This window comes from Miniopterus natalensis, chromosome 7, assembly GCF_054644295.1.
Source record: "Miniopterus natalensis isolate mMinNat1 chromosome 7, mMinNat1.hap1, whole genome shotgun sequence".
NCBI classification, from domain to species: domain Eukaryota; kingdom Metazoa; phylum Chordata; class Mammalia; order Chiroptera; family Miniopteridae; genus Miniopterus; species Miniopterus natalensis.
The window spans coordinates 48,112,329-48,184,417 of NC_142087.1; the positions used below are offsets into that span (position 1 = coordinate 48,112,329).

Here is a 72,089-nt window from a genome sequence, read left to right on the forward strand (position 1 = left end):
CTAACATGAAATTACCATTTGACCTGTCAATTGCATTCTTGCTGATTTATCCCAAGCAATGAAAGCTTAAGTTCCAGCAAAACCTGTTCACAAATGTTTATAGCAGCTTTATTTGTAATAGTCCTCAAATGGAACAACCAAATGCCAAATTTATAATGTTACATACTGTAATTTATTATATAATATTAATTTATGTATTAATGTATATGACATTCTTTTTTTAAAAATATGTTTTATTCATTCCAGAGAGAGGAGGGGAGAGGGAAAGAGAGATAGAAACATCAATGATGAGAGCAAATTGTGGATCAGCTGTCTCCTGCATGCCCCCTCCTGGTGATCAAGCCCAAAGCCTGGGCATATGCCCTGACTTGGAATCAAACCATGACCTCCAGATTCATGGGTCGATGCTCAAACACTGAGCCATGCAGGCCGGGCTGTATACGACATTCTTGAAATAACAGACTATAGAACTGATCAGTGGTGGCTAAGGGTTAAGGAATGAAGGGGAATGGGAGGGACGTAGTTGTGGCTATAAAAGGGCAATGTGAGGGAACCTTGTGGTGATGCAAATGTTCTGTATCATGATGGATCAATGCTAATATCCTGGTTGTGATATTGTGCTATAGTTTTGCAAGATTTAACCATTGAAGGATATTTGGCAGTGTGCATAGGATCTCTTATTTCTTAAGATTGCGTACTGAAAATGGAAAAGCCCAGTCTTTCAATCTATGCATCTTTCCTTACCGTCACACAAAATACTTCATTTCTGACACTTCTGGTCACCAAATATGTGGGAGTGTTCCCCCACAAACAGTTCTCTGTGACACCAGCTGGATGCCCAATGAATCAGCTCAATTCTAACACTATCTGTCTGGAGTTAGCCCACAGGTTAAGGGCTCAGTCCTACAAGACTGTCCCCACTCCCTCACTTCAGACACCAGTGGCAAGTTCAGGTTGTTACCTGTGCTTTTGGCCGATATCAGAGGCTCCAATAACCTCCACTTTGGTTTTATTAATAACTAGAGTTGTTCACAGAACTTAGGAAAACAGTTTACTTATGTTTATTGGTTTATTATAAAAGGATATGATAAAGGGTACAGATAAAAAGATGCTGCTTAGGGCAAGGTATGTGGGAATGATACTGAAGCCAGGTTCAGCTGTCCATCTCCTGAAAGCCAATAATCCAGAGACAAGGGCTGGTGGGAGGAAAGCAGGTTTATTCAAGAGCAGCTTGAGAAGATGGCAGACTCATGTCGCAAAGGCCATCTTAGAAATTGGACACGGGCAGGAGTTATTGCAAGGAGGAAGGAAGAAGAAAAAATAAATCAGAACAAAGGAATGGAAAGGAAGGGGTTGATCAGATAACTGGTTGAAGGTCAGTGAATCTCCGGGAGCCGGAATGTCTGAAGGTTGGAATCTGCTTCTTTTGAAGCTAGTTCCCAGAATTCTTAAGCAAAAAAAAAAATTCTTAGGCTGCTTATCTGCAGTCACATACATACTAGTTAACAAGGCTTCATTTACAGAAGCAATGCTAGAAGAATGGTGGGAAAGGTTGCAGTAAGGGGCACAGAGCTTCTCAGCTTGCCCCTCTCTCTCAGCACCTCCATCTGTTCACAACCCCGTATGTTTGGGATTGTATAGAGGCTTCATCATACAAGCACAGTCCACCACTAACTCTATTTTCAGTTGTTCTTCCTTCTCAAGAAAATGCGGGTGGGGTGGGGCTAAAAATTCAAAGCCTCTAATCATGGTTTGGTCTATCTGGTCACCAGCCCTCACCCAGCAGCCATTCAGGAACCCAGCCAGAGTCACCTCATTAGAATAAAAGACAATCCCATCACCCAGGAAATTACAAAAGTTTCAGGAGCTCTGTGCCAGGAACTAGGATCACAGATCAAATATTAAAACAAAAGATGTTCCTAATGCTCTTATTACTTAGGAAATTACAAGGGTTTTAGGAGTTCTGTGCCAAAAACAGGGGGCAGATACCAATATATATTTCCTATTATCTCAAACATATGACTCTATCTTTATCTCAGATAAACTATTCAATAATCATTTTTAAAGTGGCTTATGTGTTTGTACCTCTATATATTTGTCATTAATATGATTTGTATTATATCTTTGTTTATTAACATAGGTACTTCTTGATTACTGCAAGTTTTGTGAAACAATGAGTTTTAGGAAAGGGGAAGTTATCATTTTGAAAAAGTCTAAGAATTCAAGATTCAAGTCTGTATTCAAATTCTGATGGATTCAATCATCCAATCCTTACTATTTAAGATTTCAAACACAGATTGAAACAAATATATTTCAGTCAAACCAGAACTATGTAAGATCATGTGTCCTCAGCTAACTCCTTTTACATTTAGGTGAAACACTCCTAAGTATCTATAATAACACATGGCATTGATATTTCAATTTTACAGGTTATAAGAGTCTCTCAATTCCATTATCTCTTTTTATCTTCCCAAGAACTGCAGGTAGTTAGTAAGGCCTATATTATTACCCTCAGTTTTTATCCCCAAGAAATAAAATGGAAAGTCGGAGTGTGTAAATGAACGTGCCCACACAGCCATAGTTAACGAGTATCAGAACAGAAACTGGAATTTTGCCTTCGAAAAAATTTCCTTATTCATGATTCTGTATCAAAATGTTAACTGCCTTTCATCCTTATTTCCTTCCTACCACAATAGTGATTTTTTGCACTGCCACAAGTGTGAGTCTGTTTTTTCTTGAAATGTGCCACTTTTAATATAGCACTGTCCTACTTTCTGTAAGTGCAATAGGCCTCCTCTGACTTCCTATACATTTTCATCATTCTTTGTCCTTGAGGTACGGTGAGTTGGTTCTTCACAACCAAGGGCGTTCAAAACATTCAGTAATTTTTATTTAAAAAAGTCAGAGCCAGAAGAGCCATAATGTAATTGTATTTAATATACGGTTTTAGACAGCAGTTCGTATTTTGAGGGAAAAAAGTGAATCCAATTTTAAAATGAAATAAATTCCATTGAAAGAAGCATAGTATTGCTTCTCATAAACAAGACCATCGGTTTTACTCAAAACTATGACCCAAAAGTCTTTCCTCCATCATGGAAGAACATTTCCCCCATAATCAAAACATTAACTGTTCGTACCAACTGACCAATCTAGACAAAATACCTGCTAACTTTACTTGACCAAAATCTAGTTAAGATTCTCACTTTCCCCCAGGCCCCTTAAGTCTGAACCCCACTCAGCCTGAGCCAGGACTGGAAGGTGAAACAACTGCTTAGCAGCCTTTTAAATTGCTGCAGAGAAACATATTTCCTGCTCAAGTGTCTGATCGTCCCACTGTCTCATCCCACTTCCCCTTGGCAGGTTCTTTCAAGCATTGTTTACTCCTCCCTGGAAAATTAACTTTCTTCTGCCTGAGCTATGAGACTCTTGCAGATCTTAAAGTCAGAGCATTCTCCTTATTTCCCCGATTGCATAGTCTTTTCTAAAAAATTGCTTCTTAACCAAGTCTAGATTTGTTTTTATTTGACAGTGAACAGAGGTAAGGGAACCAACAAGGAAAGTTGAAACACCCAGGGATGACGAAGACCAGTCAGCTATTACAATACCCAGGCCTGAAGGGTGAGGGAGAGGAAACCAGAGCCTGCTTGAGAGCTGATGCAACGGAAGAGGGGCCACTCTGTAAGAGCTCTGCTGTAGAGGGATGCAATTCTGTCAAAACCACAGAGTGGCAGGAGGGAGAGGAAGGAGTAGATACCTTTCTCTCTCTCTCCTGTCCTATTTCTTGATGGTGCTCCCAGTCTAATACAGGCAAAAGCTAAAGAATAATGGGCTGAATGATGTAGTTTTAGAGGTTAACTGTTACCCCCACCCCAGGGCAGGAAGCAGGGCACTTGAGGGGCAGCTATGAACCTGGGAACAAATGGAGAACTAGCAAGTTCCTTTTTTAAACCTTATATTATAAAGTGTGTGTTTTTTTATTGTACTTGAGCTTTTATTGTAGGCTGATCCATTATCATTTTTGGATGTAGTTAGGTAGAGTGTATATAAATTTGTCAGTTCATTTAAGAATACAACAAGGTAAAATTTTCAGAAATTGTAGTAGCATTGAATAATTTCTGAATAGACATTTCTATATTTGAGTAACAATTTGAGTTTGACTTAGGATTTTGCTGCTGATGCTGTGATCAAGTTCACCGACTGATTTACCTTAAATTTACGTAACATCTTGTTGTGGATATTATTTTCTTGTTTATATTAACAACAAATAAGAAAACCTGTTACTCATTAAATTAGTTTATAATTATGTAATGTGCAGTCAATATTGATATTATGAAGATTCCCACACTGTAATTATGAAGGCACACTACTACCTCAACATCAGTGTCCTGACTATAATTACTAGAAAATTCTGTCCATTTTATAGTACTTTTTAACTATCCCTCCCAAGGTTCTACAATTGATACATCATAAAGATAATAAAAAGAAGCACTTAGGAATATATAATAAGTTATATGTTCCATCTCAAAGTATGGAACATATTACTAAATTATCTACTCAATATATATTTATTGAACATCCTTGATGTTGTAGGCACTGGATTGGTTATTGGTAGGGATGCCAGATAAAACAGAGAGTGTTCATTTGAATTTTAAGTGAATAAAGAGTAATTTTTTAACATAAGTGTGTCTCAAGTGAGATGAGCTGGAGGCCATCAGAATCATTTCCACTGGGTAACATTAAAGGAAATAATCGTCCATTTTCCAATCGAGGCTCTAAGGAACTTGAATAAGCTTTGGAGAAGTAAAAGAAATGATTTGCTAATTCTGGAAACTCTAGGCTTGTGTATGTAGAAATGAACCCAACATGTATGATGTCTATTCTCAAATTTCAATTGGTGGATAGGCTGCTTAATAAAGAGCTATAAAATTAAAACAATTATAAAACTACAAAAATAAAATATATGAGTACAAACTGTGGTGATAAGAATTAAGTAGTTAAAGGCCTATTGGAGTATCAAGCTTTCCTAGAAAGAGAGCAACATGTACAAAAGTCCTAAGGTTAGAATGAATGTTGGTAGATTTAAGGAATTGAAAAAAGGTCATGTGAGTGGAGCCTGGAGGCCAAGGTTGAAAGTTGAGAAGATTCTGGAGATATTGCATGCACTGTGCATCTTTCAGACATCATCAAGGCCTTTGATCTTTGTCTTAAAATGGATAGAATTCACTTATAGAAAAGAAATAGGTATTTACAAATGTGATTCACACAGAACTAGATGAATTATTAAATATGATTCCAGCAGGATTAGATGGTGGGACAATTAATTTTTTGTCCATAAAAAATATTGTGGAAGTTTGAATTGAGAAAGTAATACTGGATGTGGAGAAAAGTGGAAAGATAAATATTTTAGAAGCAAAACAGAGGGGAATTGATCATGAGAGATGAGGGAGAAGAAGATTATGAATGACCCTAAGGTTTCTGACTGGAACAAAAATATGTAGGATAGAGGTGGCGAAAATGTGCAGGAGCACCTGAGAGAGTGTTTTTGAACATGTTAAGCTGTATGCTTCCTAAGAGTCAAAGACATAGATTAGCAGGTAGTCAAAATATATCAGTCTACTGCTCAGAAGAAACATATGGATCAAAAATTTTGGCACACAAATGATTTTCAAAACTAGTTATTCATCATGAAATAATGGAGGCTGGTATGTTAATCACATCATCAAGTATTTAATGCATATAGTTTTGATTTAAGAGATATTTACACTTTGTCAAAAAGTATAACTAGCATATCAAGTTCATAATTCCTTGGATAATTTTGTTATGGGTGAGGACATTTTACCTTTATAGATCAGAGAATTTACCAGTTTGTGCTCAGGCATCCCCCAGTGTTCAGCCGTGTAGAACTGAATCCTCTGCATGACCACTGGAAGTATGGATAACCTGCAGTCTAGGATCCCAAATGTGGATTCTTTATGTACTGAATGCAATATGTGAGTTCCTTTCAGGAATATAATGAACGGTCGTTTCCTAATTTTTGGAAAACTTGTAGTAGGCAATTAAGAGAACTTTATCCCTTTATTAAATTGTTGCACTGGAAGTAAAATCTATCCTCTATGGTGTAACCAAGTCAGCTTTTACCACTTATAAAATATAAGAATGTTTAAAAGGTAAATTCATGAAAGACTAAAATAATCAATTGTGGTAAGGAGCTGACTATTAAATTTTGATTTCTTTCAGTCTTATGAAGAGCTTGGCAGCTGGTCAAACACTTCCTTTTCAAATTGATGTTCAAAGACATTATCATGGAAAGTTCCTCAATTTTCTATTTCAGGGACTGTAAGAACTTCCAGACAAGCTTATGTATCATTCTTTCAAGAGCAATGATCTAAACTTGGAGTCAGAATCTATACACTTTGTTCATGCTATGTTGAGTATTTTTTTGTTTTGTTTTGTTTTGGGTGAAGAACACATCTAAGTTATAAATAATGAATAAAACATGAAAACAGTTTTAATATAATGAAGAGAGACTTAAAATACTAGAGAAGTCGTGTTCATAATTATTTCTCCTAATAAAATATCATAAATAGTTTTCCAAGTCACACTACTTTTCAGATATTACCAAATAACTTGGTTCATTTATATAAAAATATATGTTAGGAAGAGGTTCAGGTGGTTTCTTGAAAAAACCAATAAAAACAAAAACAACACAAGAAACAAAACACCTTAACATGAAATCTGATAACGGTAGTATAGAAACAAAAACTTAGCTTAATCTTACACATAAATGTAGGTGTGAAAATTCTAAATTAAATATTTCAACAAATCTAGCGGTTTATCAAGACTATGACCAAGTAGGATTTATTTCAGAAATTCAACTATAAAGAAGAGAAATCTCAATATAATTCATTTTGATAAAAATATTGCAAGAAGAAATTACATAATCATGACAAAAATGGTAATAAAAGCATTTAATAGCAATTAGTAGTCATTCTTATAAAAAACTCTAAGAAAAATAGGAAGAAAAATTAAAATTCCTATAGCAAACATTCTCCCAAAATGCTAAAGTGATTCCATTAAAACCTTAAAGAAAGTATATCTGCTGTCACTAATGTTATTCAACATTGTTGAATTTGGGGAAAATGATGGATACAAGGTCAGTATAAAAAAATCAAGATCTTTCTCTATGTTAGCAATAACTAATTAGAGGAGGGGAAAATTATTTCACTCACAATAACAATGAATGCTCTAAGATATTTATGAATAAATTTGAAAAGAATGGTGTCATATAAATATGAAGAAAAGCTATGAAATCCTATTGAAGTACACTAATTAAAATAATAATAACAAACACATAGTGTTTCTTATGGGCCAAGCTTAGCACTTATTATTTGCTACTCCATAGACTTCTAAGAAGCAGATGATATTATTATTTTTATTTTAAAGACAAAGGAACAAAAATACAGGGAGGCAGCATACCTTGCTCAGGGTAACATAGGTGAGAAGTGTCACAGCCAGAAATTGAATCCAGGTGGCCTGGTCTACATTTCATGCCCTTCACCATTAAACAACACTGCCTCTGGCCTGAGAGGACGTATCATCTCAAACGGGAAGCCTTAACACTTTGATAATATTAATTTTTAAGTTCACATATAAATGTAATGTCTCTTGAAGAGAATGACTTAACATAAATCAGTTCTCAAAATTTATATGTAAATGTTACGTATAAATCTTTGGAGGGGCATGTTGTATAAAATGATTGTCAATTCACATGGGAAAAACTATTGAAGGGATTATGCAAAGGGAAAAAAGGAAACTCATAGACACAGACAACAGTGTGATGATTACCAGAAAGAAAGGGGGTGGGAAGAAGGTAGAAGAGGGTAAAGGGGGGATAAATGGTGATAGAAGCGGACTTGACTTGGGGTGCTGAACACACAATACAATATACAGATGATGTATTATAGAATTGTACACCTAAAACCTATATAATTTTATTAAACAATGCCACTGAGAACCGATTTTTTTTAAGGAACTGTGAGGATGCCCAGCTTAGCAGATACTAAAAGCGTGCTTTTAAGAACTCACACAAGCTTCCTGCTAACTTTCTAGAACAGGAAAAAGAATTCTCCATTAGCTGATACAAGATAAATAGAATGTGTGCTTTTTAATGTATTATTCACATATGAGGTTGCTGAGTTTGTCAGATTCTTATTCCAAGTTATATCAAGGGCAGAATACCAGTATAATATTTCTAGAAAACTGTGTATCCGGAAAACCACACCTCAATGAAAAATATTTGAATAGCTCTTGTGTTAGTTAACAAAACCTGTATACGTATCTAGACAGAGAAACGTAAAGTCTTGTTCTGACTTGCCTCTGGCCTACATAGTATGGACTCATGATGAGGGTATTTCAAATCCTTATTCATTGGCCCTGCAGTGAGTATACCTGATAAGTGTACTTCAAATGTTAACTAAAAGTCCCTAGGATGTATATTAAATCAGTACCTATTTATACCATGCTGTCTACACTAGGTGTTTTAAAGCAAGTTACAGACAACAAGATGAGACAGTTATTATAAGAAATTGTGAGAAATAAAATATATAATCAACAGGTTTACTCTATCTGCTTTATAGTGAGTTCTCAATTAAATTGCATTAATTAGTTAATTAAAATATTCATATATGTCTGAAAATTCTAACACAAGGTAACATTACAATGCGATCTGTTATGAGCTACCAATATATTCTCTCTAGAGTATTGTTAAAAAGGTTTAGCCAACTAGTGAGATACCTTAGTCCTGGTTATATATTTAGTGCTTTGGTTCAGTCTTCATGTGCCTCCAAATTATGCACTGATCACCTTATTCCTCAGGTCACACTGTCACAGGTTGGGTTCCTGGAGTACAGACTGAGACAGAGATTAGCATGCAGGGCATTTATTAAAAAGTGCTGTTGGGATCAACACTTGTGGAAGGGAATAGAAGGATGCAGGATTTGTTACAGGGAAGGAGTGGAAACTGAGCTGATCCTATGAAGAGCTTGGATCTGAGATGGCCAAAAAGTTGTCTTGAGTTGGTATTAGGGGACTGGTGTTTGGATGGGGCTGCCCAGGCAGGAGATGAGACCTTGACTGAAGCATCTTTCTTCAGCTGAAGCAGTCCCCAAAGAGGTCTGACAGCTGAGGAGTGCCTTCTGGCAGCAGTCCCAGAAGCTGGGGAAAAGGCTGTCATTCCCAATGGGCAATCCGTGTGGTGCAGAGCTCACCACACACACTGATCTACATGAACTGATGTTAAAATCAGGGCTGGGCACTAATTCTAGACTACTATCAATCTCTGTTTACAGTTCTCTTACATTCAAACTTGAAGGTAGATTTCAACCTGGAGCATAATTATAAACTCCAGAAGAGCTCCATCCAGGTTCTGGTGTATATATCCCCATTATTTCTGAAAACTTGCTTTGGGATCCCTTCTGAATCAGCCTAGGAATTCCTTTTTATGGCAAGTTGAAGAGAGTTCTTTGACAAAAGATAACTTCCAGTCTGATTACTTTTTGCTGAATTCCCCCAGTGTCCCTCTTTCACTGCCCAGAAATGTGTGATGATTATTTCCAATATCTTCTCAGAAAGAGTAGATTCTATTCTTGCCATTTCTCTGGAATTTTTCTGTTGAACGGTTTAAACCACACTAGATGGAGGTTCACATTAGTTATAATACTAATATAAGTATGTAATTTTTTATTTTTGCTTTCAAATCTTGGCCAGTAAGAATGTAAACAATTCCTGAAAGTTAAAGATTTTCCAAAGCTATTGGTCAACTAGCCCATAATAAATTTTCTAAACTATGTCTCTGCTATATTATTTTGAAGTTTGGTTTTACTAAAATCTCAGGACCAGTCATTTAAGCCACAATTTGTATGTGCCCAGGCTGGAGGGCTAAAGGTGAATACAACCCAGGAGTAGGAGTGTCAGGTAAAACAGAGGACATCTAGTTAAATAGAAGTATATCCCACACAATACTTGAGACATACTAAAAAACAGTTTATCTGGTATTAAAATTCAACTGTGCTTCTGTATTCTTATTTACCAAACCTGACAATACTACCCAGCAGAAATTCTTCTACAAGGCAGTTCCTTGCATGTGAACCTGGCTTCTATCTTTTCAATGCTCTTCAAATCTGTATTCAGAAAGTACAGAAAGTGTGTGTCAACAAGGTGTTTCATCATCTTGTGACTTAATTTTTATACATATAATTATTTTTATAAATCAAAAGTAGCAGTGATTTTTTAGACTCACTCAGAAAATAATAACCAACCATGAAGAAAGATGTCTTCTCAATGTGAGTTTTTAGAGAGACTACAAAAAATACATAGATAGATTTTTATCTTTTGCATGCAGTACAGTAAGGCTAGCCCTACACTAGAAATGAAAAATGGTATCGTATGTTCTTGTGTCTTGTGGGGCAATAAAATACTCCACTTTACCCAAAATAATTATTTGCAAATAAGCAATCCAATCTTGCCTGACTTGTGTCAAAAAGATGCTGGAGCCTTCTTGAAGAGCTCCTGCTGGCCTATAGTGGTATCATTTGAGTAACAAGATGACTTTAGCTGATTAAAACACATAGGATACTTAAATAAAAATCACAATCAGAAAAAAGGAGAGAGACACAAAAACAATGCTTGACATTGTTGGACACTTTGAAGGTTGCACTAACTCATTACTCAGAAAATTGATAAGAGGTGTAGGGGAGGAAAAAGTTTTCTTCAACCCTCTTGGGGTCCCTGACTGAGTTTGAAAATTAAGCTGATAAAGCATCAACGGGAGAAAAGCATGTAAATTTATTTAATATAAGTTTTACATGACTCAGGAGCCTTTGGAATGAAGACCTGAACAAACATCGGACCTGAGTATTTTCATGCTAAGTGTAATGAAGAATGGATAATTGTGCAGAAATATGATGAGTAAGGCGTATGAGTTACGTGCAATAAACTGGGAAAAACAGCAACTACTGTTTGTAAGGATTCTTTCTCACAGCCCTTTTTCTTTGAAAATAAGGTTGCTCCTTTCCTGTGGGTATAGGGAAGGCACCTCTCACATGAGGGTTTTATGTCCTATGTCAGGGGACAAGGGAGGGGGGAAGTCAAAGTGACCATAATGCTTCTGTAGTTTTTTTCAAAGTCTTTTAGCTGAAAATATTCACTATGCCAATGTTCTATTTTGGGGGGTAGTGTGCCCTGAACCCCAATCAGAGGGAAATACTTAAGGATTTATCCTGCCTTTCTGAATGAAAAAAATGTCATGTACAACAGTAGCTTTAGTGCATGAAGCCAAGTTCTACACAGAAAATAACCTATCTAATAATAGTAGAAGGAATGACAGGATGAGAAAAATCACCATGTTTTAAATTTTAATGAAATAATTAACCTATTCAATGGTGTCCATCATCATCTGAGAGTAAAGAAAATTGGTGAAAGTTGAGAAACTTTTCACATTGGGAGACGTCACACTGTTTTGCCAAGACACCTTTCCTCACCATGTCACCATTGTGCTCTTCTTAAAAAGGGGGTTTGAATAAACCTTAGGTTTCTTTGTTCATATTTTTACTATAACTTGTATGACTTGATCAGAGTTTCTCCTTAGTCCCATGGGTCTATGACAGGATTTCTATTTTCATATTCTTTTCATGATTTCAGTTGGTAGGAACATGGATAAATAAGAATTCAATGTATGATTAAGTCAAAATCCCATATGGAAGTAAACTTAATATTTAAAAAATTTTTTTTTTTTTTACATTTTAAAACTGGTAGCATTGCTAATATATAAGCTAGCAGCAGTCTTAAATGTACTGTCTTTTAATTCTGAATTGCACATATATATCTATAGTATTTTTTACTTATATTTCCAAACAAACAGCTTTCTTTAAATCACATATCAGAGTTCATAACTAAAAAGTTGCATTATGCTTACTAACTTTAAAAATAAATGAAATCTGTAAGGAGACTGTCCACATACATTTTCTAGTGTGACGGTATTTGTTAAAATATAATAGTCTTAAATGCTCTTTATTCCCCGTTAATTTCCCGCAATTAGTTGAGCTACTTCACATTATACAGTCATGAATTGATAGCTGGCTCAACTCTTTTAAGGAATTTCATAGAAAGTCCCTCTCAGCATACAAATCTCAAGAGAATATTAAGAATAGAAAGTCCCCATTTCTATCCTGGGAGCCTCAGTCAGCATTCTAGCCATGGCCTTACAGCAGTGATGCTTCTTGTTCTCCAAAAGGACAGTTACTCCTCTAACTTTGAATTCAGGTTTTAGAGATAATTGTAGCTTAGAGAAAAAAGAAGAAAATAAAAGGCTTTGAGAGAACTTCTGGGATAACCGGGCGATCTCTGACACAACACATAGGTTCTCGCTTAACCAAACATAAGGCCAGTGAAACCATACATGGTTTATGGGTGTATGCTTGAGAGTGGGTCTCAAATACTTTTTGAACAAAACTAGAATCTTACTGGTATTTGACAGAAAAAGCAAGCAAGCAAATAAACAGACATCAAAAACTGAACAAAAATCCATACCTGCTTTAAAATCTACCATACACGTGTAAATTTAATAGGTAAAAATCAAGCCATGTTGCCATTCCACATCCCACTCATCCACCTACAGTGCTGGGCATCCAGGTTACTCTAGATTCCTTACCAGCACAAACAGTTCTTTGTATACCTTTGAATGGCCTGCGGCATGAATTTGGGACACACTCACACTCTATGAATGTTGCATCATATTGTCAGTGTGAGTTTACATAGATCAGGTGTCAGCTTGCTCTCTGGAGTGGTTGCCCAGCAGGGCAGAATGCCTCCTATAGCTGCTAATTTCCACCCATATTTGACATTTTTTATTTTTTAAATTTGCCAAAAGTGATATCTGGTTGTCTTAATTTGCATTTGCCTGAGTATTACTGACTCCCTTTAATGTGATGGTACGTTTTGAGTTTTTTTCCTAAAAAGTACATCTTGATATCCTTTTGCTGAGTAATTACACTGGAATTTGATACCAACTTCTTGTTTGCAAAAAAGCTGCAGTGAGCATTTTTAAAGGCTGTTTTCAGAACTGGCGGTACCTCTCTTTTTTATTGACAGTTACATCTGAGATATTCTTATATAACCTGGTTTATAAAAGTTCTTTCTCAGAGAGATACATAAAGTTGAAAGAAGAGATTGTATGAGCACAGAAAGTGCTTCAGGCATATCTTCTCTTGGAAAAATGAAAGGGAATGTGTAAGTTAGGGTCCCATTAGAGGTGATGAAACCAGGGGAGAATAAAAGTATTTTAACTATACTTGGTCAGCTCTAGGATGCCTAGCAGCATGAATGACTTGTGCTATCGTACAAATAGGAATAAGCATGAAAAGGCCAGGGAAAAAAGTGTACTCTTTCCATAGTTACCCCACTAATACTATCTTTTTAAAATTTTTGTTTTTTTGAGTTTGTCATTAAGTGAGGAATGACTTTTTTGAGTTTGTCATTAAGTGAGGAATGGTTGGAAAGGGCTTCAAAAATAACTAAAATTTCTGCCCTGGCTAGTGTTGCTCAGTGGTTACAACATCAGCCTGCATACAAGGGCCTAGGGTTTGATTCCCAGTCAAGGGCCTGTACCTCAGTTGCAGATTCATTCCTCTGCCCAGTTCCAGGCTGGAGTGGGAAGCAACCTATGTGTCTCACATTGATGTTCCTCTCTCTCTCCCTCCCTCCACTCTATCTAGAAACCAATAGAAAAAATATACTCAGGTGAGGAATAAATAAATAAATAAATGAATAAGTAAATACATACATAGATACATACATAAATACATAAATACATAAATACATAAATAAATAAATAAATAAAAATAAATAAATAAATAAATAAATAAATAAATAAATAAATAAATAAATAAATAAAATTTCTTTCAGCAATCTAGATGGAAGCAAAAGAAACTATCTTTCTGGCCAGTTCTGTAGTCTACTGACCAAGAAAGGAAATTTATCCACTGTTTTGCCAACTTCATTCCTTCCATCTATCTGTTATCTGCATATCCATACCTTCACCAAGTCTTGCCAATTTTACAGCCCTAGATGTTTTCAAATTTGACTTCTTGTCTTTCCAATTCAGAATATTATCATCCCTTGTCTGAAATAGCTCTGGCTTTGGCTTTCAAAACCTGCATCCAGTCCTAGCTTCCCCCAAATATTGCCCCTGGGATGCAGCTAGAATGCAAACATTTTTCATGAATCCAAAGCCTTCTTCATGATTGTCTGTTCTCAGCGTAAGGCACAGATACTCTCAAATGACAGAGCTTCTTTCCTCTTCCCCACTGTCCTTCTCCACACTAACATATGTCTTAGCTGATTTTTAGTTCACTGGAAATACAAGGATGCTTCTTGGTCCTGATTCCTTACCAACCCTATTCTCTCTGGCTGGCTGGTACTCCCCTCTCTTCTTAGTTTTTTCAGAACAATGATATTCATTTAACCAGGCTCAGGTCTGGGGTGATCAGCTATTGGTCCTTCTTCCAGTTCATGCTGAGCTAAGTGTTTTTCTGTGGTAACCCCAAAGCACCAGTAAAATCTCAGTTACTGGATTTATCAGATTATGTTTAAACTTTCTCTTTATATCTATTTGATGTTCTGGTATAAGTGCTCTTTATCAAGGGAACTATGATTTATTTATCTTTATGTATTAGTAAAAATATTGTTTTAAGGGCAGGCAGTAGAATTCCTCTTGGAAGAGAATGGTTTGTATTAATAAAACACCTTGCCCAGCTAGTGTGGCTCAGCGGTTAGGCATTGACTTATGATCCAGGAGACTGTGGTTCGATTCCTGGCCAGGGCACATGCCCAGGTTTCGGGCTCGATCCCCAGCAGGGAGCATGCAGGAAGCAGCCCATCAATGACTCTCATCATTGAGGTTTCTATCTCTTTTTCTCCCTCTCCCTTCCTCTCTCTGAAATCAGTCAAGATATTTTAAAAAATAAATTAAATAAATTAAAAAAATAAAGCACCTTAATGATTGAGGGGATTTCAAGAACAGAAAAGTCCAATTCTCAATTTTACATCTTTTATTGTACTACCCAATAATATTACTGCTTTTTGTCATGTCAGATCTTCAGGAAAGCATACTACTAACATGGTGTTGAGCTAGTAAACTTTGTGAAATAAACTTATTGGAGGCTGGTAAGAGCAATACAGCATGGAAAAAAGGACTCGCCCAGGGTGGCAAAATACAGAGACAACATCAAGAACTCATTGGAAGCAGGAACCGGTTGTCCTGGAGAGAGAGAAACTCCAAGAATTTTCAGAAATATATAGAGCATTTGTCAGATTTCCCACTCTAAGTAACTTGATGTTTGAGCCAATTTTAGCTTAAAAGGCAAAGAAAAGGATCGTAAGCTGGAAGGCTTGGACAAAAAAATATTTAATTATATGGGAAAATAAAATGTTAAATAAAAAATAGGAGAAAACGAAACAGCATAGGTAGGATGCCCTCTTCTAAGTAAAAATAGTTTACATCCACACATGAAGCAAGGAATACAGAAAAATATTAATAGTGATTTCTTCAGCTGCTCTATTTCTTTACTTTTTTATGCTTTTTCTATAGTTGCCATGTTTAATAAAATGGCTTCTGCTTTTCATTATCAAGGTAAAATTTTTGAGTAAAAAATTTTTAAATTATAATGCTATTGATGGTTCATCATCGAAAGATCATATATTGAGTGCCAGTTGCTGGTGTTTGCACTTGTAAAAATGTTTTTGCCTAACTAAATGGTATTGGGCAAAGTTTAGGGAGCATTTACCATACCACTTCTCCCAAATTCTCCTTTGGCCTTTGCTGAAATCCCACTTTAGGCAAACTGGGACAGGATAGGTGTCATTCTCAGCCCTTCTGTTGAAATGTGTGTGCTGTGTTTCCAGGCCCCTGGCAGTGCCTTGACCTTCCATGCTGGATTCTCTGCCTTCCTCCCGTGTGTCCAGAGGTGTTTCTTATTCCCCATTACAATGACTCTGTTCCTATTTGCCTCTGGTGAAAAATTATTTAATCAGTGCCTTATTCCCTCAGAATTTTACACTCCTTTCAGAGATAAGGACATTTGGAAAAATGAATCCTTGATAAGTGTTACTTCTTTTTAAACCATCTTTTAATTAAGTTCCCTTTTACCTCATTATTTCCACACCAACTGATGTGCCGTATTGATTTTGCCTAAGAAATACCTCTCAAATCTGTGGACTGTGCCTCTAGGCACTGCCTCAGGGCCTCACCATTGCTTCCTTTAGCTCTTCCAAGGACCTGGTAGCTAGTCTCCATTTCTATAATGTTCTCTTTCATTTTTATTACCCAAACATCCCACAGAATTATCTTTATGCAATATAGTCAGGATTGTCACATCCTCTTTGTTTAAAAAAAACAAAACAAAAACCTTTGATGATGTAATGGCATGCTGAGAAATTTTGCTCTAGAATATATTCAAATCTCTCAGCATATCACATAAGACTTTTTGTATTTGGCCCAGGTGTGCTCCTCCAGCATTAGCTTTTGCCATTCTCTCTCACTCCCTACTACTCCCCAGACATTTTGTTTTCTCAAACTACAGTATGTGCTTTCCATATGCTACTCCCACTGCCAAATATTACTCATCACATCGTTTATTTGAATATTCCTCTTCAGTCTTCCAAACTCAGGCCACTTAATCTGTTCCAGGTGTACAATTCTCTCTCATTCATAGCTCTCTCTCCGCCATGCCAACACATCACGTTCCCCTTTGTCTGTGACAGTGCCTATGGCATTGTAGAGTAATTACTTACAAATATGTCTGCCTCACCGTTATTTCCTGAGGTCACTGAAGATCTGTGTCTTTTCATCTTGGTAGTTACAGAGCCAGCATAGAGTAGTTTCTAAATAAATGGCTGGGGGATGAGATAATATAAATGAATTAAAGTGCAGAATTGTTTGGGATGATTCTTCTCAGCGTAACCTAACGTGGCAATACAATTCTTTGTTCCTAACCTAAGAAAATGATGGTAAGGATTCACTGTATGCAGGCTCTCTTTCTGGGATGCGTGCCCATTCTATTAACATATTCAGTTGCTTCTCCTCAAGCTCTGATACTGTGTCTTCCCTGAGACTTTGGCCTAGAGGGTTAGCAAACTCTTTCTGTAAAGTACAAAATAATAAATATTTTAGGCTTCGCAGGCTATCCTGACTACTCAGTTCTGCTGCGGAAGCTAGGAAGCAGCCACAGACAACATGTAAATGAATGTGTGATCCTGTTCCAATAACACTTTATTTACAAAAACAGGCGTAGGCCAGGTTTGGACTGTAGACTGCAGTTTACTAATCAGTGGTCTAGACTGAGGGTTTAGGTTAATTTATCTAGACCCCTGGCCCAGATTATGGTGGATTTAGGTTTAGTACATCTGCCAAGTGGGCAGTAGTGCTGAGCGATGATATTTCAGGCTTTTTGTAATAAGTGGTATATATGTACAGTCCAGCCCAGGTCCTTGCTACCACACATTCGCTGACAGAGCTCCTTGGGAGGCCTTACAATGGTTAATCTCATTAGGGTTCAGATGATAAATCATCCAAGTGAAGTTTTTATGATCACAAATCAGAGATGGTGCCCTGAAATCTTCCGTACTATATTGTCACCTCTGGAGCAAGTCTTAACTACCCTCTTGTGTCCAGCAAGAAATGCCCTGCCTCTCAGAAGCCACGCTTGGAACAGCTCCTGCCAGGGGTCAGTGGATGAAGTATAGCCTAGATTCCTCAGCCAATGCTTTTGAATCCTTGCTTGGAAAAGTAGAGTGTTAGACATCTCAGCAGCCAGGACTGCACAGCCGGCAGCAGCATCAGTTTTGCTCCCAGGCTCCTCTTCTTCCAACTCCAGTCACCTCACAGCTTAAGAACCAGTTTGCAGAAAGTTTGGAGGATTTCTGGAAGAATATGTAGGGAGAATTCCTTAAAAAAAAAAAAAAAAAAAAAAGAAAGAACAGAACAGAACAGAAAGACATAAAGTACTTCAAAGGCATGAAATATTTCAAATTACATTAAAAATGTCTTCTGTTTAATGAAATGCAGACCATTTCTTTGTGGTGCTTCACTTATATTATGCTCTACATACTATCATGCATGATCCAAACTACTTATTTGGGGAATAACAAGGACTGCACTTTGTAACTGGCAAGAAATGACATATTGTTAAGAAGAATATTTGTATTTTATTTTATTCAAATCTTTATTGTTGAGAGTATTACAGATATCCCCCCTTTTGTTTCCCCCTCCCCCCTGTTCCTGCCCCACCACAGGCCTTCACCGCAAGAAGAATATTAAGTACTAAGTTTGAGATGCAGAAGAAGCAACGTTATCTGTTTATGCTTCTCATAATCAAATTCAATCTTAGAGTGCATCGTGAACAATTTTAGTAGGATTTGGTTTATGCATTTGTGTGGAGATAAATTGGTTGTTGCAAAACCCAACAGAGAACTGATCAAACTTTTATTTCTCTGGACTTCTTATTTCCGCGCTCCTCCTGATTATTTGTGTCCAGGTTTCATTGCCCTCTCTTACCTCTGAGGATGAAATAATTTTTAAAAAGCTCTCTCCTTGCCCATCACCTTTGCTGTCATCTTGCTTCATGATTCTGCTCTCGCCATGGTGAGTGAGCACCTTCTGAAGCAGCACCTGCCAGGGAACAACTGTTTTTGGAGATCAAAATGTGACATCCTAGAAAACAGATGAGCTGAAGAAAGACTGTCATGTCATCTGGTAGGACAAATTCAAGGTAGGCCATGAAATGTTGTGAGAGATGTAAGCAAAAGTATGTGATTTAGGAACTCTTCTATTCTTTAAACTGCATTTCTTTTATTATTTTGTCATGCATTGGGCTCTGTTTTACATCTATGTGTTAATTAAAATCCCAACATTTATAATACTCCCTAAGTATCCTCAACATTGTGAATAATTTTTTCTTTTTTTAAAAAAAGAAAGAAACTGTGCTGGAGTTATCTTAAAAATGCCAGTTATGTTCCAGTAAATGTTCATTTCCTTAAAGCAGTGACTTTCAACTGGTGTTGCAAGAATTTTTAAAACATGCAATACCTGACTATTTTGTCAGGGGCACTGACCTCTTTTCCCTTAGACTGTCAAATAAAAAAAAATGACAACTGCCAACACAACAATAGCCATCTGGTGTGAGTGAATAAAAATTATACCTATTTTTTTGTCATACAAGCAAAATACAATATACTTTTTGGTGCACCACAGAATTTCAGCAATTAGTTTATGTGTGCCATGAAATGAGAAAGGTTGAAAATCTTTGCCTTAAAGGAATAAAATAAATTTGAGGAGGGAAGATTCTCAGCAGCACGGCCAGGTTATTTGTTGTGGGAAAACTTCCTTAGTAGGTAAGGATTAACATTGTCTGTTATTTGCTCTAAGTATATAATGATTATATTCTGGAAATTAATTATATTAATTGTCCTATTCTAATACTATAATTTGAGCAAGTGATTTTACTTTAACTGGAGACGGTGATCTTAAATAATCAAAAGAGCCCGGCCTGGCGTGGCTCAGCGGTTGAGCATCGACCTAGGATCCAGGTGATCGGGGTTTGATTCCCGGTCAGGGCACATGCCCGGGTTGTGGGCTCCATCATTGACTCTCTCATCATTGATGTTTCTCTCTCTCTCTCTCCCTCTCCTTTCCTCTCTCTGAAATCAATAAAGATATATTTTTTTAAAAAAATCAAAAGAAATATTCTTGAAATTTCACAAAAGTTTTTCAAAAGTTTTAAAAGTTGGAAACATGAACTTAGTATAAGTCAACATTTTTATGTGCTCACCTACATATGCTCAAGGTATAATAGCTTGCTTAAATGCACACCTGAGTAATCTCAACAATAAGAGTGTCAGTAGAACACTTTTAACTGTTGATTCTTCTCTCTGCAAACATCAGCTGTTTTGTTTTCTGTTTTTTTAGTTTTCTGTACTGTATTCACTTGCACAATTATATAATAAAGGTTTATACAGATATTTTGAGAAGATTTTAAAATATCTTTTCCTGAAAAGTTTTGAGAGTGGAATAAAGCATTATATCAAGTTTACAAATGAAGAAACTGAAACAAGAAAAATTCAAGCAACTTTTATAAGCTCGATGCCAGGAGGCACCCGTGGAGGCCAAGGGAGGTCTCCATCGGATAGCAGGGCCCGGATCCCTGTCACCGCACAAGCATTTGGGGTCGAGACAGAAAGATTTAGCAAAGCACAATCAGTTATTAAAGCAAAAGCACGCACTGGAGAACTGAGAGAGGGTGAGCTCAGAGAACCAGATGCCTCAATGGGGTCCTAGTAGAAAGCTTTCCTTCAACATAGGCAAGGGGTGTGACAGGGGTCCTGCTTCTGACACTGGGGGGTGACTGCTGACGCAGCTCATCTTTGTTCCTCCTCTCCCCGTAGCAATTTCTTTTTGGTCCTACCTGAGATGTCATGGGGATTCAGGGTGAAGCGGTTTCAAAACCACCATGTAAATTTATTATAATGACATTATAATGGCCATGTTGGTCACTTGTAGGTCAGTATGGCTGCCGAATCTGGCTGAGACCGGTTTTTGTTTGTCTTAACTACAGGAAATTGGGAAGGGAAAGTGGGGGAACGGTTGGCCAGCAAAGGTCCCTGAGAAGTGTCCCCCAGGACGGAGAAGGGGAGGGTAGAACTTGAGGTCCCTGTTCCCTATTCTAAGCTTTCCTGCCCCAAACCCACACGTGTAATCTGTGTCTGAGGAAAAGAAACTAGTGCTGACCTCTTATCCACACGTCAATAACCTACTTTCTTCTAGTCAGGAACAGGAATTTGAATTGCCAAAGCAGTGTGTCAGTAATGGATATAAGCCTTGTAATAATGCTCCATTTCCATCAATAGAAAAAAGGAAATAGGAAATTACAAGTATCTCTTGTTTCTGTACTGCAATCTGTCCTTAGTAGACACATGTTTACTCCCCAAGGTTTTATCTTGAGTGTCTGCTTCTCCTAGGGGATTGGCTGGATCCTTCTTGTCTTTGCTTTGTAACATTTCAAAAACTACACAAGTCAGTTTAATGCTCTGAAATCAAAGGCATCTAAAAGATCAGCAATTAAACAAAATTCTGCTGGGATTAATTGAAAATGATTGACTTTCCAATCTTTCTACTTAAATTATAAAGGTTTTTTGGTTGTTATTTTACTCAGACAATTGTGAAAAGACAGGGAGACAGAGTAGGTGCTGTGTGTGTATATATATTAAAGGGATATGAGGAAAGGAGAAATGAGTAGAGTTCACATTCTGAGCTTTGTTATACCTTGTTATGAAACAACTGATGTTGTTAGGTGGGCCAGGTTACAGAAACTAGGGTACGGAGACTCACCAGGGCAGGAAGCCTCGATACCTAGCAAGGGGCAAAACTGGGAAAACAAGAACCTTGTCCCCATGGTAACCTTTAATCCCCTATCATGTCGCTGGTCACTTGGTTTAGACCCCATGAGCATTTCCTTCCTAAAGATAACACCTAGGCCTCAGTTTTATTTCAGCTCCCGGCCCAGATAAGCAGTGAAACCAGACAAGTGGCACCTGGCTGCTCAGGACCAGGCTACATTGACTAACGACCCCCTGCCCTGGCATGGACCAATGAGTGGAGACCAAGACCCTAAAAGAGAATGCCTAGAAAGCTGATGACTATTCTATTAAGACCCTCCCCTGAAACCTCCCCTCAGAACCCCCCTGCAAGAAAGAGATATCAGGACAAAGGACCCAAAGGGAGCATGCCAGTGCCATATACATCCCTCTAAGGGGCTTCATGAGACTTGCAAAAGGGGAGCAACGGGCAGTGGCAGCTCATCCCAGGTTTACCCCCTGAACCTGTCTCCAAGGCCCCTTCTCTCTCTGACTTCTCAGGGAGCCAAAGCAGCCAGGCCTAGGTTCTCCTGTTGCTTCCTCTATGCTCTTTCTTGTTTCACTGTCCCAAGTATATTTTTCTGCCATCATGGACCCAATACTGTTTGGCTCAGCACTGTATAGCTTTTCCCCTTGGATATCCCCATCCCCTTTTAATAAATTTAATTTTTCTTTATCCACCCATCTGAGATGGCTATTTAGCCTACCCGAGCACCACCAACCACGTTAACCTTTCAGATGGTTTATTTCCTTTTAGTAAGAGGTTTTCCCAGCTGGACAATAAAAGCCCATTGTCAAAATTACATTAGTAGAAAAGGAAAACATAGTAATAATTTTTATCTAATCATAAATGAAAACTGAAACATAGAGAATTCCAGAAAGTTCTAAGCTTACCAACACAGTCAGTAATGAATCTGTGGTGGGAGGGGAAAAAAACAACCAACCAACCAACCAACAAAAAAACCTCTCAGGATTTCTGACTCCTAATTCACTGTTATCCAGAAGGCAAAATTCATTTTCTGAAACCTTTACAAGAATGCTCACTGGGTCTTAAATATCAGCCCCAGAAAACAAATAAAGCTCAGCAATTTGCGGGCTGATAGAGAAAATCAGTTTGGCCTAGAAAAGTTCTCCTGAAATAAACCAATCAGAATGGAAAATGGTGCTTTAGTTTGGGAGGCTGATAGCAGAAGGGGAAATAGTATTGCATTGCCTGGAGCACTGGGGAAGACTCTGAGCAAGGAAAATGATGACCATTTGGGTTTGATTTTAACAGTCTTATGAGAACATTGGATTCTGTGATTGATTTCCCTGAAAAAAAAGCCTTGGTTCCGACAGCCTGGAGCCGCTGTTGTTTTTTTAACATTTCTTCTTAGAGCTGCTCCGCTCAAGGGTCAGCGTCAGTCCGGGTGCATTGTATTTCTCCTCCGTAACAAAGTTCACAGTCATTAACAAATGTAAGGAAATTAAGGACCTTTCATTTAGACTGCAAAGCTAGTTTCCGCGTCCACTTTTAACATTTCCGATTACTCAGAATGTTGTTTACGTCTAAGTAGCATTTGCTACTTCTAAGTAACAAAGTGAACCACCATTGGAGAAAATAAAATAAAAGATGCTAAAAGCTTCAGTAGTCACACCAATGTGGCTGTGCATCTCTGAAAATGCATAAAAGGAACTGGGTTTTGCTTGAGAACCACTTAGTCATTTTAGTTGCTTCTTCTGTTCCTTAAAGTGTGTGAGGTGCCCTCTCCTGTTTCTGTTCATGCGCTGGGGCAGCTCAAGAGTGCAGAGGAATCTGTTCTAGCCCGAACACTGCCAGGGATGCATTTGGGCTCGTTTCTGAGGTTTCCAGCCCTTTGGGCTTATTACTGAAGAAAAAGTGCCTTCTTTTTCTTGGTTCAAAGTCTTAAAGATGCCCTTGGATATACTTCAGATAAACATGAGTCAAATCTAAGGAACTTTTGAAGTTTGCTTGTTAGCCTACTCAAAGAAATAAGTAAAAAAGGCAATTTCCATATGAAATTGGGTATCATTTTGCAGCCATGTTACACTGAAAATTTTGTGTCTAGTGAATTTCAAGCTGTCAATCTTTGTGAGTGACTCCCTGAGAAGAGCTTAGTAGTTGTGCCCCAGAAATGGGTGGAGTACGTGGACTTTACCCCATGTAATGAAAGCCTATTGTAGGAGGGCCTTTCATAACATAATTTAAAAGCCTTTTAAAGCCCGGCACCTCCACCGCTAATTGCTAGGCAAGGCATTACCATCAGAGGCTCAGACTGCTCTTTAAAAGGTTTTTAAATGATAGTGTGAGGGAATAAAGCCTTGTCATCCAAAAGCTTTTTCAAATGTGCTCTTCCTTATGCTAGAAGCAGCAGCCTGGACTTTGCGTATAATGAGAATGAATGGCTGTGAGTGTCTGATGCTGGAGGAAGGAACAATGGCAGGGCTAAAGTGGATGGGGGCTTTCTTTGCTTTGTGTGTAGCTTGCATTCGAGTGAAAAAGAAGACTTCTGGATATAGCACTAAGACCAGAGAGGAGAGGTCAGCTTTTTCTTTGCTCCCTTACTCCAAGCAACCAGGGGACTGAAGAGAAGACAAATATCTTAGGGAAAATACAATATATAACTCTATAAAGAAAGAGCCCTCAATAATAAGGAAAAATAATTTGGGCATTTATTTTAAAATAATCATTTGGATTATATAACATTATGGATTTTTATAGAATCTTTTTTATGGTACAGTTTTTGTTGTTTTAGTTTTTTGTCTTTTTTAAAATAAGTATTCAAATAATAGCCAAAGGACTGGGGTGCTGGATTAGTTATCACACTAAATTATCCATGTAAAGTTTCAAATAGATCCATATATTTTTATTGCTATTTAATTATAATTCCCACTCATGAGCACAAACTCCGTTTTTCCCCCGCTGATTTTTTTAGAGAAAGTGGAAGGGTGGGGGAGAGACATAGAGAGAGAAACATGGATGTGTGAGAGACACATGGATTGGTTACCTCCCACACATGCCCCAAACCAGCAGAGAATTGAGCCTGCAACTGTGGTTCATGCCCTTGAGCAGAAGGAACCTGACACCCTTTAGTCTGTGGGCTGGCTCTCTAACCAATAAGCCATATTGGCCAGGGCCACAAATTCCTTCTTTTAATGAACATTATTTCCCAGGATACTCAGTTTTTTCTTTGGCCTGGCAGCACCTATTATCTTGTGTTTCCGTCCGAATCACTCAACATAGATAAGTGAAGAGAGGTCCATCGCAAGGCAGAAAGTGATAATGTTTGTTATTGTGTAAGATACACTAGTCCAGTCAGCCTAATACCATCTAAAGAAAATCAGAATTTCTTGTACCATGAGAAAAAGGCACACACTCCTACAGAGTGAAATACGCAGGAGTGCTCAGTGGAGACCAGAGGTGGACTGTAGCCATTATGGGGCACTGATCAAATAGAGTGAACACTTGTTTCAAATCAGTAAAATAGTTTCTCTAACCAGGAGATTTAAGATTACTTTGCTGTAGATGAATCAGATTTTTGACCCTGCTTTGCTAGTGCAGTTGATGATTTCATTTTAAAAATCAAAGGCGGGTCTGCTTCCATTTCATGCTAAGGTCTGGCTGTTCTGACTGTCCTGCATCAGTTTCCAGCATTCAAAGAGAAGGTCAGAAACTTGTCACGCAGGAAGGAATGGTGTAAATCTGGGAACCACAGCGTAATCAGTTAGGTTTAATCCTTTTGTATTTTCTCATTGACTAGGTAAGATACCATCTTCTCAGTAAATAAGCACGATGAAATTGCTTAGCCACCTCCGGTCAAGTGGAAAGTACCTCCACATTTTCTTTTGTCTACTGGAGATTATAAAATAGAACTGATTTCTCCTATCCACATATATCCTGTCTATCTTATTTTATCACTGTAGCTTGATGAAGTAGGATTTATAGACAATGTCTACTATATAGTCACCACTATTAATGTTGCAGAAAATTATGCTCAAGAAAAAATCTGTCTGCAGAAAAAACAGCAAATGCCTTGAAAGGCATTTCTACATGTGAAACTATTGCATGAGTGGAATAAATATTCTTTGTCCCCTCCACCCTTCACTCTGTTTTCGTCTTAGTATGGCAGAATAGGCTCTTAGCCATGAGCTTCTTATTCTAGCATGCCCTTCAGATTACTGTGGGGCAGGCAGTTCAACAACATAGAGTTGAAGATCAGAAAGGTTTGATTCTATTACTTACTATCTGTATGGCTGTAACAAATATACTTGAACTCCTCCTCAATCTCCACATATTTAAAATGAAAATAACAGTCTACACCTTGAAGTTTTGCTGTATTAATTACGATAGGGTTTGTAAAATATCTAGTATCTTTAGCAGGCTTTCAAAATACAGTAGGCTCATCATTTTTATAGCTTTTTATATCTTTCCTTAGAATTAATCAAATAAACATAATATTGTAAGTAATTCCCAAGTATGCTCTGATATCTGAAAGAGTAAACAGCAAACTGAAAACAGTATTTTCCTTTGAGAAGTGGCTTGGGGAGTGTGGTAGGAGGGGAGAGGGTGTTTGCTTTTTCTAACGTTCCAATTTTCTGCAGTGTGAATGCAGGTAGGTATCGTTTTGGTGTAAAAGCCTACAATAAAATAAATGTAATTACAGAAATATGTTGTAGAATTTTAACTCCAAGGTAATAGATGCATTAGAGAGACCTTGCTCTGATCTATATTTTCTATTTGCTAAAAGGTGAGCAGCTGGGAATGCACTAACCAACTATATGAATGTTTCTCGGGCTACTGATTTTCCTTATTATGCACTGCAAAGTTCCATTACTTCATAAGTTGTGCATGGTGTCATATGCACATATAACTACCGTTCATCTGCCATAGTAAAGAAGTAGAAAATAAATTCTTTTGGAACTGTGTAATATTACATATTTCACTGACATTATAGGTTAAAATGTAGGGTGGTTTTGTGTGTGTGTGTGTGTGTATGTGTGTTTTTCAAAATATATTTTTATTGATTTCAGAGAGAGGAAGGGAGAGGGAGAGATAGAAACATCAATGAGGAGTCATTGATCAGCTGCCTCGTGCATGCCCCTTACTGGGGATGGAGCCTGCAACCCGGGCATTTGCCCTGACTTGGAATTGACCTTTTGCGTCACAGGTTGGTGCTCAACCCCTGAGCCATGGTGGTGGGGCTAAAATGTAGTGTTTTTTTTTTTTAACATATCTTTATTAATTTCAGAGAGAGGAAAGGAGGGGGAGAGAGAGAGAGAGATAGAAACATCAATGATGAGAGAGTCATTGATCAAGCCTGCAAATCGGGCATGTGCCCTGACCGGGAATCGAACCCCAATCTCCTGTATCCTAGGTGGATGCTCAACCGCTGAGCCACTCCCGGCCGGGCTAAAATGTAGTTTTTAACGATAAGCCTATCATAAGAATGTCCTAAGGAAATAAGCATGAGAAAATATACCACATGGACCTTTTTTACGTTGGCTTTTATTTCTTCATTTTTAAATTTGTGGGTAAATATATATAACAGAATTTGCCATGTTAATATTTTTAAGTGTAGAATTAAGTGGTTAATTACATTCATAAGGCTGTGCAACCATCACCACTATTTCTAAATCTTTTTCATCACCTCATACAGAAACTTTTGTAACTATTAAGCACTAACTCCCTGCTCGCCCTTCACTCAGCTACTAATAATCTCTATTCTTTCTGTCTCTAGGAATTTGGCTCAATTTCAAATTTTTAGATATTTGATATAAGTGGAATCATACAATATTTGTCTTGTTGTACATGCCAGAGACCAGGCAACTTAAACACAGAAATTTATTTTCTCATAGGTCTAGAAGCTAGAAGTCCAAGATGGGGATGCCACCAGGTTGATTTCTGTCCAAAACAGTATTAATCTTTATAAGGATTTTTCTAATGTATTAATAATTTTTAAGTTTCAAATTGTTTATTTGTTGGTACTCCTTGAGATAAGTGGTCACTGCCCACATTTTACAAGAAGCTTTCACTCTTCTAGGTCATGTCTATTGACCTAACTGCTTATTACATGGTCAGAATACATGCAGGATCAGCATTTGGACTCTATCTTCTAGAAACCTAAGTCCCAGGAGTGGATCATAAGACTCTTACAGGTCACCTTCTTTTCCTGGAGATCAGATAGATTATGCACTGCACATCTATCTTTGGCAAATCCATTACTAAAGGAAAGGAAACCTAGCGCAGTACTGCCCAATGCCCCTTTATTTGTCCTCTTGTTTATTACTGCTTTGTACTGTCCTTTAGTTTCCAGGAATTGAAAATTGCTTGTTATCAGAAATGATGAAGAAAAAAGCTGACATCTATTGTTAGCTCAGGGGACTTGCTGGCCTTTTTGATAAAAAATGGGCACACGCACACAAAAAAGACAGATTAAAGCAACACTTTTCTAGAGTTCAAACTCTATGGTAGATGATCTTTCCACATTTGAGTGTCCCAAATGTTTTGGTTATGAGCAAATTTATCAAGGAGTTCTGACATGCAATTGAAAGCACTGCAATAAACACCAACTTGCCTTATTATAAAAATATAAGGAAATCAATTAGCATTTGTATTATTAAAATCATGGTACAGTATAATTCAGAGGATGCCACCTGGGACAAAGACCTCTTCCTGACTTTTCCTCTCCTGATTAATTACATTAAAATGATCTTCTCTGGTCAAGAAGATTTGCATTTCCCTCCTTGCCTGACTTGGGCAACTCTGCAACAGCTGCCAAACAGGGTTAATCACTCCATCTAGAAATCAAAACTGTTAGGCCTTAATCATACCTCAACTAACAAGTACTAGGGCTCCAAACTGACTGTCAGCCAACTAGGCATTGTAAGTTGGGCAAGGTTTCACATCACACTTTCCACTGAAGAGGTATTAGATATGAGATATGAGAGGGAGAGAACAAAGCAGAGGGAAGATTCCAGACATTGAAACGGTACTTGAGATTCCTGTGATAGGATATGAAAACCATTCAACTAGAAAGAGATTTTCCTCTAATGTTTGCACCCCATGGGTTGGAAAACCAGATTACATTCAACCACACTGTGAACCTCAGGTGTCCTGAGGTGTTTACCTTTGGCTACGGTTGGTGTTCTGAGCTGACTATCAGTATGTTCTGCCAGCCCATTAAAGCGATACTGAAGGCACAGTGAGGCAGCCAACAGAAGGCTGAAAAAGCACCTCATGCTTGGAAAATAGTGAGACCACTTTTTTAGAAAAAAAAATAAATAAATTTGTAAATGTGAACAAGAATTATATCAAAGTGTTAAGGTTTCCTCCCGCCTTCCCCTCTCTCTCCCTCCCTTCTCTCTCCCTCCCTCCCTCCCTCCCTCCCTCCCTCCCTCCCTCCCCCCCTCCTTCCTTCCCTCCTTCCCACGTGTGTATGTGTGTTTGAGTGACCCATCACCAGCTTCTCATCTGAGGTTCTGCTTTTACACTCCAAAGACAACTGACTTCTCTCCTGCTGGAGGGATACACTTAGGTTCTCCCCAAACAATGTGAGAACATTAAGTTTCAAGTTGCAAAAGGATTTGAAAGCGGGAGAAAAAAACCTTCTATTCAGGTATCTTTCATTTCTTAATGGCTTCTTTGACATAATTCTTGAAAGAGAGGTTTAATAGTTACCATGGCCTTTTATTCCTTCATTCCTTTTAGAGTTCCAACCTTGGCTAGGAGCTTTTTATTAAGGTACTTTTCAAAAGATGTGCGAACCATGTCTAAAGGTCTCTCGCACATTTTCCAGCTGTTGTGTGTTTCTTCTCTTGGCACTTACTTTCTTTAATCATCTCTGGCACTGCCTGCCTCCTGTTCTGTGCCGCTACCAGAAATAGCCCACTCAACAGCTGGTCTCTAAGAAGCAAGACTGCTGATGATCTTGCAATGTGACATCTATCCTGCAGGTAGGAGACATTGCTTTGGCAGCTTCTAGTTGTGCAGGAGTGGGTTGGGTTAAACTCCAAACCTGCACTTGGTCTAAAGCCCAAACCACTGAAATTAGCTCTCAGAACACTTTTAAAACAATTTCTGAGCTCTTCTTGAATCCCAGGAAGTATTGATGAACATCACAATTCACCTATAAAAATTGCTATGAACTGAAGTGAATATGAAATCAGACTAAAAAATTAAATATATTTTTCTCATCTCCAGATAAGCAACAGGGAGTCTTCAAGATGAATGTTTGTATCTTAGGAACTGGAGTTAAGAATTTTTGTTTTTTAATCTTTGACTCGTCACTACATTGCAGTGTAACTCTATGGATCTGCCAAATTGAACTTATTTCAAAGGAAATTTAGGCAAGGGGTGTTCCCAAAAAGAATATCAAAAGGCTTTTAGGTTTATCATCTTTAAAACACTCCAGCCACTTTTCATTCTCATCTGACTCAGGCTATGCTTTACGGTATTAGGTCTGTAAGTGATTTTGTAAGATGCTGCACAGCTACCATGGAAAGTGACTAATGAAAACGTTCTATTTCCAAATGGATTGCCTTCCAAAGAAAAGTCAGTGGAACACATCATTTCCCTCTAGAAGTCATATATATAGAGAAATCTGCCCATATGGTAAACAGAGCTGCTCTTTTTGCTTAACCACAATCTCCAGGGAAAAAAATCAATACACACTTCAGCCACCATAATCACCATCACTCCTATTATCACCACGGTTATTTCAGAAATTACCCATGAAGCTGCCCCGGAATGGTCTTTGACCCCATTTCTGGGTAGCACCTGCCAGAAGTTTGATTTTGTTGTTGAGGTTTTGCCTCTAACTAGATGAATTGCTAAGAAGTCTTAGAAACGGCCTTTAAAAAAAATCTCATTGGAAAAATGAGAAACAAAGTTTCTTTCAGATTTCATTTCCAGTTCCGAAGTAGGAGAATATGTCTCATTATACTAGTGTGCTGCACTCTCTCTTCTGAAAACAGAGTCTCAAGCAATGGCCAATGCCGGGTAGTGTAGTGTGAATTCTAAATGTTGCTACTCACACGGATACCCAGAGGACCAAGTCAAGACCCAGCAGGAGTCTGCCTGGCACTGAATGTTGGACAATAAAATTGCACAGTGGTAACGGAACCCAGGGCTGTTTTGAGGCCACTGGGATGTGTCCTGGTTGTTTTTAAAGCTTATAATCTGCAGTAAGAGGAATTCTAGTGTTTTCTGGTTCAGCTTAATTACCAAATTGATGTGGGAAACACAAATGAAGATACCAGTATTAGGAGAGAAATGCCTTTCAGAATAACAACTAGCATTGAATTGAACTCTGCAACTTTTGATTTGAACAATGGTCGGCTTCAGTATGGTAGTATTGCCAGAGGGAGAAAATTACATGAAACTCCCAGGACGAGGCCCCCTTCCCCCCAGCAAGCACAACAAGTACAGATAAAATAAAGAGCTACTGACCCTACTGCCAAAGACTCCCACTGCAGAAACTCCCTGATAGGCATGGATGTCAGGATGGAGTGGAAACGGCACATCAGGCAGCATGGGAAGTTATTTGTTTCTTTAGTTATTTATTTATGACTTCCTCCTAGTATGTTCTCTATACGGCTTAACCATGAAAAATAAACTTTAGACTTCATGGACAAGGCACAGAACTGGTAAAACAGAACTAAAATAGAAATTTGATATTAAATGTATACTGTATCTATAAGACACCCAAGGAAATGATCATTTCCATGAAAATTAGTATAAAATCAGTTACATGGCATATGTAGTCCAAAATGAAAAAAATATATATGTTAAAAAGATGGCTATTTTAATACCATCTCGATACAGTCCTCAGGGAAATTTCACATTCTCTGAGACAGCTTTCTAATGTCCTTCATTTTTATTTTGATGGAAATTTATGTTGGTGGGGAAAATATCATTATCTGTTGCAGAAGCATGGTTGCCAGGCCTTAACTTAATGATATGGAGGGCTCTAAGAGTGAGTCAGAATGGTCAGGGAATGAGTGGTTTTAATAAGTGTGAGTGCAGTTAAGGAAAAATTTGCAGGCTGAATAAAATTTCCGGATGCTTAATGATTTTAGATAGCTCTTTACAAGGTTGACATAGACAGCTGCAATTATCTGTCCCTTACCACATTGTGGACTGGAAGTGAATGCACTTTCTTAATTGGGTGAACAGTTTATATTCGGAATTTTTAAAAGGACTTGCTTCATTTTTCTTATTTTAGTTAAAAAACTGGAGTGTTCTCTGCTATCAGTTATTATGTGAGCTACACAATCAAGTATTATCTGTTTCAAGGATACATGAAGCTGTCCACACTTGCTTCCTCCTTCCTTTTGCATATCACCACCCAAGTAGATATTTTAAAAGCCAAAGAAATACCATGAAATAAACATTATGAATATAGAAAAGAGATAGAACCCCTTCCCACATACCCAACCCCTCCAGCCCACTTTTTTTAGTCTAGAAATCTATTTCACAAGTCACCCCCATTTTAAGGTGAATAGCTATTTATACTGTCAATTGTGAATTTTTAGGTGGGGAAATGTCCACTTAGTGTGAAAAGGGATGACAAAGGTAGAAAGAAGAGATGTCTCCTAATCAGACCTATTCAGAAATACATCCAGCTGTGAATAGAATAACCTTTCTAGAGAAAATATAGACCCACTAAAAATAATCTGTGTTGAAATAAAATAATAGATATTTAAGAACAAGATTTTAGATTTCTTCAGTGAAATTCACATTAAATTCAGCTATCGAAACAACTTGATTAACCATAAAAAGAGCATTTCTCTTCTAATATTATCTTTTGATATACATTTTCTCAGAAGACTAATGTCAGATCATTTTGCTGGGACCTGCGCTGTCTAGGAGAAATATTTCTGCAAGGATTCTTTTGCAAATTATTTTCTCTCTAAATGTCAAAGCACAGGTGAAATAAATAGATAGTTTACATGAAATTTAAAGTGATCCAAGAAAAAGTATTTTGGAGAAAACATCTAATTTGGAAATTTATGGGTATAAATATTAAAGTTATTCTAATAAAGGTGAAAAATCAGAGAATAATGGAAAAGTTATAGTTGATTTTAATTCTTATATTTCCTTTTATTTAATTTTAAAAATGCTTTTATTGATTTTAGAGAGGAAGGAGAGAGAATGAGAGAGAGAGACAGAGAGAGAGAGAGAGACAGGCAGACATTGATCAGTTGCCTCCCACACTCAGGAACCCTCAACCTGGGTATGTGCCTTGACTGGGAATCAAACCAGCAACCTTTGTGTGCACAGGATGATATTCAACCAACTGTGCCACACGCACCAGGGATCTCATAATTCTTTTGATCTTCTGCTAGTTTGCTGGAGGGAGAATCACAATGATCATAAAATACTTATGAATGTACCTAACCTGTGATTGACTGTGTTGTTCATTATTATCATTTTGGATGGCTATATAATATCCTATTTTATTGATGTACCATTATTTACATACCCAATTCACTTTCTTGGACATATTGTTGCTTTCAGTTATTCATGATTGTAGACACTATTGTGAAAAACACAACAAAGAACACTGTCTTAGAATTCATAATTTTGAGTTCTATTTTAGGGGAATGTGACACTGGACAACGTCCTTAATCTCCTTAATTACTTGCCAAATAAAAATGGTTCTTGCCTTTCCTAGGGTTGTGGTAAAGATCAAATATGCAGCTTTATGTGAATTGTAATTTACTGACATAAAAAATATATTTGTCTCTAGGATAAGTCTCTTAAGATAACCCATGTAAGATGAGGCCTTTTGTGGGAGACTAGGATTCTGTGGTCACGTGCCTTTAATGAATTGTAGGATTTTCTGCTCACTCAAAATTAGAATCACTCAAGAACAGTAATTGACTAATGTCAGAACTCAATGGAGGGTAGAATCACTTGCTTACCTTCACTGATTATGGTTTTATCCTAGAGACACCAATAATTTGGAGAATTTATAAAATAGCAATGTTTTATGTATACATATCACTTTGCTATTTACAGTGTATTTTTACATACATTATCTCAATCATTTTTACAAACTTGTACAGAAAGTTGTGTGGATATGCTAACAATATAAAAAGGAACTAACGCTCAGAAAAATTTTTGTGTCCTGGTTTGTAAAGCTAAAAAGTGGTAAATATGAAGTTCAAAATCAAGACTTTTAATTTTTTATTTTGGGCTAATACATGGAACAGATAGAATATAATGTGATGTATGGCTAAATGAGTAAATCTTGAAATACTTCTAAGTTATTTTTATGAGACAGAGTGCATTGGTACTACAACACAATCCCCAACACAAACACACACTCACATGCACACACACACATAGCAATTTTCCCTTTAGGTAATTTAATAAATCAGAATTTCCAATTTTTGTATCTTTTTAATACACATATGGAAACATACACATAAACACAAGCCCTCACTATTTATTTTAGGAACCCAATAAATACAAAATTTCAATTATTCTATCCATTTAATTTGAGGTATGAAAGTGGTCATTGCTGTTTTAATTAAATTACTAAAGTTGAACATATTTTAATAAATCATTGCTGAGTTGCATTTTTTTGTTAAATCACTTCTTTATATCCTATATTATCTATCTACTGTTGTATAACAACTTACTCCCAAATTCAACACCTAAAAAAACAAATGCTATCTCAGAGCTTCTGTGAGTCAAAATTTTAGGAATAAGTGATATGGATGCTTTAGTCTGAGGTCTCTCATCAGGTCGCAGTCAAGTTTTCATTACAGTTTAACCTGAAGATCTAATTGTGATCCACATTCAAGCTCATTCACGTGTTGTCAGGCCTTGGTCCCTTGCCATGTGTGCATCTCCACAGACTTGCTTCCTCCTGTGGTAGTTGGCTTCCTCCAGGGTGAGTTAGAGAGTGAAAGTGCCCAAGACGGAAGCCATTATCTTTTTCTAATCTATCTTGAAAGTGACATCTATCACTTTTGCTATATTTTATTCATTAGAAGAGAGTCATTAAGTACAGTCCATACTCAAGGGGAAAGGATTATACAAGGGCATGAATAACAGAAGAAGGGGTTATTGGGAGCCATCTCAGAGGCTACTAACCACATTTACCTTAATAATTTTTCTATCTTTTTTTATTAGCATAGAAGAAGTATTTATGTATTAAACTCTTTACTTACTATGTCTGTCTACCCTTACAAAATACATTGCATAATTTTCCCACTTTGAAAGATCTTTTGGATTTTCTTTCTTCCTTTTTCCTTCCATTTCTCCCACCTTCCCTCCTTTCCTTCCTTCCTTTTCTGCTTTTTATCTATCCCCTCCTTCCCTCCCATCTTTGTTCCTTCCTATCTTTACTTTTTCTTCCTCCCTTCCTCCCTCCCTCCCTCCCTCCTCCCTCCCTCCCTCCCTCCCTCCCTCCCTCCCTCCCTCCCTCCCTCCCTCCCTCCCTCCCTTCCTCCCTTCCTCCCTTCCTCCCTTCCTCCCTTCCTCCCTTCCTCCCTTCCTTCCTTCCTTCCTTCCTTCCTTCTACTTTTCTTTTCTTCACACCATTGTGAAGTCAACTATTTCTAATGCTCCTTCGTGGACTCAAATTTTAATTTATGCATCAGTCTTGTACTATAGGTTGATTTTTATAAGAAAAGTTTAAAATAATCTTACTGAAATTGTTTCCACTATTAAAAGATTTTGATAAATCTTGTGGCTTATTACTGAAACCTAATATAAAATATAGACCCAGTGGTCATTACAACCATTAAGATTTCCATAACTGTTTGTTAAATTTCTAAAAATTGTTAAATTATGTTCCACTTTCATTTCTAGTAATTAACTTACTCTGAGAATAAAGTAAGGGGCATTTGTTAGCTTCTACCACATGAAGGAGAGAGCCGTCAGATGAACAGAAAGGACAAGGCTGTATTTTCTCTGTAAAAACTAAATTGAAATCAATGTTTGGCCAAAAAAATTTTCGGTTAACTCTTAAAGTAGCTTTATAAATATGTAAGTGATTGAAAATGGAATGGGCTCACTTTTAAGAAAAACTATTTTGCCCAGCTGGCGTGGCTCGATGATTAAACATCAACCTATGATCCAGAAAACAGCGGTTTGATTCCCAGTCAGGGCACATGCCCGGGTTTCCTGCTCCATCCCCAGTGAAGGGGGCATGCAGGAGGCAGCCAATCAATGACTCTCTCATTGTTGATGTTTCTATCCCTCTCTCCCTCTCTCTTCATCTCTCTGAAATTAATACAATATATTAAAAAGACTATTTTTTCTTAATATAGGTATTTAAGTAACAATAAAAACTATCTATTACTTATGACAAATAAACAGAATGTTGAACAAGGTGATTGTCACAATCTCTTACACACTAACACACACCTAACTTCTAACATTTGAAGTCTTAGCTGGTTGCAGGCAAGCTTCATGCAGGGATATTATTCATATTTTTCTTCACTTCATAACCAGAACAATCATTTTTAGAGAGACTATATTACTTTAAACATATCAGTCCAGATTCTTGTGCTCTATAAAATGGAAGGAATGACATTTATATAAAATGCTTGTTAAGAGATTAAGTGAATTAAAATTTTCTCAAATTCTTATAAATTTCCAGGACCAGCATTAACCTGTGCAGGTTTTTCCAGGTTTCTGATTGGACCAGATAAAGTACATGTCTAGAGCAGCCAGAAACATGCAGTTACAAAGAAGAATCTAACACAGATATTTCCTCCAGAAGGCATATTGTGTCCTTGTTATGCTTGGGAGCCATCTTAGGTAGCAAAATCACACACACACACACACACACACACACAAAACACCCAAACACAAAAATGCAAAAAGCATGACACTAAATAAACAGCAAAAAGGGGATTTGTTCCCAGAATGAGAACTGAAAGAAGGTACAGTGTCGCTTTGTTCATCCTTTGATGGGAATGTGCACATCAGGTAACACAAGTATTTTGCAATTCTTTACATGCCCTCAAATGTTAGCCAGTGATCTGTGATTATTGATTCTTTTTCTTTTTCTTAATCCTCACCTGAGGATATTTTTTCCATTGTTTGTTCAGAGAGAGTGGAAGGGAGAGAGAGAGAGAGAGATGTCATGTGAGAGAGACACATTGATTCGTTGCCTCCCGCCCACGCACAGGGGCCAGGTATCAAGCCTGCAACAGATACGTGCCCTTGGCCAGAACCGTCCACAGGCCAATGCTCTAACCACTGAGCCAAACCAGCTAAAGCTGATTCTTTTTTTAATCTTCATTCAAGTATATGTTTAGAGAAAAGAAGTGGGAGAGAGAGACAGAAACAGAGAGATGTGAGAGAGAAACATGATCAGCTGCCTCCCACATGTACCCCGACCAGAGATGAGCCTGTAACTCAGGCATGAAAAATATGGAATGCTTCACGAATTTTCATGTCATCCTTGCGCAGGGGCCACGCTAACCTATGTATCCATCTAATTTTAGTAGGTGTGCTGCCAAAGCAAGCTCTGTGATTATTGGTTTTGAGGTTATGAATAAGTTTTAGTGAGTAGGCAAATTTAAAAATATGAAAATCACGAATAATGTAGGTAGATTATACCTTTTAAGGGTCATATAAGGGTGAAAGAAAGTATGTTTTCAACATTGATGGAACTGGCTTTTTTACAAGGATGTTGGCAAATGAAGTGCAAATGGCATTTTAGATGATAAGAAATATGACCAGAAGCTCACAGGAACCTAACCTTAGAGCAATGTGCTAGCATTCACTAATTCAGTGTTTGCCGTGACTTTATAGAACATAAGTACCATGACTAATGAAGATGACTACATAGTCACCAATACAACAATGATATTATTGGATTTTTCAGTAGAGCTTTCTTTGTACTAAGCATAGGGCTAAGCATTTCACAAATATTATTTAGCAACAGATAGCGGAGGAATCCTTATTATTAATCTTTTATGAAGGGTAAAATTGTAATTCAGAAAATTTGATGATCTGAGCTAAACAGAGAGCTGGGTTTTGAATTCAAGGCTCTCTGACTCTGAAGCCACTGATCTTTCTGCTACTCTACAGGGCTCAAATTTAATAATAAAGTTGATTAAGTATGTATTATTGTCAGGCCTACTTGTAAAGTCAATGAAACCATCAGATTCTGACGGTCATAATTTCTCAGCATAAATGTAGCAGTTAGGGAAGACATTTATCATGTGTCAACAATTTCTCATGTGGCAATTGCTACCAAAGGAATTAATGCAGTATATTCCTTCCTCTCCCTCCTTTTCTTTCTTTATACTCATTCTCTTCCTCATTCCATCATTGTTTTCTGAGATATATCATGGCTATTGTTATGATATACTTTAGAACATTTCATTTATTTAAACATGTCATAAGATCTGTTGATTTAGATTCTTCTAATTTGCATAAATGATTATATTCATGAAAAATGCAATATCATTTTAACCGTAACACTGATTTGGGAATTGCGTAACTAAGAGAATGGAAGTTAGATTTCCTCTACCGTTTCTAAACGCTTTGCTCTATCTACTACTGTTGATAGCACAAGATTTAAAAGTGTGACATTTTCAGGTAAAACAAAGCATTTTTTTTTTAAACTTTTGAGAACTTAAATGGAACCAAAATATGATTTTATAGAAATGTTGCATAGAGGTAAATATGCATATAAGATTTCTCGAAAGTAAATCACCTTTCCTTGGGTCTTGTATAGGTGGAAGGAAGTGGTAGACAAGAGATAACTTGAGGCAGCTCACAGAAATGAAGGGGAGATGTGGCCTTTCTCCCTTTCATAGAATGATGGTCCATTCTTTAACATGCAATGTAAGACTTGGATCAGTGAGTTCTAGGTCATTGATTTTTTTTTTTCAGGAACTTCACCAGAACATTATGTAATTTTTACTTGTGATGAAGAAATTATAATCATCATTCTACAACCTGACCTTTTGAAAATATTTGTAAAAACACCAAGTGTCATATTTGTTATTCTATAATATATCACAGCACAATCTTCTATGATCATATTATAAATGCATACTTGGGAGTGATATATACAAATAAATATTTTAATCATTCCATGGGAAATTCAATGAGTGTATGGGAATCAGTGTGAGTGAATGAAGATAAAAGAGAGATTGTGTTGAGCAAAGATCAACTGCCTTCTCCAGATTCTTGCCTGAGCTCTCCCTGCTTGCCAAGAAACATAGAACATGGATCTGTTTTCATAGTCTACTTGAATATCGCACAGATGGATTTCCAATCACTGTTACACAGATATTCATTATGGATGTAAGATGTTACAACTTAACATAAGGTGTTATGTACATAGTCATAAAATATTATGGTTGTAAATGACTAGAATAACTAGAATATACTTCAGTTTCATCTGGAGTAGTGCTCTCTGTTTTTCTTTCACCTAAGGATATAATACAATTCTTGATGCTTAAAAGTACTTTATATTTGTATTTAATTAAACAGAAGTTATAGGACCTCTTCCATTAAGAAAAATCCTTTTTGAAAGTTCCTGCTACTCTTGTTGCAACATCACCTTAGAGTCCTGATGTATTGGAAAGATATTAAAATAAAATTTTAAGAGGTATTATATTTTAAAAATGACATCGAATTAAAAAATACAAGAATTATGATAATTATTAAAATGTTCAAAGAAGACTGTAAAGAAATCATGAAAACTTTATTATCCAGGTGAAAGAAAAATTAATATTTATTAAAAATGTATCTCTCTCTCTCTCCCCTCTGTGTCCATACTGCATGGCTCACTCCATTTGGAAAGTAGCCTATCTAGTCTTCTTTGCGTTGCATTCTATTATGTTAAAAATATAGCTGGTGTGGAAGAATGAATTGGAATAGAGATACTACTTATTTAGTAAATGAAATATACTTTATAATTTTGATTAAGAGATACAGGAATAGAAATATTCGAAACTGAGATATTCAAAAGAATAAAACAATTTGGAAATTAATCGTTTAGTGTCTACTTTTCATGCCAATAATACAACAAACTAGACTTCTATTCAATTTCATTACTTGTGATCTGATGCAGCATGTAGCTTTGTATAAATTGCCACAAACACAGAATAGTCAATATACAATAAATGAAAGAAATTTTGTCTGAAGGTCCGCCCTAATAGCTCTATCTGAGTTTGTATTTGTTTGCAGTTTTCTTAGACTTTCAATGTTTTTATACACATACTCATTTTTCCTATAGCATTGGGGTAGTAAAAAAGCTTTTAAAACAACAACAAAAAATCAAACTTTTGCCTCTGAAGATTGCAATGCCATCTTAGAGCATTTTTGATAGTGTCCAAACACTTTGGCAATATTATCGAGGTTGATGATATGACCAGGTTTCCTTGAGGCATTTTTAAAACATATTATGGCTGTAAAAGTCCTAGATGGCATTTGATATGGATATTGAATTATAATTGTTAAGCATTATCACAATTTAAAAGTAGGCAGCATGTCTATCTCAGAATTGATATTTTTATAACAATTTTCTTAAATGTCAAGAAACAAAATAAAGAATTATGCACTATGGCAAGTTCATTTTTTCCCCCTATAAGATGAAGTCAACATTTATGGAGCTATGAGATTTTATTATTCTAAACACAGAGCAGAAGGAGCATTCATGAAGAGTGCTGGAAATGCTAGATAAGCTTTTAGTAACCGGCAGTGCCAGAGCTAGCTGTACTTAAGTTATCTTGTGTGCCTCCTTATTATTTTTCCTTGTTGTTGCTAAAGGGGAAATCTATTAACCAAGAGGAAAATTTAGACCAAAGAATCAATTACCTCCCTTTCTATATTCATCATGATAAGTCTACCCTTTTATGTTTAGCATGAGGACACAGTTTGCAGTATAAATCACTTGAACATTTAAAGATGCTTTACCTTAAATAAAATTAAATATTGGTGACTGGCAGTCACAAATATGGGGAATAAAGAACATACACTAAAATCACTTCCCTCTTACCTGATATATAATTCACTCTGCCACTGCTGTGCTAGCCCCGAGTTATTCCAGAGATTGGCTCACCAGCTGGGCTTTATTACATCAATTAGAAAGGTGACCTTTTACAGTAACCAGTGGCTTTATTATTTTTTCAATGTGAAAATTATAAGCTGCATATGTAAAACATTTCAAATGAACAAAGAAGTCAAGTAAATAACATTTTAGGAAGTAAATCTAAGAAGTTTTACAACATATTTCCATTTTGTCATATGTAAGTTGGATTGATTGCCTGGGAATAGACACAAAAGTAATGGTTATACCACATTCCAATGTCAGTACTGTTATATTTGTCTTACAAAGCAACAATTGCTTTAACTTTCTGAATCATTCAATCACTTGACAAAAACATTATCAGGCATACAAAGTATGTGACTGTCTCTAACATTATGTTTTAAAAAACTATTTGTTATTAACTATTCATTAATAAGATCATTTAGAATTTTATGCTTTGGAAATGTAGATATTTGAACACCTTTTTTATTCTCCAGAGAATGACTGCTTTTCAAATCCATGAGTCTGAAAATAATTGATAAAACATAACAAAACATTTTTAGGGTATAGCACAGTTAATTAGAAATAAGGTTGGGGGTTAGTTCTACTCTTTAAAAGATATGTAACCTTGATTAAATTACTTAATCTCCTTACCTCCAGTTTCATTATCTTATAAGAGAGTTAATAACACCAGTATCTTAGACCTGTTATTGAAATTATTATGAGATAATTTATGTAAAATATTTAACCCTGACTGGCACATAGTGAGTGCTCAACAAATATTTGTTGGATGGATACATGGATAAATCTTCAAGTCAGATTGCATCATTAAATCACTTTTTATTATAAGGAAAAAGGAAAATGACTTTTTTTCCTCTCCTAGGTCACCTTTACTAAGCTGACTATAACTTTTTACTGGCTGAAATATTTTCAGTCAATCGTCAACTTTATTAAATGCACCTACAATTCCAAGCTCTAGTTATATACCTACAATCTCCAAACTGCCTTGCAAAATTCAAAATGTAAGGCAGAAGATAACATGTGTAAGGGTATACCACTAAAGCTATACAATTTTCACATTTCTCAAAATGCTCACCACAGAAGAAAGGGTACTTACGAGTCCTTTACTAAACATACATATATATTTATGAGCATAAATCTGCATCTAGAGGTAAGTTCTAGAAGAGGGAAAATGGAAGGACTTCTATGAAGGCTGAGCTTAGGGTTCAAAGTCCTGTGTTTTCATTTCAATTAAATTATACCTTAGTTTATGACTTTGGACAACTCGGGTTTTTCTGAGGCTCATTTCCCCCCATCCATTAAACACCTAGAATGATAAGTGAAATAATAACTTTAACATGCTTAATGAACCAGGATGCATTGGTCACTTATAGTGTCAGGGGTTACCATCAGTTATTGCCAGGCTGCATGCAACCATGTGCACTGTGATTTCCAGCTCTGACACATGGGAACTTGTAATAGGCTGTTATGATCAGCTTCCTCTTTCCACTCTACCTTGCTTCTATGGTCCCAGAGACTGTGCCCATATAACTTTGATATAATGGTATTTGTGAGCCCTTGAAGGGGGAGGCATCCTGAGTCAACCTGTCCACAGCAATTTATTATGACCCTGTTTCTTATAATGAATCATTATTGCCCGTTCTTCTTCAGATGATGTCACAAGCATTCCATGTTTTTCTATTTGCATGTTACTATTTTACCAGTCTGTTAAACTAAATCCTAAGCTGAAGGCTACAGCTTCCCCAGAGAAAAATTAGTATGAGTTCATTTGTTACATCACTAGAAGGACTTCTCTGGAATTGCCTTAGTGCTAATAAGTCCTCTGCTACTTCTATATTCTAATATATTTTTATTTTTGTGGTTACCAAACAATAATGTAACTTGTTACATAGCTGTCTGCCTGATTAGACTACAAGCTCTTTAATGACAAAGACTAAACTTTAAAAAAAATTAATTTATGTCTATATTTATAGCAATCAACAAAATGTTAAAATAAATGCTTACTGAATTGAAAAAAAGATCAAAGAAAGATTTATAAAATAAGTTATATAATTTTTAACTATATCTGTGTTAATTAAATAAAAGTTAGAAAATACATAAAAGAAGAAAAAATAAACCTACTAATAAAACCTCTATCGAAAACACAATCATTGACAATAATGAAACATCACCTTAGAACCACTATATTGATTACAAAGACTGACAGTACTAACTGTCGGTAAAATGAAGTACACAGATGGTAGGAATATAAGTTCGGTTAATGCCTTTTGGCAGTATCTAGAAAAATGTATATGCTGTATGACCCTACAAATCTTTACTAAGTATTTAACCTAGAAATATCTAGTACAATACACTCAAGGTGGCACATGAAAGTATGTTTACTGCAGTGGTGTTTGTAAGGGAAGAAAATAGGAAACAATTCATATCTCTTATCAGAAAGATAGGACATGGATAATTGAGGAGATATTATATAGCAGAGAAATGAATGGACTAGATGCATGAATGTGGATACTTAAAAGCATTTGAGTTCAAAGAACCATTCCTTTGTTCATAATCATTTATATACATTCAAATCCACACTCATACTACACTATGCCATATGTAGTTTATACATTTATACATACAGTGACGTTTTAAAAGATAGGCGGGCATACAAAAATAAAATCCATCAGGTACTTTTAGGGAGTATGGACACGAGAAAGTATAGAGGAGACAGAAGATGACAAGGGAGGAGAACAGTGATACTTCACATTTATCTATAGATTATAATGAAAACAAAATAGCATGTTGGCGTGTTGCTTCTCCTTGCCCAAATATGTAGTTTAAACTTTAAAACAATAGTTATTTTTATTCATTCAGGAGAGTCATTGATTGGTTGCCTCTTGCACACCCCCAACTGGGGATCAAGCCCACAACCGGAGCATGTGCCCTGACTGGGAATCAAACCACGATCTCCTGGATCCTAGGCCGACACTCAACCGCTGAGCTACCCTTGGCCAGGCAAGATGTTACTTTCTAACATGCAGAATGGCCAGCAGTGCAATTCACATTCTCTAGCACAATCTCTCCCTTTTTACTTGGTTCTGCTATTCCAAAGCCTTTCTAGATGCCAATGGAATAAATATATGTACATGAAATGATCTGTTCAATATCTCCTTTCCCAAGAAACAAGGAATCATTTCTGCAGGGTCTTGGGTATTTACAGATGTTCCTGACACTAAGTGAGAACTAGGCCTGTCTCCTACAGTTAAGTTTTCTTGTTCTTTTTTTTTTTTTTAAATTTTATTTCAGTTAATTTCTCTTATGAAAAATTATCATCCATGTTGTGTTGCCTGTTTATAAGCTCTGGAATAAAAAAAGGCTATAGATTATGATTGTAGATATTCAGGTAGAGTTTACAACCAAGGGCTAAAGCAGAAAGGAGAGTAAATGCCAATTTTACCACTTTCTATGGTAGTCAAGGAGTGTTGGGTGAAGCAGGTTTGTATCATCTACTTTTGGAAAATGTATGTGTTTTAATGACACTAAAAGACAATTCCTTAAAAATTGTAACAATATATTATGCTTTCTCATCATAATACCTTCTCAACTCAGATGAAAAAAATCTGGGCATTTTGCATGGCATGGTCAGTATGGTTGTTCAAATTTACACATAGGTAAAAATACATCAGAAGGTAGATATATGTAGATTCAGGGGTGGGGCTGGCCTGCATCCTGTGCTAGTTTTTTCAGCTGCAGATGAGAGGAAAAGAGGATACAGGCACTGAGGTAGAGAGGTGGGGTGGGTCTATTCATAAATAACAACAGCCACAGAAAACATAAGATGTTTTTCAAACTTGAACTTACATTAAAAAAATTTTTTGGACACTGACAATGAAAAACAACATGTAAAAAGATGGACACTAAAAAAAATTATGATGCTTTCCCACCCTCTACCCCTTGTCACCCCACCCAGAAGCATGCTCTGGCTGTACCTCCTGAGCTCTAGGCTCCTGCTAAGCCCACACAGCTGTCCTCTCCTTCCAGTATGATCATCTACCGGGATCTCATCGCCCATGATGAGATGTTCTCTGATATCTACAAAACCCAGGAGATCGCAGAGGGCTGTGTCCCTGGAGGTAGAAGGGAAGACAGTCAGTAGGACAGTGGGTAACATTGGCGGAAATGCCTCCTCTGAAGGCCAGAGAGCGAAGGTACCGAAAACACAGTAATCACTGGTGTTGATATTGCCCTCAACTATCATTTGCAGGAAGCCAGTTTCACAAAAGAAGCCTAGAAGAAGTACATCAAAGATTACATGAAATCAGTCAAAGGCAAACTTAAAGAACAGAGCCCAGAAAGAGAAAGCCTTTTATGTCAGGGGCTACAGAACAAATGCAGCATGTCCTTGCTAATTTCAAAAACTACCAGTTCTGTATTGGTGAAAACATGAATCCAGATGGTCGCTCTGTGGGACCTCCATGAGGATGGTGTGACCCCATGGATGATTTTCTCTAAGGATGGTTTAGAAAATGGAAATATGTTAAAAAGTTGGGCTATTTGGATCTATCATTGGTTGTCATAACTGGCTGCTGCTTTTCATCCATACTCCAGGACTAAGACAAATGGGACTGATATCATCTTGAGCTCTGCATTTTTTTTTTTTGACCTTGATTTATTGGGCGAGGAGGTATTGTTTTTAAGAAAAAGCATGTCATGTAGGTTGTCTAAAAATAAAATGCATTTAAACTAAAAAAAAAAAAAAAAAAAAAAAAAAAAAGAATTATGAAGCAGTAGAAACGAAGTTAGTCAAACTCTGGGCTTCTGCCAAATTTGACAGGCAAGCAATTGGCAGAGACTTGAGGGGAACTTAGATGTAGTGGCAAGGGCCACCTGCTTCTTTTAAGAGATTAACTATTGTTAAGCCCTTGGCGCTCAGCAATGGAACCTTGTTTCCACAAGCAGGAGGCAGAGCGTGCTGCTGTGTTAGTCTTGGGAATTCATGCCAAGTCAGAATCATTCCTGCTTTCCACTGAGGCAGGACCAAGCACACAGCCAAACAGCTGAGGTGTCTGCTATTGTGAGAGTTTTTTAGAGGTTGAACGTTCCTTCAGGCAATATATATTTTATCTCTCGAATTTCAGTGAGAGAAAAAAAATCCTGGCTTAACGGGCAAAGCGTTAGATCTGGTGCTAGTTCCTTCAACACTTCTGTATTTTGTTCTTTAGTACGGAGTGTTGTTCAAGGTGTAGAGGACAGCCCTCTCAAAATAAGCTTGGAGGTAATAATAAAGGAGGCAGAAAAGATTTTTGGATACAATAATCATTCTTATCTTTAGGAAAATAGCTGTTTGCAAGTGTAAAATTCACAGTGTTGGGCAGAGTAATCAGATGTTAATGCCCCCCAGCACCTCCTGCGGAGCTATTTCACGGTGCCAGTGCGCACAAGAACTGTCAGAATCCTCATTTCTGCAATAGCCTCTCCCCTTCAGCTCAGATTTGAATCCAGAAGTGACTTTCCGTGCCAAAAATTGCTTAAAAGGTCTCTGATCATCACAGCAGCAGCACAAGCTGGTCTCTCATTTGAAAGAATGATAGAGAGTGCTTAGATTAGAGAACTCGTCTTAGAGAACCACACAGTGCTTTTTGGAAAAGGTAAGTGGCATTCAGTGGAGTTTAGTGGTGTGAATCAAAAGCTTCCACAGCTGCCTCAACTAGTGAGTGCTTGTCCTTAATAGCTGTTTGAATGTACAGATAGATCGACTGCAGTTAATGGTAAGAATGCTAAGAATTCTCTACAGAAAGAGAGTAACATGGACCCAGAATAGATCAGAAGTATTTTCTCAGCGACACTGGCTTAATGTTATTGTGGACTTCTTGGTAAGAAGAAATTGTAGGTTAATATCAGAACCTGTGATATCAATTTCATAACTCCTTTATTGTAGTGGTGTAGTTATCTTCATAAAAAAGGGTTTAAACATACGCAGCAAATCTCGAACTTCAAGGACAGCTACAGGAATGGCGATAGCTCCATTGGGCTCTTTCAAGAAAGATTTTTATGCCATTCTGCCTAAGTGGACTTTGAATTGGTATGTAACATTTAGCTGTATGTTTCATAAGTAACAGATAAGAAGAACCACTTGAATGATTTTGCAGATAAATTAAGTAAAAAAGAAGACCTAGGAAAATGTTAAATAGTGATTATTTGTTGATAGGTTATCTGCCGTAAATAGTGATGAAAGGTGTATCGTCATCAGTAAATACAAACTCAAAACACACTCAAGGTTTGCTTTATTGTGATCTTTCATTTCCGAGGGCCCACATTGCATAATCATTTGCTTATTTGAAATGTTAATATCCTCATTTTTTCCCTTCCTCTTGAGTTTCCATGATGCTGAAGGTGCTATCCATCTTTTTTATATGGAAACAGTATGAGAAGTGGGAGAAAAGTGTAGTTTTTGAAGTCCAATAGGTTTCAAAATACAGTACTTAAAGTTTCATGCAAATTATTGAAATATTAAAGCTTTTGAGATTCTATAAAATTCACTAATATAATACTGTTATCCTTTCCCAAGTGCCCATTATGTTCCAGGCACTTGGAGAAATGCCTTGCATATTTTGCTTCTAGTCCTAATGTCAGCACTGCAGGGCATATATTATTATCCACATTTGTTAGAGAATATACACTGCTCATGCTCAGTTAAACTAAGATTTTGCTCAAGATATCTTAGCCCGTAAAGAACATAAGTGTTTCCTTAAACTAAATTTTCCTGGCTCTCTATGGAAATGTCTACATCAGCACTGTCTAAAAGCAATATGATACAAGCTACATAAGCAATTTAAAGTTTTCCAGTAACCATATTTTAAAAAGTAAAGGGAAATCAGATAAATTAATTTTCATATGTTTTACTTAATCCAATATATCCTAAAATTATCATTTCAACATCCAATCAATGCAAAATATTATTCATGAGATATTTTACATTTCCTTTTCTTACTAAGTCTGCACTCTAGCGTGCATTTGGTACTTGTAGCACAACTCCATTTGGGTTTAGCCCCATTTCAAGTGCTCAAGAGCCACCAATGGCTAGTGGTTACTGTACTGACACTACAGGTCTACATGGTTCAAAAATAAAGTTATGGTGCAATATAAGATACAAAGTGCAAGGTTTAGTTGATCCCTGGCTCTACTACTCGCTACCTAAAGCACACTGGCCAAATTAGCCTAAGTCTTTTCTTACAAGAGTAAAAATGGGGTAATACTAATTAACTCACAGAGTTGGGAGGAATAAGCTACCTCTCTCATGGGAAATACTTGGCAGATTACCTGACACAGAGGTGACATCTAAAGAAAATAGGTCCATTCTCTCTCTTTCCCCCTCTTTTGCTCATAGACTGTGTTCCTATAAAATTGTCCTTTGAAGCCCAAAAGTTTAACCACCAAGACTTCTCAAAAAAGACTTGAGAAGCAATGTTTAGCTTCATGAATTATATACTTTAGTCTGAGTTTATACTCTCCACATATAATTAATTTATTGTCCATTCATTTATTTATAGTCCACTTTAAAGGTTCTAATTGATAGAACGTTAACCATTCCTTGGAATTCCTTTGTTTTCTCTCTGAACACATAACCCTCTCTCATCCACAGAGGTAAACATAATCCTACATCTTTTGCTTGGTTTCATTTTTATTTCATTTCCTTGGTTTTATTTTTATTTAAAACACATATAAATGCATCATTTAGTTTTGTCTGTTTTTACACTTCATATAAATAGGAGTATACCATATGCATTCTTCTTTAATTTTGCCAAACATAATTTTTGTAAGATGCAAGAAGCTGTAGTTGGTTCACTTTCACATATTGTATACCATGCAACAATTTTAAAATGGTTTATTTAGAACTTTATGTTGTTTTTAATTTTTGCCATAACAAATAATGCTACTAGAAACATTTTTAACTTATGTTTCCATTTATATCTGTATTTGTATTTATATATACATGTGTACACACACACACACACACGCGCGCGCGCGCGCGCACACAAGTTTTCCTAGGATATATTTCTTGAATGGAATTGCTGAGTTTTATGATAGGCACATTTTTTACTTTACAAGATAATACCAAATTTTGTTCCAACATGATTTTACTAATTTATATTCCTATAGAGCAATAATACTTAAGAGACTTTGGTATTGGCATAAGATCCACAGAGTAATTGAACAGACAGTCCAGAAACTAACCCATGGGAATGTAGGAACTTGATTTACAAGAGTGAAGGTCTAGCAGATTGATAAAAGGTGCAAGATTAATTGGTTAGCCATGGAGAAAAAGACCAAACTGAATCTCAAGACCTCCTTTATCCCAAAACCAATATCATTTCCAGGTGGATTTCAGACTTAAATGTGAAAAGCAAAAGTATAAAATTTTAGAAGAGCACATAGGAAAGTATCTCAATCCAAAAAAATATTTCTTAATGGAGACAAAAAAAATTCAAAAGTACAAAGGAAATAAACATATATAGTGTACTCCGTGCTTTGATCACCAACGGACACAAAAATGGGAATACAACAGAAAAACCACAATGTAGAAAAATAAATCCATTTTAAAAAAGCTTAAATATTACAAGTTGGCTAAATAACAATAAGCATAAATGGACACATTCGAAGGTAACTGAGCTATTATTTCCTAGCAGGAATCATCAAACTTTTTTGTAAATGGCCAGATAATAAATGTTTTAACAATTTGGGGGCCACATATGGTCTATCACACATTCTTTTTCATTCTATAAATATATGTCTATGTATATCTTTAAACAAATCTTTAGAAATGTAAAAAGCCATTCTTAGCTCACAGGCAGTACAAAACCAGACAATAGGCCAGATTTGTCCCATGGGCTGCCCTTGTGAAACACTCACTCCCATCGCACGTGGAACTGCTGTGAGGACAGCAGGAGTACATGTAAGAATACTAAAACCTAAAAATATATTGAATTCATGTGGACACATAATTATAACTTAGAACAAAAAATGTCTCCGGCAACCATACTTTACCAAACTGGAATTCGAGGCTCAGAGTAACCCAGAGCTAGGCGCCAAAGGGAGGGGTAGAGTCTAACTCGCCTCCTGCTCAGTGCTGCCACCTCTGGACAGCATCAAGAACCTCCGTTAGGTGTAACTGCAGCTTGGGGCTGACATCACCTCGCAATTAATACTGTAAGTCACTTTGTTGTTAGACAGGACATTGCTTGTTTGCTAGCTTCTTGGAATGGAGAAGAAAGTAGCTCATCAGAGCTATGATAGCATTCCTTTTTATTAAACCTATCTTTCAAAAAAGCTCATAAAATGAGCAATTTTATCAACAGCTTGTTCCAAAATGGACCACTTTAAAAGACAAGAACCAGTCTGGTAGCTGATTTATCCCGAAAAGTTTCACTGGGAGCAAAGAGCCCCATCAGCACCTTTTTTCTAAATTAAAGACAGAGACACGGTAAGGGAAACTGCTGGCTTTCCATATGTTCTTTTTCTCCTTATATAAAATTCTCCTGGGAGCTCTCTCCCAAGCTCCTAACCTCAAAGCAGACTTTCCTGAAACTTTTAGTTCAAGCAAAATTCAGTATTATAGAACTTTTATTTATACTCAGTAGATACGGGAAAGGTTAGTAGGTATTATTGACCTGCAGTATAATAATGTCCCTCAAGGCTAACCTTTAAATCTTTATGTGCTCAGTAATTCAGGCTATTCAGAGCATCTTTCTCTGTCTTTAGGAATATTATAACATTCCATAAAGCTATAATAAAAAGAATAGTAGAAAAGGGCAAAAGGAAATTACCTCTTCTTACATGATGGCTCTGTAGGGTATTCACATACCAAGTTTACTCAAATGAGCTTCTTTTGCAGTCTGCAGAGTCTCCTAAAAGAAATATTATAGGATGATATTAACCTGAAATATTGAATTCCTTTATTAAGCCAGGGAATCAAATTACCCCTTTATTAAAAATATAAATTAACATCTCAGCTTGACTAAGATAAAAGACTCCTACTGTCACTATTGTTTATGAGAACATAAGGATAATTCCAAAATGACAGCCTACGAGTGTGTTGTTTTCACCAGATTTTCATATGGCCGATAATTATATTCTTCGAGTTACTTATATAATAAATTATAGTTATTAAATGATGCTAACTTGCTAAGCCCACATCTTTTTGGCGACTGAGGTGCCTTAAATTTTGGCCTTGTGAATTAAGGTTTAAATCATTATTACTTTCCTGCTTTCTAACTTGAACATGAATTGGTAAGCCAGAAAAAATATGTTGGCTTATTTTTCACAGGAGCTCCTACATAAACAAAGGAACATTCCTAGAAGCAGAATATGTCAGGAAACTGCACCAATAACACTGAAAATAACAAAACTACATTAATAATGATAAGGATCATATTTAAGTTTTCAGATGATCAGGCACTTTCCTTAGGCCAGTGAGTAGCTTCCTCATTATTGTGGTAGCTAATGAAAAATTAGGATTATTAGACTTCTTCTTGTTATATACCCAGTAGAAATTGCAGTTCCAGAATGGGTGCATTCATAGATAACATCAAAATTGAGCTGGTGTCACGACTCACTTCATGCAAAGCTTAATGACAGAATGGGGGCATAATGTAGATAGATACATGCATAGAAACAACAGATGTTTCAAAATAGAGTAGGACTGAGAACACTAGGAAAGAAGGAATCTTCCATAATTTGATAAAGAGTATCTATTTTTAGAAATATTAGGCACACATAAAACTCATGGAGGAGCATTAGAAGCCTTCTCATTAAACTGAGAGAAAAGACAAGAATGCTCTGATACCACTTCTAATCGGCATTGTTCTGAAAGTCTTAGGCAGCAAAATACAAGAAAATAAAGGAGTAGAGCTATATGAATTAAAAAGAAAAAGGCAAGATTGCCTTTTCTTGCAGATGACATAATAGTCTATGAATGACCCAAGATAATCAGATAATCTGTGCATATATGACAGTGCAACAAAAGATACTATAGCAATAAAAACTCCAGGATACTCAGAAATAAACCTAGTGATAAATGTGCAAACTCCTTAGGAGGAAAATGACAAAGCTCTTTCCAGAACATTAAGGAAGATCTTAATAAAACACAAGATAAATTATGTTCATGGGTAAGAAGACTCAATATTGTAAAGATACCAAGTTTCCAAACTTAAATGATAAAATCAAGAAGTTTCCAATCAACATTGGAACTAGTTGTTTTGTAAATTTTATAAGCTGATTCTAAATTTACTATGTAAGAACAAATGGACAGCTAATTAAAATGGAAAAATAAAGCCAGAGGATTCATCCTATCAGATATTGACACATTAAAAAGTGTATCTAATTAAGACAATATGGTATTGATGCAGAGATACATATAGATTAAACAGGTTAGAGAGATCAGAAAATGACACAGGACATAGCCACATCAATGGAAACCTTAAGTGTAAGACAGACAAATATTGGTGGGGGAAAAATGGAATGCTTAAGAAATCATGCTGAGTCAGCATCCTTCACAAAACCAAATTCCAGGTGCATTAGAGAGCCATATGTGAAAATCCAAATGTTAAAACCTAACACATCCAAAGATGCATTAGTCACAAAGGAATTTCAGACAAGGAAACCTGAACAGGCATTATTATATTTTTTTTGTATAATCTTTTCTGATTCTCGTTAATAATGAGAAAAATGAAAGTTAAAACAGTAATTGGGTACTTTACAATCATCAGGCAAATACTTCTGAGTGTAACAAATTTTGCCGAGGAATGCTCATATGCTACCTTTATAGTACAAATTCTTATATCTACTCAAGGCAGCAGTGTCTACTGTCAGTATCTATTAGATTTCAAGATGTATACAGTTGACCCTTGTTATCCATGGTTTCCACACCCACAGTTCAACCAACTGTGGATTGAAAATATTTTTTAAAATGTTATGTAATTAGGCCTATGATGGTTGTGCTTGTACTGAACACGTACAGACTTTTCTCCTTGTCATTATTTCCTAAACAATGCAGTATAACAACTATTTAATAGCATTCACTTTGTATTAGGTATTATAAGTAATCTAGAGATAATTTAAAGTATACAGTAGAATGTGCATAGGTTATGTGCATATACTCTATGTCATTTTTATATAAGGGAGTTGAGGGTCTTTGGATTTGGGTATCCTCGGGGGTTCTGGAACCAATTCTCTGCAAATACCAAGGGAAGATGGCAAGTTCTTCTCAGAGATTTAATTTCCAGGTATATAACTTCTCAAGCACATCTGCACAAGGAGAAATGTAAAAGAATAAAAGAATCTCAACATTATTTATAATGTTGAAAAAGACAGGAATGTACAAAGTCATATATCTGATATATTGACAACAAATTAAAATATATTTTCATGGGTAGCTATATGTTTTATGTACTGCTTTGGACCAAAACATCATTCTGCAAGCACCCAATAAATACTTTTTGCATGCTTTTTAAATAATAACAGTATAACAGAAACTAGGGATTGTTCCCATAAAATTTAGGAGAATGGTTTTCATGGGGAGGGAAGAAGTAGCATGAATTAGAGAGATTTATACAGCGGCTTGCATTACACCTGGAACATTTTATAACTTAAAAATCTAAACCAAATTTGACAAAATGTTAAGATGTGATGAAACTCATAGTTCTGTTAAAAGTATTTTTTTATGCTCAATACTTTTCTGAAAACTTGAAAGCTTTAAGAATTAAAAAATGTAAATGTCTAGGTTCAGAGATAGAAAATATTATATTTAAATTATTTAAATATTTTAACTCTTCACTCCCCACTTTCTTGGTGGGAATTCAATGGTCTCATCAGGATTATGACAGATTTGAAGTTTGAGAAATATTTGATGATATTATGAACTATCTATTCCCAATTTTACAACAGATTTGAGGGTATAGAAAGAATAATTACAAATAGAATTTTGACAGATATTTTATGTACCCAAATCTTTTTTTCCTAGATTTAAGTCAAAAATTTTAAATGTTCCTTATTATCTTGACTCCATGATATTTTGAATTATCTCCTAGAGGAAAAGAGACTAAGTGACAATCCACAGCACAGAAGCAGTAATTGGTGAAAAACTGAAATGATAATGCAGCTATCAATGGTGTCAGATACAGAGAGATTCTCTTTGGGGCATATCAATTGTGGGTTAAATTGTATTTTGCAGAAGGTTTGTCAGGGCACGAAGGTGTTCATTTTAACACTGAGGCTAGCCATGAAGTCCGTGTATGGAAAAAAGATAATGTCTTAGAAAAAAATGTCTTCAGAGAATGTCTTAGGAAAACAGTATACAATGGAAGTTTATCCCATGAGTATGCTAAATAAAATCCTATCAGTCAAAACGACGCATACACATTTCAGCATTTCACTAAGGAAAAGAATGTATGTAATGTAGTTGATGAAATTTAAGGAACAAAACATGGAGAATGAGAGATAAAAGTACGTATGATCAATATTTGCATTATGGAACTTAACCATGTTTGCATTTGGCAAACCATTTTAAAGAGTGAGTTGCTGGAAATTTGCAAAGTAATGAGAAAGAAATTTCATATAATCTTAGGAGCTTGGCTTAAACAATTCTCTTGGTTGCTTCTAAGGTGTCATATTCCCTTTTCATAAAGAGCTAGATCTTTGATTATTTAAATCATTTAATCTAACCCCTTTCTTCACTTGCATGTCAAATGTAAAGACATAAGGTGTTTTTTCCTAACACTTAGCCCATTAACAGCTATAGCAAGAAACTGGAAAAGTTGTAATACAAAATGAGTGCATGCCAAAGCAAGTGAAATAATCCTTCCACCAAGAGGAATGTAAACTCCTCAACCCTTCTAGAGGGAACAATGTCCTTCACTGTGTGTTACATTACTTCCTATACCACAACCATATACTTTTTTCCTTCATTGCTATTAATTTCTTCTTTCATTAATTTAAACACAAATAAAACATTGAGATTCTCCATCTGTCAGTGTGCCAGTTACTTGAAATTAGGTAAATAATTAATTCATAAATTCATTTATTCAATACATACATTTTGTATCTTCACTCTTGTGCAGGGCATAAGAGATAAAACTGTCCATAAGAGAGACATGTTCGTGATAACATGAACCTTGTTATTAAATTCTATTTAACATTAAACTCTCTTCTCCCTTTAAAAGTGTATAGTCTAGATACGGAGACATAGAAGTATGGAACAGACTGATGAATCTCAGAGAGAAGGGAGGGGTGGGTGGGTAGGTGGGGAGAGAATAACCTAAGAACTTAGATGCATATGTGCATAACCTATGGACACAGACAATAGTGTGGGGAAGGCCTGGGGGACGGGGTGCAGGGTGGAAGGGATCAATGGGGGAAAAAAGGGGACATTTGTATTCCTTTCAACAATAAAGATAATTTTTTTTTTTTTTAAAGTGTATAGTCTAATGGTGTCTCACTTTCTGGTAACAAGATGGTCTATAGCCTAACGTGAATCTTGCTGAAGTTGTAAAGAGTGAATGTACAGAAATCAAAGGGCCATACTGTAAATATCCTGGAAGCATATTATTTCGAACTTATCCACCTTTCTTAGACATCAAATTTTCTTAGGTATTTGCTTCATATGGGGCTCTCCCCAAAATCATGGAGTTCTATTTCCAGAGGAAATAAGGGAAACCCTGGAGTGATCATGTTACCAGGACTAACATAGTACATCTCTTGAGATATGTTAATTTGAACCAGTTTCAGTTCTAACCAACTTCTCCCTTCATCCCCAAAGCACTTTTAGTTATACACATTTGATTTCTGCAAAAGTTTGTAAATTGTTTGGAAATCAACAGAAAATACTGGGTTGTCAACTAGGAAATCTAGGAGGTAAATTCTCTTTATTGGGTGTGCCTTGAGTATTATTTTATTATAAGCAAGAAAATTTGACACTGGCTTCCTAGCCAAAAAAGTTTGTTGCAGGAGGAGAGTATATTACAGAGTAAAAAGAATAATTGAAGAACATTTTGGACATGTCAGAATAATACCAAAACTTAGAGGCTTAAAACAACCACCATTTTATTTTTTCAGGATTCTATGGTCCAGTAATTTGGCCTGTGCTCAACTTATTTAAAATTCCTCACTAGTTATATGCCAAAAATTAGTACCAATGGTCTATGAGCCATAGATATTTAATAATCTATCTGATGACAACTTTATTAGATTCTTCTTTCATTTAGTTGCAAGTGAGAATTGGAAACAACCCAACTTGGAAATGGATGTGTTAGCTATTCGTTAGAATCATTCACTTTTTTCCGACTTGTCTAAGGTCACGTATGTGGCTGCAGTTAACTGGTTTGTAGGTTGAGCAAAATATGGTGTCAATCCTATATGTCTTGTGTTGGTGGTGGCTATCGGCTGAGCCTCTTTTTTCATGTAATTTCTCATCCTCTAGGTGAGTAGCCTGTTTCTTCACATGGCAACAGCATTTCAAAATAGTGAGAGTGAAAGCTGCAAAGTCCTGTAATGACTAAGGTTGTATGCTGTACATCATCATTGCAGCTACATTCTGTTCGTCAAAACAAGTCACAAGGCCAGCCAGATTCAAAGGGTGGAAAAATATCCATTTGTTTTTGGGAGGAGTTGCCAACAATTTATGGTCATTCTTAGTCCATCGTACCTGAGTATCAAGAAAAATAGTTTCCTTTAGGACGCTGTTGGGAGGAGTTACCTCCAGCTGTTACCAATTACAAGAAAAGATTGCTTGTCTGGGAGTGGGATGCATACCTGTACTTGGCTGAAGAAGGCAGTTCTCCTTGATTGGCGATGAACACAAGATTATAGTCAGTGCGTAAGGACTAATTCCTCAAAGCAAAGTTAGGGTGTCATTACCAAGAGGAATGAATGCTGGATGGGCAAAAATAGCGGAGGCATTTTTCACTGAGGGAATTTGGGAAAACCACTTACCTTTCTTGGGTCTGAGCTGAGCTCCCTCATTTGAAAATTGAGTAGAATGTTCACATAGGTTTCTTGAGGTGCTATGATTTTATTACTCTGATTGTCCTCTGTATCAATTTTGCCTCTCCATTTTGCATCATCAATTGCTTCAGACAGCCAGAGACCATGTACTCCCCTTGAACATCATGATAAAATAGAAAGTCTGGTTAAAAAAAAAAAATCAACAGCTGCCATTAAACTGCAAGTTCTAGGATTGCAGAAAACGGATCTTGTCCATGTTGAAATTCCCATCTCTTGAAGTGTAAGGTGCTCACTAAATATTAATTTTATGTTGGAAGAATCACCTAGTTATGGAATCTTCAGAAGTATTTTACCGTTTATGGACCTGCATTTTTGTTTTGTATGGCTGGGCATGATTTACTGCAGCAGCATACCAGCTGTGTTCTTCCCTAAATTAATATTACTCTATTCTTTCACCCTTTTCACAGTTACCTTTCCCAAATTTACAAAAGAAAAGCATATCTTTCACCTATCCTGCATTTTACTGAGGTGCCTCTGGAATATCAAACAAGGGAACAAACTGAAATATTAATAAAGGGGTGAATGACTCCAATGAACAGCTAACCCATACATTTCCAAGTCAGATTGCTTCAAATTCTTTCAACTAAATGAAAGAAGAACCTAAGTAATTTATCATTTGATAGACTATTACATAATGATGGCTGATAGATCATTGGTATTATTTTTGACATATAACTGGCAAGGAATTAAAATAATTAACTAAAATTGCCATAATAAAAACCTTTTCATTCCTAAACACTTATCTATGTTGAGTAAGTTTCTAATTTTTTATTAAAATGAAGGAGTTGCACTATATTATGTCTGAAAAGAGGAAAGAGGTAACCCCCGTTTATCCCAGTTCTAAATGATCCTTAGAAGTTATAGAAGATAATCCAATTAGCTCCATTTGCTAATGTGAAGAATTCCTGGCGGTAGTAATCTCATGGTTACCCAAGTCAAGAGATGGCATGCGCAACTCTGAGGGGGTAATGAGGTATGATGACTGGCACAGAGAAAGGGAGAGGGGGATCTTCGCTTATCCCCTTTTGAAGGAGGTGCTTGATAAAGCAAGATGCCCAGCAGAGTTGAAGAGCATTCAGAGAAAAGCAAGACCACTACCTACAGAGGACCCAGTGCAAAGTAAAAATGTGGGGCACTTTGCTAAAAAATTGAGAATTTCAAGACTGTAGCAGCAGAATTTTAAATCAAGTAGAAGGTGCTTCCTAAGCACAGGGCCTTGTACAACCACACAGGTCCCATTTCCATGAAGCTGTCCCTGTCACAGATCTACCTCCACATCCACAGAAACCACCAGTGTGAGATTAAATTTGCCAGAAGCAGAGCTAGGCCAGGGACACCCCTCATTGACCAAGTACCCATGATTGAGTAAGCACATCTCTGCTGCCTCTCTCTATCCCTTCTCCTGGTCTCCAACATTGGAAGGGTTACTGCTCAAGAGAAGAGAGGAGAAAGAATATCTCAGAGCCAAACTTCTTCAGTCCCTTTTTATTCACAAAGTTGAGGTCCATGTTGTAGGAAGGAGGATATGAGCTTGACTGTTGTTTGAAACAGAAGCTTTTATTAAATAAATTTATAAAATAAATATAAATGACATATTTTTATATATCACACAAAATTAAATAGATGACATATTTTTAATGTTTTAGAGTAATACAAGCAATATCTTCTTGGAGCATAATTTGCAAACAATGCTATTAAGTAAACAGAACTCAGTCTTAAATATAAAAAGATGTGCCAATGCTAGTAATGGCAGTAACTGAAGATGCTTGACATCTGGAAAAAACTTAATTAACAGGCCTACTAATTAATGGGAAAGTTCAGATGAGCTATAGGGAAAAATAATAGTTTCGCCTACATAAACCAAAAGATTGAATGTCCCTAGTAAAAGTAATTACCTAAGTATACTTATGGCTATGCTGGAGGGAAAATAAGAAAACTCAGAGGACAACGGGAAGACAGAGGGAGTAGAGATGATCTGGTTTGGGGGTTACCGGAAGGGCCACAGAGAAGAATGTTTACATTGGGAAGATTTCAACAGGCAGGGTCAATGGATCAGGTTTCAGTTAAATTCAATCATAAAATGGTGATGAGCCAAGAGGATTTATTTATTTTTAATCAATGTCTAAAGTCAAAGCTATAGAAGATGAAAACAATATTATCTTTGGAATGCAATTTAGAGCTTGCATATTTTGTGATTCTTCATAAAAAGCAGAGATTGAGGGTAAGAGCAGAGTGTTTTCTTCTGTGTTTCCTGCCAGCCTGTCCTGTAACAACAAACTGAAAGACTGAAGATCAGAAGCCAGTTCAAAAAGGCTTTCAGGTTGGCCTCCTGGACATGGGAGCACAGCCCAGTATCTAAGTAGGGAAAGAAAGAGGCAGGAAAGGCAGCATTTGGAAATGAAAATGCTGGTGCCTTTAGGGAAGAGCAATTGAGTATAACCGTGGAAATGACATAATGGAATTATGCTGGTGATTTCCCTTTGCTGCACATATAAATTATGTGGAGAATATTAGGCTGGTAGCGTCTTTGCAGTGAAAACTGTCTATTCACTTCCAGGCCCTGGCAGACGTGAGAGCAGTGCTGGGAGGAACGATGGAGCATGAGATAAAGGAACGAGGGACTTAAAAAATTGTGCGTATTGCACAGGATGCTGGAAGACTGTAAAATCTAAGCATACGACCTACAATCCAAACTTATAAAATATTTACTTGTCATTTAACCTGAGAGTTGGGCCACCATATGGTCAAGTATAATAAGAAGCTTTTAAAATAATGACCAACTTCAGCTAATTGCTTGGTCCACACAAACAGCTCTTAGTTGATTTTTTTTTTTTTTTTTGCAAGCACTAAAAAGTTTTACTTATATCCTCTATTTTCTTTCTTTAAAAAATTTTCCCAGCGATGGAAAACAATAAAGTATAGCACATTGGCCAATAAATATCTTTAAGACTTACATGGCCCCTTGATAGTAGATATATTTTCATGTTTTAGAATGAAAATGTAATACCTTTTTGGAGTATAGTTTAAGAAAATGACAGATGGATAATGCAAAATGTCCAGAAAGTTGTCTGAGGTGACAGCTGGGTTCTTAATTTTTACCAAAAGGAAATATGGTTTCCAGTTGCTCTTCCTTAAGTAGAGGTAGGTATATGTTAAATATTGAGAGAGCTACATTAAAAATACTTCACAGAAGAGACTATTGTTTGCTGAAAAGTGACCATTTAAAAATTTTTATTAAACTACTATTCATAAATAACAATGTTCTATATCAACAGTATCCAATAGAAATGTAATGAGAGCCACCAATGCAATACATTTTTTAGTAGGTCAGAAGTCTGAGGCAGGCCTCACTAGACTAAAATCTAGATGTTTGCAGGTCAGAATTATTTCCTGGAGGCTCTAGGGAAGAACCCATATCCTTGCCTTCCACTTCCAGAGATTGCCCACATTTCTTGGCTGATGGCTCCCTTCCAACTTCAAAGGCAGCTATGATGGGCTAATCTTTCTCACCTTAAATCACTCCAACCTTATCTCCGACTTCTATAAGGACCCTTGTGATTATTTTGGGTCCACCCATATAATCCAGGATAATCTCCCTATTTTTAGATCAGCTGATTAGCAAATTTAATTTTATCTGCAATATTAATTCACCCTTCCATATTTTTTACAGGTTCTGGGGAATAAGGCATGAACATATTTGGGAGACCATTATCCTGCCTACCACAAATAGTACATACTACATAGCACTGCTGTGAGGATTAAAGGAAGCATTACAGAAAGCACTTTGAAGATTACCCGCACATAGTATTATGATAATGTGCAGGGTGTGAATACTAAAGGGAGGAAAATGAGATGGACCACTGCAGCTATCCAAATTAGAAAACTTAGGGTGCATTTAGTGTGAGTGGCTAAGCAAGGAAATAATGCTTTGAGTTCTGAAAACAATAGCCCTAGAGTATGACATTTAGTCATGGTCATTATACTACAAAGAGACATTTGCAGCATATAACAAAGATGATTGGTGAACCTGAAACCACCTCAGGTGGGATGCAGTATAGGGTGGTGTTAAAGTAAGTAGGGCTGACATCATGGGTGTGTGACCTGTGAAGTCATACCAAGGGCTTAGAGGGCCCATTCCTGGTTTAATGTTCTACTGTAGCCATCTTGAAGCGTTACATAAATCCATCTTTAAACTGGTGTTTTCTTGGAGCCCTGCGAATAGATAATGTGTGTGAGTAAAGGGGATACCCACAATACACATGTCCTCTGTTCACTTCCATGCGTTTCCCACAGAGCACCCATAAAGCACCATGATCAAAGCATTCTGGTGGGCCCAGGATATGTGCAAGTCCCATTAGACTCAAAATGAGTAAAAGATAAACATGTTATTTATGTCTGCAACTGAGTAAATCTGAGTCCTGACAGCCAAGAGAGGCCACACTTTTCATTTGAACCAGACATTTTTTTCAAACACAGAAAGAAGGCAATGACTCTAAGAAACATGAGTGACAAAGGAATCCCATCGTATTATCTCTTATTGGTATTATTTGCCTTGAAATAATTGAAATTAATAATTGCCTTGAAACACTGAAAATACTGATGTAGAAGGAAAGACAAGGCAACCTAGTTTTTTCTTTCTTTCAGAACTTCCTTACTTATCCATAAGTTGAAGGTATATGAGTGTTGGTAAAATATATGTCTATGAAGAAGTAAAATAAAAAGATGAGTTGCTTTGTGCAGCATTTCTGCTGTTCTAGTAAGAATGTATAAACTATGAAATATGAATTGTGTAATTTCAGTGATCTTCCATATGAGTTAAATGCTCTTATATCTGCATTTAAAACTGGCATTGTGAATTATAAAGATGAATGGTAACAGTCATGTAATCATTTATAATTTAATTTGTCTTTCTTAGAATAACATTATATAGCAAATAAAAAACATCACAAGTTGCAAGAGAGACTATTAAGAAAGAAAAACACTTAATATTTTAATACCTTTAACAGCAGTTTTTCCTGTATTTTGAACAAGTGGCCTTGCATTTTCATTTCACACTGAGCTCTGCAAATTATGTAGCCAGCCATGCATAAGAGCTCTGGAGTTACATCGCATTTGAGAATTCTAGGTCCCCCTCCTGTGAGTTATGTAACCTTAGATAAATTACTTAAACTCTTTATGCTTTAGCTTTTCTCATATGGGAAATGAAGACTTGATAGGGGTTTAGTACAGAAGAATTTAGTTAATTCACAGATTGCACTTAGAATAGTATCTGTCTCAGACCACTAGGATGTGAGCTACACAGTAGAATCTGTATCTACTTTGTCCAAGCACCTAATATCATGTCTGATGCATATTAGAAAGTCAGTAACTAATCTTTGAAAGAATGAATATACCCAAAAAATTTGATCATTGGCTCCTCAAGTTTAGCCAGGCTAGCAGTACAATTACTATTAAATATGGATTTTTGGTCCCCATTTCCCTAAGCTCCCCATTCACTGTTTTTTTGAGTAGAGCTCAGAAATATAAATTTTAAAAAGCTCCCTGAGTAATTTTAATGGATTCCAGGTTTGGGGGCCACTGTACTTTTAGTGCACTTCACATATCCATGCTTTTTTTTTTCCTATTCTCTCTGCCTGTTTTTCTCATTTGCTTTCTTTTTATGGTGAAATTATAGATACTCCGCTGTGCCAAGTTTCCGTTGTCCATGATCTAGGACAATAGAATGTATAATTCATTTTCATATTTTTATTCTGGATGCTTGGTGTGAGTACCAAATGTCATAAGCTATTAGAAGGCCAGATATATATTGAATACATATTTTAGGCCTCAAGGACCTAACACACAAAAGTACCTCAAATGGTTAATGAATAAATGATTAATTGCTGGATTTACTGCCCTGGAGAAGATACAATGGAATGAGATTGAAAGCAAGACTCAACAACTAATCTCATTTGAAAGGCATGCCAGGCTGCTTCTCTATTTCAATAATATGCATATCTGATATAGGGGCCCAATAGTGTGTATACATGTAATATGTTTTGGTGGGTCATGTGTGTTAGGGGCATTTGACTACCATAGTTGCCTCCATTCAAATAAAACTTGCTTTAACTTCTGTGGGTGCCTATCAAAGGAAAATAAACGAGGGATAGGAAAATAAAAAGTGGGTTAATTTTGCCAAAATCTGGAAGCCAAAAATATCCATATCAGAAGATTAGGAAGTAGATCTAAAAGTCTGAAGAAAAATTTCCAAGGAAAATAATAGTTTCAACGTAATTTTTTGATTTAGTACTCAGCTAGAACATATGTGTTTCTCTCCCATGCCTTAGGAACATTTTGTTTCATAACAATATAGAATTTTAATATGATTCTTATCATAGGGGCATTCATGAGCTACCTCCATGATATTATGTGTGGGATGAAGTCCAACTGTGCCCCAGCTTGTGCTATATCTTCATGACGGATTACCATAAACCCTATCACTGGAAATGGTATTTTGGGATTAAGCTCCAAAACTTATATCAAAAGTCTACTATTTCACTTGAGGTATCATTGACACCTCAGTGAGAATTAGTTAAATTAGCAGACTCTCATAAATCCCTTTGAGAGTCTCCCATCTGCCATTATAGATTAGGAGAGAACCAAAGGTGCTGGTTTCCAGTGGAGCCTGTTTAAGTAGAATAGAGAATTTAGAAACAAGGAAGTAGTGCATATAACTTGTATCTCCCTCACAGTCATTCTTGGCCTAGGAATTGTAGATTTGCTAATATAAAGTTGACCATCAGTACATGTCTACTGCACCCAGTCCAAACAGTTTTAACTTACAAGGTTAAGAATTAGATGAGATTCTGAATGTGAAAAAGCTAGAAAAAGAAATAAATCGCTATAGAAATGCAAGGTCAGCTAATATTGAAGTATATGCTTATAGTTTCTAGGGTTAATTACTCCCATTCCTATTTTTAAAGGACAGAAGGTACTTAGTGATATGCTAACAAGTTTCTCTAAGATTTTGTCCAAACTGGCATCCTTTAAAATTTGGGGGTTAACTTTTCTCTTAATTCAGTCAGAATTGCTGAAGGAGTTATAAAGAGATATGGCCTAAAGGATAGATCCCCATGGCTTAAAATTGGAAAGCATGTTGTCTTGTGTCATATGGTAACCGTGCTACGGCATATGGTTATATATATTCTAACTCCCCATAGAAATCTTATATCTGGGAAGAATAACTTGTGATGAATTTAACAAGCCCCATGTCTGACTTTTAGTCAAAATTACATTTGAATTAACCATCAGGTATTTGGCACAAAGAGAACAAATGATCACCATTATGAATTGGAAGAGTTAGGTTATATCTCAGACGCTGGAGATCAATGACAAATCCATTAGAGGTTGGAGGGCTTAAGGCATCAGTTCTGTAATGACTAAATTCTGAGAGTTTTATTCTCACATGAATATATGAGGTGGCAATTGTTAGTCTTGTTAAGCCTGGTTGCCTAGAGACAGCTGACTGATTAGAAGATAGTTGCTATCTATGTCTATAATTATTGTGATTACTATTACTGTGGTAGCCCTCAGTGGGATCCTGAAAATGGTAATACAGTGCAGCATTTCACAAACTTAGGCTTATAAAAACTCAATATATATCCCAGTAAAAAAGATTTATAATATCCCTTCCTTGCCATTTCAATGGGCTCATTTAAAGAATAATACAATTATTTGCTCTCATTTTATATAGTTGCTGCCTTTCAATCCCATTATGAAATAGAATCAGAGGTTATTGTCAAAGAGGAGGGGAGGGAAACAAAACCCTTCTGAGGAAAGAATTTCAGCGATTGATCCCACTCAGGTCTCAATCTCATAATTGAGTAAATGGCAACTTTAAAAATCCCAGGGAGAGAAACACTGAGGCATTTTGTTCCACTTACGATCATATTACTGATTAATAAATAGCATGAAAATAGATTACATTTTCATTTATTTATGCTGAAGCTTAGGCAAGATTCACCAAAATTGGCACTGTGAGGGTTCAGCCTGTGTTGGTTTGAAGCAGGAGGTTTAATCGTATCTGTTTCGTCGCTCAAACAAATGAGATTGAGGCGAATAAAGACAGTGCATTGTATTGTTACATATACACTTGCCACAAATAATCTTTGTAACCAGAGCTACAAAAACTGGCACAGTAATTACAGTGGAGGAGAAAACAGTCCATAGTGAACTGTGGAGAAAATGTAATACAAGCGAGGTGCTCCAGCCATCACAGCATACACTGCTAGCGCAGTGCCCTTCATCCCACTGAGGTGACTTTCTCCAAGGTTTCTTTCTGAGGCGGCATAAGCAGTGCGCAGTATTTGACACTGGTCATGTGCATATTGATATATAACTTGTGTTCAAACACCATTACTCAATCTTTCCCTCTCCCTTTTTCTACCTTTTATTTCTTAAAGTCAATTGTCTGGGATGTGTTTTTCACTCTTAGAACCTTTATTTCACTCAAGACACTCCAACATGTAGCAGATTCTTGGGGAGTTTCAAGAGCTGCACGTAAGATCTATCAAAGGGATTATGATATTTTTTCATAGGTACTGACTGTATTATTAAACAATATCTCCTTGCTTATGCTCATACCTGTCCCCAAATGCACCTGTTATGTGTAATGGGATTGCAGAAACATAAATAGATCACAAAAAGGATTGTGAAGGACTCATTTGAAACTCTACATAATTAAATGTTGTGCTTCATATACCAATATAAAAACATCACTGAAAGTGATTTGGGCAGCTCTAGGGATGGGGGTAAATTTGTACTAAGCCGTCTATCTATCTGCCTGTAGATATGAAGTGCTCCCTCTGGTAACAGGTCAGTATTTAGCAAGAATGAGTTCCCAGTACCTCTCATATTTTATAGCTGATGTATTGGATTTTTCTCCTTGCCCTTTGATTTCAGGTCTTTTCCTGTTCTCTCCTGGAAAACTCCTTGCCCTTATGTTATTACAGTGGCTTCCTTAGTTTGCTCTATGGATACAATGCTTGACTTTTTCTAAGTTATTTTTGCCATTGTCCTCTGAAAACCTAGAACTACAAAAGCATGACCTCTAAGACCTTCTCCTACACTGGATCATAAAAATAGTGCTCCTGGTCAGTTCTGCACAGTCCCTGGACAAAAATGATCGAACCCCTCATTTTTGTTGCTTTTCCTTGTGGTCAGATGAAAGCAACAACAAACTGGTGGCTTGGCTAGATGAATACCTACCAGCTAGGAAAAACAGCATTGACAGTTAAATCTATGGTTATAGCCAAATGAGTTACAAGTATCAACTGTGTCCAGATTAGTACATACATAAAATAATTATAATTAACATGTAATACAGGGCAGTGTAGAAAGACAAGAATTGATCAGAGTCCTGGTACCTTCTGACACCTTCATTACGCCATTAAATGGGATTATCAACTCTAGAAGTGTCCTAAGAAGGGCATTTTCCTCTTTTTCACAATCATGATAAAAGTAAGGGAATAAAATTCCCCAAACACACAGCTTTTCAAGATTTCTAAGAGCAATTTTAAAAGGTTTAAGACATATAACAAGACAATACATAGTCATTATAGAAAAAGAAACTTTCTCAAAAATACATAAAGTAAAACATAAAAATAATTCACAGTCCCAATATTCTGAGGATAACAGTAAACCATTTGGTGTTTAGTCTTTAACTTGCCTGTTGTCCAGCTACCCAAATACCTTGATAGAATTTGAAGAAAAACTTCTTAAGATAGTAATAACAATTTTGGAATAAACCCTTCCATATAACATCAATTTGATTTTCCCTATATAAAAAAATGACATTTTTTCCCCTCTTAATAGTCCTCTCAATCTAATATTTGAATTTTCAGATTGTAATTAATAAATTGTGTTGATTATTTCAATATTAAATAATTAATATCAGTTCCTTGGAATGCTAATTGCCAAAAAATGTGGACAATGTATTAATCATAATTCCAAAAGTAACTTCAATTTGATATTGCTGTAGATATCAACATAACAATAGCTTTTTCTATTACAATTGTTAGTCTGAATAATTTTCTCCTCTCCTGGGACTGTCAGATTGTGATTCTAATGACAATGTTAATATGCCTCTGAATAAGAATCAGAATTTATAATGCTATTAAAATACTTAGGATCATCTAGGTATGTTCGATCTATCAGCATTGATAATTACACTTTCTTTGCATGTTACACATTTTTCTCATTTTATCAATGTCTTTATTAATATAAATTTTCAGTTATTAAACTAATGTAATGAACTTCTTTATTATCCAAAAAGGTTATAAAATAAATTTAAAAACTGCCCTCAACATATCAATTTTATCTTTTAGCCTGTCTTATAAACATCAAGTCTGCTGAATCCATCTCTAATTAAAATTGTTCTGCATACATGAACTGAAAATTATCACAAAATAATACTTGTCAAGTTATTTTAATTACCCAATATGTAATTTATTTGTGTGAAAGCTCATTAAAAGAGATCACATTAATAATAAAAAAAACAAAAGTAAGGAATGTTTTGTTGGAGTAAAATATAGTCTTTTTCTTTGAATATTTATTACTTATGGACAAGAAGATGGCATCTAGGCAATTCAGCATATTATCTTGTCAAATAATACATTGGGCATTTTCTTCCTGATGATTCCTAGGATACAGAGAATGGCCACCTGTGTCTGGATTAGGAGCCATTCTGCACTGAGCCAGTGAGCCTATGGATTAAGTTGTGGAGTTTCTGGCAAATTCCCTTACACAAAACAATAACCTGGTAACTATCATTTCTCCATTAACATGCCATCCCCTTTACTACTGAAAATTTTTGGTCATTTTGCTAATTAAAATGTTAAAACCCTCATCTTAATATCTTAGCACTAGAGCACTTAGTTTGAGATTGGCAAAATATTGGCCATTCATTCCATTTCCTATAACAAGAGAAGGAGGAGCTCTGAAGGCATGGATCCAAGATTAGTCTTTTTTCCATTTTTCTGAGCACTGGACCAACTGCCCCTTGTTTCTTTAAAGCAGACTGTTTCTTTCTCATCAGCACTGGTTTGACACTCAGTTAAATGAAAGCTAGTGTGTGACCATCACAAAGGCATAATCTCTCAAACATGTACAAATGCAAAATGAATCCTGTTTGCTCGCTAGGTGATATTTTCTGTATGTAGAAAAAATGGATTTAATTTAAAATATTTCCTAGTCACATGCTCCTAACACAGGGTGTTCACGTATAGGCATATACTTATATATACATTGTTTTGTCATTATAGAAATACTTTACACTGTCTACTCTGTTCTAAGCATTATAGTACGCCCCAGAGATACACAAGTGAGAATCCATTGTAAATGCACTTAAGGAGCCTCTAGTTTAATCATAAGAAATAGGCTGTCAGCCAAGTACTTGTTGGATGAATTAGGAAGGGCTTCAGAGAGGAGACTAATGTTTTAGCAGAGGCTCAAAACAGCGATCCAGCCATTCAGACTGGTGAGGGAGTAGAGGTGCCAGGTGGAGAGAGAAGCATGCACAAAGGTTTGGGACAGAGAAAGCGCACTGAACCCTAAACATCTAAATATCACTGAAGGGGGGGAAACAAGCTGGCGGTGTAGGTCACAGCTGCACCCGCCGCCTCCCGCAACCACATCAAAATGACAACTAAAATACAGAACCACCATCACTCAGAGCCTCCTGAGATCTGGCAGAACAGAAGCCCCACAACCACAACCAGGGAGCTGAAGAAGCACCGAGACCCGAAGGAGGGGTGGAGACGCGGGGGGATCTGGCTGAATAGGAGACGTGGCTGCGGGCCCACACCCGGTGCTGCGGGGTAAACCCAGGAGGGAATCTCAGTGGCAGAGGTTTCCCTGAGGAGTGAGGAGTCCCAGCCCCACAGCAGGCCTCCAGCCCAGGGCTCCAGGGCTGGGAAGAGACGTCCCCACACCTTCGGGCTGTGAAACCAGCGGGGACTGTCCCTGAGGGTCGCGGAGGCTGCGGGAGCCCCAGCAGCTCCTCTAAAGGGCCCGGCACGGACTCACTCGGACGCTCCCTCTGAGCCCAGTGCCGGGCAGCACTTGAAAGGACCTGGGACACTCGGGGAGGAACTAACCTGCCTGAAGTCAGGGCGAGAGGTGGAGGGGCGGCTTCCTCCCAGGCAGAAGGGCTGGCGGAGGCCATGGCTCCTTTGGCGAGTCCTCCCCGCACACAGCCGGCAGGCAGGCGCCATATTTGAGTCGCCAGCACCTGACTCACACCTTTGGCCCCGCCCCATGATTCCCGGATGCCCCGCCCCTCCCCACCTGCAGCTCATCCGGGCCATTTCCAGGGGCTTCTGTGCAAGTGGCCTCTCCAGCCTCATGCTTAGGACTTTCCTAAAATCTCTCAAACAAGCAGCAGCGGGCCCCGTACAGCTTGATAAGCAGCCCCAGGCCTGGCACTAGCGGCAGCTGCATTGGCTCATAGCTTGGCCTCTCCTGGGCACCTCCAAGCCCAGCACAAGTAGCAGCCAACTACGGTTTGCTGTGTAGCTCATGCTGGGTGGCCCTGGGCAAGGCACTGGCACAGGCTGACTTTGCACCTCCCGGGAGGCCCCAGAGACAGTGCACCCAGTGGTCAGACTCGACCACGCTGGATTACAACCCTACCACATCCACGAGTGACACACTCAAGGGGCACACTTGGTGAACACCAAAGCTCCACTGAAGTATATCCTGCTCCATAGGGGTGTCTCCAGCACAGCAGCTCTCTGGCTGCAGTTGCAGCTGGTCTTCACAGCTGACTGGCCAGGGGGTCAATTCCTCCCAGTGACACCAACAGCAACCAAGGCTCACCTACAACAGGACAGTGCACACAGCCCACACAGGGGAGCACCTAGAAGGCCCAGTTCAGGTGACTGGGGAGACTGAGCCACTGGATCCCACAGGACACCTACTGCACAAAGCCACTCTACAAATTCCAGGAGACATAGCAGCTCTACCTAATACATAGAAACAAACATATGGAAGCAGCCAAAATGTGGAGGCAAAGAAACATGTCACAAAGGAAAGAACAGAAGAAATCTCTAGAAGAGGAACCAAATGAAATAGATCCAAGCAAGCTAATAGATAGAGAGTTCAGAATTTTGTTTATAAGGATGTTTAAGCAGACTATTAAGGAAATAACTGAGAAAATCGATAACATAATAAAGTATCGATTTGAAATGAAGGCTACACAAACTGAAATGAAGAATAATTTATAGGGAATCAACAGTAGAGTAGAGAACACTGAGAATCAAATCAGCAATTTGGAACATGAGGAAACAAACAGCACCCAACCAGAAGAGCAAAAAGAAAAAAGAATCCAGAAATATGAAAATAGTATAAGGAGCCTCTGGGACAACTTCAAGAGGCCCAACATTCATATTATTGGGCTGCCAGAAGGGGAAGAAACAGACCAAGAAATTGAAAACCTATTTGAAAAAATAATTACAGAAAACTTCCCCACCTGGAGAAAGAAATCGACTTACAAGTCCAGGAAGCACAGAGGGTCCCAGACAAGAGGAACCCAAAGAGGCCCACAGCAAGGCACATCATAATTAAAATGCCAAAGGTTAAAGACAGAGAGAATCTTAAAAGCAACAAGAGAAAAGCAATTAGTTACCTACAAGGGAGCACCCATACGACTGTCAGTGATTTCTCAACAGAAACTTTGCAGGCCAGAAGGGACTGGCAAGAAATATTCAAAGTGATGAAAAACATGGAACTACAACCAAGATTGCTCTACTCAGCAAAGCTATCATTTAGAATTGAAGGTCAAATAAAGAGCTTCACAGATAAGAAAAAGCTAAAGGAGTTCATCACCACCAGACCAGCAGCACTACAGGAAATGTTGAAGGGTCTTCTTTAAGAAGAAGCTAATGAACAAAATAATCTGATGAGCTAAATAGATCCAGAGACATTGACACATGCAACAGACGATCATATTTCAGAGGAAAGAGGGAGGGGGGGTGGAGGGTGGGAAGAGATTAACCAAAGAAGTTATATGCATAACCCATGGACACAGTTAATAACGAGGTGAAGGCCTGGGAAGGGGGTGGGAGAGAAGTGGAGGGGATCAATTGGGGGGAAAAATGAGACACCTGTAATACTCTCAACAATAAAGATAAATTTAAAAAAATAAAAAAATAAAAATAAAAAAATATCACTGAAGAATCAATACATTTTACAAGTTGTGAATGTGGCACTTTGTACGTGATTTCCCTCAGGTAACACTGTTATCCAATACCAGAGTGGGGGCTAAATGCCAGGATTTCAGAACCCAGTTTATTGTTGAACTATATAAATTTTTAACATGAGGGGTTTTATGGGAACACAACTGTAATAAACTGTATGCACAGAAACACATTTATAGCATTATAAGGGAAACAAACCTTACCGTGTTAAACTAGCTGTAATTTTAGTTTATGATGATAGACTTATTTTGGACCCTAGGCAAAGAAAGCCAAAAGACCTTTTCACCGTACAGGTATTTTCTTGATGTGGGAATTAAAATGTGATGCTAATTAATACTACTGGGTCACAAGATTAAATATATAATTCATGCCGCCGGTTATAATACATCTGCACAGAGCAGCGAGATTAACCTCATGTTTATAGGGGGAAAAAACATGTCTTTGAGACTCAGAATATAGATTCCTTATTAAACTATGGGAAGGTTCAAAGGAGTGACAGCGTCCTAAAAACGTATGCGCCACTGCAGTTCAAATGATTACAGACATTGCTGTTTTAATGGTGCTGTGACACTGTCTTCAATGCAACGTCTCTGAAAGGTTTGGATGAGTGATGAGAGAGGCCTTGCAGGGAACTGCGTTTTGATTTGAAGATTGCCAGCTTTCCGATGGCCGTCAGAGTCCCGGATTGACATTAGTAGCCTTGCTAAGCTAAGCAGTTACTCTCTTAATAGCAGTCATTGCTGGGACTGAAGGAGTTTCTGGAGAATTATTGATACTTGGGCTCTGCTGTTAATGAAAACTGTCATTCTCTTTCAAGATGTGTTTTCGAGATGAGAAAATCTCCATGTTTTCCTTCTTGATGGTTCACGATAATAATTAATGCATAATGAGGAAGCTTATCTTAGTTTGACAACACGTTCTGGAGAAAGAACTTGAAAACAACTTCAAAGTAATCATCTGCTAATGTACTACAACAAAGTGATAGGTGCAGAAATAAGATCAAACATTGCAGGGATGAAAATATATGTAAAAGTGTTCAATTTTCCCATAAAATGTGGAGATTCTCATATTGAGAAAAAGTATATCTGGCTGTATGTGGTTTATAATAGACAAAATTATCACATAATATTTAAGAAAAATAGAAATATTAATATTAGAGAAAGTAAAAATTAAGGCAAAAATATTAAATAAGATAAAAGTTGTATTTCACGTCAGTAACTATAATTCCCCAAAGTAGTCACACATCATTGACCATTCTTTACAAAGCAACACAATGCAAAATATATAAAGCAAAGATTGGGAATAATATGAAGAA

General features: G+C 36.9%; 1 non-coding gene and 1 pseudogene across 1 annotated transcript; one reads left to right on the top strand and one right to left on the bottom strand.

Moving 5' to 3' along the window:
- Positions 1-36,853: 36,853 nt before the first annotated feature.
- Positions 36,854-36,957, bottom strand: LOC148092763 (U6 spliceosomal RNA). Its single transcript, XR_015714871.1, has one exon. It is a non-coding gene; the product is annotated as a U6 spliceosomal RNA (small nuclear RNA).
- Positions 36,958-44,526: 7,569 nt separating this feature from the next.
- LOC107524184 (translationally-controlled tumor protein-like) lies at positions 44,527-45,063 on the top strand (annotated as a pseudogene).
- The last annotated feature ends 27,026 nt before the right edge of the window (positions 45,064-72,089 follow it).